Source organism: Spinacia oleracea, chromosome 1, assembly GCF_020520425.1.
Source record: "Spinacia oleracea cultivar Varoflay chromosome 1, BTI_SOV_V1, whole genome shotgun sequence".
Classification (NCBI taxonomy): Eukaryota; Viridiplantae; Streptophyta; class Magnoliopsida; order Caryophyllales; family Amaranthaceae; genus Spinacia; species Spinacia oleracea.
Genome location: NC_079487.1, coordinates 136,052,299 through 136,111,894, shown reverse-complemented (window position 1 = coordinate 136,111,894; position 59,596 = coordinate 136,052,299). Strand labels below are relative to the sequence as shown.

The following is a 59,596-nucleotide window of genomic DNA, read 5'->3' as shown; positions in this document are numbered from 1 at the left end:
ATGCCTAAAAAAAAAAATCGATTTTTTTTTTTGGCCCCAAATCGAATTTCTTTTTTTATGCCCCAATTTTGCGAAGAACTCTAATTTTTTCGACGCAAAATTAGAACAATTGAGGGGGAAAACTAGCAAACCTCATTCGTGTGGCTATGAATAACAATTCGTGGTAGACAATTTCAGTGACGAACTTTAAGGCAATTGGGATTTTGGAGGGAGAATTGGAGCAAAAAAAATCGATTTGGGGCACAAAAAAAAAATCGATTTGGGGCAAAAAAATCAATTTCGATTTGGGGCAAAAAAAAAAATCGATTTGGGGCAAAAAAATAAAAATCGATAATTTTTTTTTTGGGGGGGATTTTTTTTTTTTTTTAATCATTAAATGGACACATGGCCTTCTCCGGTTGCCACGTGTCAAAGTCGTTGCCGGAATCTTGGGTCAACTCCAAGAAACCGGTAAAAGGTCCCAATCAACAAAAAAAAATTATGTATTAGGTCCCATTTCACCAATTTCGTCATAAAAGGTCCTTTCTCGCAAAAAAACGTTTATAAAAGGTCCTTTTTGGCAAAAAAACCTAAAAACAATTACTATTATGCATCTTAAAACACATCTCGTACTCCACCGCTTCTAGCTAGCTTAACGCGAGCAGTTTCGATGTTTTCTCATCTTTCCAAGTAGAGCCCTTCGCAATCTGCGCACGGATTGTTCTGATCGACCAGTTGGTGATAAACCCTAAACCTGTATGAATCCAAATCTCCTTCCCAATTATTGAAACCATAAAAAAATTCATGGATGAGAATCAAGAACCTAGAAAACTCTAACAACCCAAGAATAAATTGGAAATAAATCAGCGGAAAAAAAAAAACAAAAAAAAAAATCAAGACATACCATAAGGGAAAAAACAATGAAAAACAAGAAAAATGGTCCGAAATAGTCTAATTTCCGAAAAAATTAAACTATTTCCGACCTGAGCAGCAAGAAAAATGGAACCATAAAAGATGAAAGGGAAGAGAGAAAAATGAGAAAGATAATTTCTTTGTGAAATTGAGTTGTGGGTTTTTGTTATAAATTTTCATGACTGTGATTTTAAATTAAAGTACAAAAATGGATTATCGATTCAAAATCATATTTACATCATTTGTGTTGCTTTTATGCATCAAAAAAGTAAAATAAAATGGAGCAGCAAGGATCCATTGACTTCATTCAACCCCGAGGAATATTAGACTTTGTTACCGAACTTACCATTTAAATGACTTTAATCAACCAAATGTATTAACTCACCAATATGTATGCGAAGCCCCCTTATCCATATCTAGCTAATGTATTAGCTCACCATATGTATGCGATGCTCTCTTATCATAACTAGCTACTGACTATGATACCCAACTTTCATTGTTTACACATCACATGTGGACTGGTGGATATTTAATTGTTGTTGTTGTTGCGCATGCGGCCATTTTTATGGTAAGAGACTATGATCCACCTACTCGATACAACGACCTATTAGATCAAGTTCTTAGACATCATAATATTAGTCACTTTATGGCTTCTCGTTATAATGGTTGGAACTTGGAAAATACTTGTATGTACTATCAACTATCTTACCTTTGTTTGTTTCATAATAAGAGGACTTAAGAAATCACAGTTTCGTGTGTAGTTATAAATCACAAAGTAAAAGCTAACCAAAATACAAATAAAATGACATATATCTGCATACACTACGTAGTAATTTTTGAACCCAATTCGATTTACACATCAACTCAATTTAATTTCAACTTAATATTACAAAACAAGTGAAAAATCAGTGGAAGTTAACTTCAATACGACATACAAGAGTATTTAGTTTGTCCCAAATGACAAATGAAAACTCACATTAATTGAGCTTAGAGTTAACCATACAATCAAAGTGGAATTGGTCCCCTAAAAACCTGTTAAATCGAGTCGGGTAAGGTCAGCCTTTTGAGGAGAAATCACACCGAACTTTGTTATCGCCCTTAATTCAACACTAATATTGCATGACTGCGTTTAATGTTATTGAGATTTTTAGTTAAACCTTGCTAAATGTTATCGGATTTATCATGAAATGATCCCGATGTTTGCGTTAATGCACCAAATACCCCTAATGTTTCCAGAATGCACCAAATACCCCCGAGGTTTAAAACAATAACACAAAATGCCCTTAATGAGCGTTTTCCGTCCATTCCGTTAAGTATCCGTTAGCGTAAATTTACCTTTTTGCCCTTACTCAACCATTTTCTCTACTAATCCTAATCCTAACACTTAATTATATTAATTAAACCCCCCCCCCCAAAAAAATTATCTGCTATTATTTTTTTTTAAAAAAAGTCTTTGTTTGGGCTCTTCCCTAATTAAAACCCAAATTTTACTAAAAAAAAAAAAACCCCCCCCAAACCTTCTTCTTCCTTCTGCTACGCTTCTTCTTTTTCACCATTAAAACCCAAACCTCTTTTCTCTTTCCTCTTTCTCCGATCCATCACTTACCCACCTCCACCATCACGTCCCCCTTTCCCCAACCACTCCATCCCTCCCAACCCCAACCTCCAACAATGGCATGTCAAACAAATCAATTGGAAAATTCTCATTCTCCCTCCTCAAAGGCATCTCCACCACCACCCGGCATCTCTCCTCCCAGCGACCTCCAACATCATTATAGCACAGTTCGACCATCTCTACCACCACCCCAACCTCTCTCCTCCCAGCCGCCATCTCCACCACCACCCCACCCTCTCTCCTCCCAGCCACCTCCATTATCGCTCTAGCACAGTTCGACTTTCCAATTTATTTGCCGCCTATTACTGATTTTTTTCATCAATGCTTTTGTAAAAATTGAACTCTATATTTGGTGTAAAAGTTGAATTTGATAGTGGAATTGGGTATTGGAGGAGAGAGAAAGGGGAAGAAAAGATGAGGGACCAAAGATGGTCGTTGAATGAAATTGGGAGGATAGAAATGCAGTAGCAGAATTTGAGAATTGAGAGTGGGAGTGAGTGAAAGAGAGTGGGAATTGGGGATGAAATTTAGAATTCACGTTGGGGCTTCCATTGATTTCTGCATCTAGTTTTGTTTGATGATTTTTGTTGTTCAAAGGAGATAATGATGTTGTTGATGATGATGAGTGGAGATGTAAAATGGAAGAGGAGACGAGACGAAGGAGGAGGAGAGTAAAAAGAATTAAAAAGTAAAACTTTGTTGAAGGTAAGTTAAATTGTTAATTAGGGTTAAATTAAATCAATAATAAGTTGATTGGGCGTTAATGACTAACGTCGTTAACGTCCGTTAGCCTAATGGGCAATTTTTGTTATTATTCCATACCTCGGGGGTATTTGGTGTATTCTGGAAACATTAAGGGCATTTGGTGCATTAACGCAAACCTCGGGGTCATTTGATGAAAAATCCGTAATGTTATTTGTGATTCCTTGGACAATATTGTTGCATGACTGTGTTACTTTTATACATTTATGTTAGTAAATTACATAAGATTCACTTTCTTTTTGCATATGGAGTCACAAAATAGGATGATGTGGCCAAAATGTAAGGAACATATATTTCCTTTGATTTTGTTCGTAGGAATGGCAATAAATGGTGCATACCATTGTCAAAGCTTCCCTTTCTCTGAAGAGTTGAAGGTTTGGATGGAAGATTGCCATGACTCTTTCTGGTAATTGTGGACAAATTATTTACCCGTATAAAAATATAAATATAAAATAAAGTTAGTTTTGGCTGAACGGCCCACAAGGTCACAGGCCAACCCAAAAGTATTATGAAGATAACTTGTCCATACAATATTTGTGGCGCGGCCCATTGCATCTCCAGCAATACATCTAGGGTTTCACTTGACTCCCTTTAAATGGACACCTCCTTCTCTCTCCCTCAATCATCAAATCATCTATCACCGCCACTAATCTTTATTTCTTCGTCTTTGTTTCGTCATTTTTATTCTGTTTTTTTTTTTACTCTTATCAATTACTCAGTTTTCTTAATCTTTCATTTCCTGTTTTAAGTAGTTATTTGATTTGATCACAGCGATCGAAGTACCAGATGTAGAAAATCAATTTCTATAAACTGTGGGGTTTTATATAAATGAATGAGCAGATGATGATACACATGAAACAACAACTACCACTGAGTTGTAATGCATGATGTTACAAATTCGAGCTTTTTAAAACTGATGCTCCAATCATTTGATCCCTCGTCATTCCTTCCCCTTTATAGATTATTTCATTAACTGAGTGATTAGATAAATTAGATATATAAATTAGAAAAGTGCCGTGCACAATAAGCCGATGCTCTGGATAATACAATGATGAAGGAAGCATGGTAGTGTGCACGGAGATTGATGATAAGGTCTACATGTCTGCCCCCTCTGATTCTCTCTGATTTGGGGGCCTGGTTTTAGACCTATATTTTTTTTATTAACTAAACATTCATGAATATTTCATAATTTGTCCTAATATATCTGTCAAATACGGAGTACTGGAGTAGTGTGTTTGTGTCAAGATCAGTTTTAGATGAGATCTTAACAATCTTGGAAAATCAGGATTTCATGATTCGCTGCCCCTTAATTTTGAATGAATATTTCATTGACTAATTGCCAATACGGACCTTGACTGTCACTAGGTTTTAATTTGTGCTTAAGATCTCAATAAACATCCAATAAACTTATGGAGCTCAAGCCTCAGATGGATTGGTATATTTATACGGAGTTCTATGGAAATGAACGTAAGCTTTTTTGAGTTAGGAAATTTGTAAAACGTTACACTTTAACCTGTTTAAGCTCTTTCTTAATTTCTTTCGGTAGTATTTCATTCTCATAAAAGATGCTTAAAAGGATTAAAATATGTACCCAAACACGATACGTCCTATTTCAGTATTTTGGTAGCATTGTGTAGTGGATTCAAGGTAGAGGTCCTACTAGAGGTAACAAAATTTCATACGGAGTTACCTCTTAGCATGATAATGTTTGATTAATTAAATGGATATGGTTAATATTTAGATTTCTGCCACCGAACTGAAATAGTTTAATGTGGCTAATTTTATTGAACAAAAATGACGTAAAAAAGTTAGTGTATTAGTGTATCAACCTTATTTGAATTCGAGTTTAATTAAATAAACAAAAATAAACTAAAGTTAGTGCGGCTCGTTTGGTATAAGAAAGGGATAGGGATAAGGATATAAATTGAGATGAGGATAGTGAATTTATCACGAGAAATGTCATTTTACCTTTCAATAAGAAATCCCCATCTTTGTACATAATGAAAATTTGGGATAACTAATCTTTATTCCCACTCACTATCCCTCTAAACAAACGAGCCCTGAGATTAAACGGAATATTCAAAACAAATAAGAATGACTTGACAGTTGACACGCTACATTAGTCAACAAAGTTTTGTTAGGACTTTGGAATCTTGGATTGAAAATGTTGATCTCGTGGTAGCAAACTAAAATATGAGAATGGGCCGACACTGACAGTACAGTAATTTCCCAATTGGTGTAGTGGACCATACTATTGTGGGCCTTGTGGCTATTTTCCATTTCTCTCATGCTAAATTGTCTCAGTTTAAATTCACTGTTCATATCTTACTCCATATTCAGGTGCATCCTGATTTTTAAATAAACATATACTCTATATTTCGTACGGAGTAGTTTAAATTTAAAGAGCATACTCCCTCCTCTCTTAATACTCAGCACTGTTTTTCTTTTCGGGTCGTATTTATTTAAGGGATACATTTGCCTTTTTCGGCCGTATTTATTTAAGAGATACACTTGCCTTTTTTAGTAACTTATAAATCCCACTATCTAATTAAATAATCTATTTACACCCTACCCTCCACCCACTAAAATGACATGGGCCCTTATTGTTTTACTTATTAAAATATCTACCCAACCCCATTTGTTTTATTACTTTATTTCATTTAATTTTTTTTCTTAATATCCGTGCCCGGCCAATTGTATCTCTTAAATAAATACGGAGGAAGTATATTATTTCTCACACTTACAATCCACCTACACTTCTACTCCCTACAAAATTCATTTAAAAATTTACACCCCCTCTCACCACAAGTTCTAACCTCTTACACATTTTCCACTATATTAAAAAGTTACCCCAATATAAACTAACACCCATTAAATTAATAAGTCTATTCAAATGTCTTAAATTTCGCATCAGTCACCAGCCAAACTAGTGTGAATATTAAGGGACAGATTGAATATTCATTATCCGAAAAATATATACAAAATAGTAGATAAGTATATACAAAATATATACAAAATAGTAGATAAGTAATGTTCTACATGTATATAAAAACGCAATTTAAAAAGTGCACCATGGTGCACAGTGAACATGTTGCACCTTAAGAACGTATATGAGCATAGTGCACCTTAAGAACGCTAATATATAATTAAAAGAACATCTAGTTACGTGAAAAGAACCTGAATATATGTTTTTATATTTTTAATAAATAGAGAAAATAATATCGAAATATTATTTTTTTTTGGCAAATTTGCAAAAAAGGACCTTTTATAACTCCAATTTTGCGAGAAAGGACCTTATATAATATTTTTTTGTGAAAACACACCTTAAAGTAATTTTTTTTGCGAGAAATAACCTAAGGGAAGTTTCCTGCATTGATTGAGTTTTTCCGGCCATTGACGTGCACGTGAGCAGCACGTGTGGCTTACGTTGGCTAAAGACACTGATTTTCCCGACTCTTGAATTTTCAAACTTGATTTTACTTCGTTTTTTTTTTCAACTTTAGGTTTTAAAGCTTAGAATGTTGGAGGAAAATTGGGTGTGATTAGCAAAATAAAGCCACACTTGCTTCTCACGTGCAAGTCAATGACCGGAAAAGCTCGGTCAATGCTGAAAATTTACTTTTGGTTATCTTTCGCAAAAAAAGTTACATTAATGTGTGATTTCACAAAATAATAATTATATAAGGTCCTTTCTCGCAAAAAAAAATTACATTAAAGTGTTATTTCACAAAAAAAATTATATAAGGTCATTTCTCGCAAAATTTGGGTTATAAAAGGTTCTTTTAACAAATTTGCCTTTTTTATAACAAAAAAGTGAAATATTATATCGCATGTTCTTTTGACGTAGCAGCTAGTGTCATGTATTTTTTTCTTATGTACATACGTAGTATGTTCTAATGGTGCATTATGCCACTGTGTATCATGGTCTATAGTCCATGAATTGATATAAAAATTGTGCACTTGAGTGTATAATCGTGGTTTTGTAGGGTATCTATTCCAAACCTCATGCAAAATTAGGTTCCGTTGCCCACAAATGATGAACTAATGATGAGATTTGTCATTTTGGTAATACAAATTTGATTTCCCTCTATTATTTCCTGCTACCTCTCATTACGTTTTTTTGGATTAAACTTCAAACAACCTCATTTTTTTTTTTGACGGGAACTTCAAACAACCTCAATTCTCATATAATCGACTAATCGTATAGGAAAGAGCTGAGGTTGGAAGTTGCAAGAAGCTATTGTACTTCATATTTAATTGTCTATGAATATGACTATGACGTTGAGTTTGTTTTATTTAACGGAATAGAATAGCCTATGAGTTTTGATACGGAGTAGTATTTCCTATGCATCAGATGATCAGAGTACTAGTTTAAGCACATAATCATATGTTTATATGATAAGAAGTACTCCCTTTGTTACTAAATAAATGTCACTTTTCTATAGATGGTGTTCCTTTATAAGTGTTCATTTTCCATTTTTGAACATAAATTTTTCCCATTTTTCCATAAATCACGATTTCTTACACATTCACTTTTATTTGTACTTTATCAATATATAATTATCTATTTTTTCTTTTCCCATAAAAAAACATTCTCAATCATTATCCCTTACACAATTCTCATTTTTATTAATTACCGCACCACTCTTTATAAGTTACACTTATTTAGAAACGGAGAGAGTACTATTTATGGAGTAGTTTGATATTATATAGTCTTTTTGATGACATGGCTAATTAGATCTTGTTACTCGTAACCATTCCTAGTGGTTGTTTGACAACTCTAATGATTTTTATCACACACAAAATGAGAAATAAAAAAAAGTTAAAAGTTAACAATAGAAATGAGGTACATCCAAAAGCCATAGGTACACAAATAATAGTGGATGGGAGAGGTTAATAAACAACTAATGCGTAGTCCGTAGTAGAAAAATTAACCTTACTCATTAATATAGTAATAAATGTATGTCAAAAAAAATAAAATAAAAAAATATAGTAATAAATATAGAAAATAAAGTAGAACAAGTCAATTAGAAACGTGATTAAAATCATATGCATTAATATAATGATAGTAATACTACAATCAAACAAACAAAGAAATAAAGTGGCACATCATTACTGCTAATTTAAAAAGAAAGCACCTACTCCACAGGCCACACAGCCCATTGTTTGATTAACTAATGAAGTACTAAAGTAGAGGTTGGTTTAGAATACATATAATAATGATATAACTAATATATACGACAAATCAAAACGTGCAGAAATTCCACATATAGGAAAGAGGTCGGAAGTTGCAAGAAGCTAGCTTTTGCATTGAGAAAATACATTAATAACCCGATCCGTATGTTGTCTAAATAAGAAGAAACGGACGTATGTTATTGTTGTCTACTCTGCGATATGGCGATATGCCGACATTGTAGTGCATTATTAGGCCTTTTGCTGCTCTATTCCAGACGCCATGTGTTCTATGTTTGTATATGGCGACACCAACCTGCATCCATTCACCAACACCATTTCCTTACTTCTTGCCCTTTTCTTTATTTTTAATTTAAATTATTATCTCACTTGATAATAACACTTCATAATACATAGAATAAAGAGTAGAGTTTGATGAACCTTAAAAGATACAAGTAACTAATATGATCCCAAATGATCATGTAACAAATTAAGACCTATTCTATAATTTTAATTCAATATTGATTGTGTTCTTGTAACTAATTTGTTATTTGAATGAGAAAGGAAACATCCCCTTAATCACATAAGAATTTTCTAAGCGCTTCTTTATACGAGTAGGAAAGAGTCAAGTAGTTTCCCAACACAATAAACGTGAATACTATACCTAATTCCACCCACTTTTACATATCTACACCATGTACATCATTCATCATTCATCATATCTCAAAACAGGATTTTAGTGTTATCACTTATCACATACTCCTACAGTCCTACGTAACTCGTTAACCATGCGCCCTACTATGCAAAATATATTTTGTCAAAAATAAACACATGCTAATTAAATATATGATCAAATTAAAGTATACTTCATACACTAGTTCAGTATCCTCGTTTCAAAATTTATTTTGTGTGAACTTTTCTTTTAGGATGTGTTTGTTTTACAATTCTCACTTTCTTAAACTGATCCTGATTTATTTTAGTTAAATTAAACATTGATAACCCTGACTTTTTTAGTTATGAACTTGTTTTAGGAAAAACAAGTGAAAAAGAAGTAACATGATCATCTAAAATGCATGCCTCTTCACATTAATTGGCTTTGACTAAATCGAAATACCCTTGCATTCTAACTTTAGTATTCAATGCATGGGCCATATCATATGTAATTAAATTGTACATATGGTTACAATATTGTCCTACAAACAAAGGCTAGCTATCTACGGTCTTATCATAGGCCGGTTCCTAATATGGCACTCCTTCCGTTTTTTATTATTTGCCCCATTGTATAAATTAATAGAGTAGTATTTTTATTAAAAAATGATTGTATGAAGTTGAGAAGAAACAAAAATGGTGGATTAAATACATTTTATGTGAGAGTAAAGTTGTGGTCCTATGAGTTTTTGTGGTATTGACTATTAAGACAAACATAAAATGAAAAATGGACAAATAAAAAAGGACATAGGGAGTAAAGAACTACGTATTACAAACGTACATCCTTTCCTTTCCCTCGCTACTTCATCCTAGAAGTTGACCGGCATCCTAGTGGCGGAGCCAGGAATTCAACGTAGGGGGCGAGAAAAAAATGGAACTAAAACTAGGAGGGGGGGGAGGGAAAAAAATAAAACTAAAAAGAAAGGGTATGGTATTAGGATTTGAAATGAGTTATTGAGTTATTAAACTCAAAATAACCATTGAGAGACAAGTAGCATTTAGTGATATATTTTAGTATTTATTACTATATATTAAGGTTTTTTAAAATTGTCGCCCCCCTATCTCCGCCACTGCCGGGCACCCCGTACTTGTTTTCAATAATTTGTACAATAAGGTCCATAACCTTTTAATTTGTTACGAAGTACGAAGTACTCCGTATTACCAATTGCATGGAGTATATGCCAGGTTACCTGACAACAAATTTGTACAATAAGTACGTTAAATTGACTTTTGTTTGAAGTTAGGCTATCAGTTAGACGTTCTAGCTGGTACGTGATGCACGACAATCTAGTTAGCTCCCTCAATTAATCAATCGGATGCTCCTAATTAAGAATTCGTATAATCGTACATGAAGCGAAGCGAGTAAAGGGCAAACATACCTCTCTTTGCGCTTCTCAAAGAACCTCTGCAATGACTTCTTACGTTTAATAGGCATATCAGAATCATCTACCATATAATTTAACACAAAATTAATTAATGCAAATATAGTTAAACCTATCATTATTTTATTTAAGGAATTCAATTCAAATTAAGTTACTAACCTCCATCATCATCATTAAGTCGTCCGAGGATATTCTTAGTAGTTGCTTGGGATGACTTAAAACATGAATAATCCACCACCTTCCCTTCGTTTTTTGATTCATTCTTTTCCATTGCAAGCTTCATTATGCTTTCGGCCTAATTCATAATATATCTTAATTAATATCATTTCACTTATAATTTAACCAAAACTATATATAATAAATAATTAAACCAAAACGTACACAAACCTTGTCGTTGGGTAGATCATAAACAGAAACTGACCCATTGTAGAATATGGTCATTGGGGCAGTTTCTTCTGCTTTCTCCATGCTATCTTCCCTGTTATTTTATCTCAATTATTAACTATTTCACTTTTTTCTTTTAAACCTACATACAATTATTAATAATCCCTCCAATTTTTAAACAATTTCAACTTTTATCTATAATAAAATTGATAAATTTTAACTTCATCATTAGTTGAAATTGAAAGTTGATACAATACTTTTTTAGAAAAATAAACTAAGAAACTAAAAATGAACATATTAGGCTTTGTTCAGTATCATTTTCAGTTGATTTAGAGTTAATCATTAACTAAAAAATAGTTATACCTATTGATGGAGTATAAAACTAATGTTGAAGTTTTAACCATCAGCTTAACCTTTTGGTTTAGTTAGTACTTTAACACGTTTTGACGTTGATATTATTCACATGAGTTACTTTGACTTTCTTTTGTGATTTAAACTTAAAATAGTTATATGTGATCTTATTAGATTTGTCTATATTTAAACGCGTAAACTGAAATGAGACGGATAAAGTAATACTCCCTCCGTCCCGGAATACTTGACCTGTTTTTCTTATCGGGTCGTCCCTTAATACTTGACCTGTTTCTAAAAATGAAAATATTCTAACAATATTATATTATTTCTCACTCCACCCCTATTAATCCACCTACCCCCTACTCCATATAAAAAATAATTAAAAATTTAACACCTACTCTCCCCCAACCCCACCTCTTAACCCACCTACCACTAACTACATTAAAATAATACCCCACTATCAACTACTACCTATTAAATTAAATAAGTCAATTCAAATTCCTTAAACTCTGTGCCGGTCAAACCGGGTCGAGTATTCCGGGACGGAGGGAGTAGACATTAATTACACAAATAGTGATTTTGACATGCATTTCTTAATACATTTATAATTTTATTCTAAAATGTCAAATTGGATTGAATATTAAGTTGACCATTGATTGATTGATTTTAGATTTTTAGTAAAACTCACCCCTCACCAGTCACCAGACAGAACACCTTTCAGAAAGAAAAAAACACGTTGATAAAAGAATATTAAATAAGATAAATTCCTTATCATAAAAAAAAGGAAGAAAGAAACGAACCCAGAAAAAGGATTGGGATGAAAGAGGGGAAGTTGAGACATTCCAAGACTTGAAGTGGGAGTCCCGGGATGTGATGATGAGGACTTGGAAGCATTAGCTGATGCAATCACACTCTTCACTATCTCCGGATTTATCTTTGCAATTCCTGTTCAATCCATGTATACTATATATATGTTACCCATCATTTTTCTGTTACTTAATTCATACGTAGTAAATAATAAAGGGTAAAAATAAAACATAATTACAAATTCTATATTGTTCGTGAGTATATATACCAAAGAGTTAATTTTTTTAATGGGAGTGGACGAGTGGTGGAAGCGTGGAACAAACTAGATAGAGGTACGGTTGGCATATTATGATCGGACAAAATTTAAAAGGTTATGGGCCGGATTAAATAATATTTAACCTTGCGGGAATTAACGGTATCTTACCACGGAAACTTTGACGGCGATCAAGGCGAGGCTGTGGCTGCGGCTGCGGCTGCGGTTGTGTCTGAGGCTGAGGAGGATGAGCCATGGAATTGGCAAGGTTGTGCAAACCAAAGAAATCGAGTTCAACGTGAGACGATTTAGACATGATGATCGATGAGATTTTGTTAGAATCTGAAGTTGATGGAGAGCAAGTAAGTGTTACGTTGTGTTTTTGTATACACAAGTAAGCCAAGCATATATGAATTAACACTACAAAATAACAGTTTGCATGTTTATTTATATAATTATATATAGACTATAGTTAATAGTTGGGTTTAGAAAGAAAAAAGGGGAGCGAGCTTAGAGGGAGGGAGGGAGGGAGGGAGGGAGGGGGGGCCAAGAAAGTTGAAAAAAAGTTGGGTTTAAATTTGAGTCACGAAGTTCACGAGATTAATGGGGGTACAACCGTCCGTGATTCACCTTTTATACTCCACACCTCCTAAAGGCCATACCTCTCCCCTCGCCCCGGGCCTCTACCACTCGACCATCATGGATGACATAGGTTACAACATGTGTTTCAATTGATATAACATATTTCTTAATTGTTACAAATTAAATTTATGAGCTACGGAAGCGTCACACATTTCTAAACTATATCCCTCTTATATTATACCAACTGAACCATTATGTATAATTCTACTCAAATTTCTTTGTGCTTTGTGGTGTCACTTAATTTGTACGTGGGACATTCAACCATGTACTTGTCTTCTTCTTTTTTCTTGTCTTTGTAACTCATTTTTAATAAGGGTTTTTAAATACAATTAATCAATAAGTATCATATTTGGTTGTTGAAAAGAAAGATTGCGGCATTAGAATAGTTGGCAAATATATTGTTGTTTTGATTTCCATATAACTTTACATACAAAAGCGATCTATTTAAAAACTATGTAAACAAAAATTCCGAATCACAATGTCTATTTTTGTAAGCATCATTTTATTCCATAATTATTACATAGCATGATAGCACGTACCAATCTTTACCAATAAGGCCTTAATTAGCTAAGTGAACGTATAACAAATGAGTAACAAGTGTTTCATAGGTAGAAAATATAAATAGAAGTTGGCCCCTAGCAAATTAAGATTTGAGAATCATGCCATCAGAATACTATGATCCATATAGTTCACTTGAAATTTTAAATAACATGCATCTTTAAAAAATTTAGAAGAGGTGTGATTTGAGCGCGTAGGAATTGAAAATGAGGATACTTTTGAATCGTTTAACGGTGTACGGTATGACACAATTTAAAAATAATAAAAAAAAAATTAACAAAACCGTCTTCAATTTCCTCTAGTAATATAAAGATGGTGCGTGCTCCCCGTTGCCCACACACTCCATACAAATATAGAATAGGAGCAAGATAGAATTGTAGTCCAATGTATATACTTCCTCCGTTCCTAAATAGTTGCACCATTTTGACTTTTGACACTATTCACTTGTCTTGCTTTGACCTTAATTTTCTACTAATAAATAAATTTAAAAATTATTATACAAAAGTATTACGAAGTATTAGGTTTGTCTTAATATATATTTTAAATATATCAACTTTTTATAATTTTTACTAATACATAATTATAAGTATTGATGGACAAAGTTATGCGTTGGCAAACGTGAAAGTCAAAACGGTGCAACTATTTAGAAACGGAGGAAGTATTAATTTGAATGAAACAGATAAGTGGCACCAGAGCTGTCAAAACAGGTCATCGGGTCGGGTTTGGGTCGGGTCATCTCGGGTTTCGGGTCATGATCAGGTCGGGTCGTGTCGGGTCAATATTTCATTCGGGTTGAGTTCGGGTTCGGTCGGGTCGATTTCAGGTCGGGTCATATCGGGTTTTTTCCTATCCCGGGTTCAGGTCGGGTTCGAGTCGGGTCACATTTCGGTCAGGTTTGATTTCGGGTTCGGGTCTTATCGGGTTGGGTTTAAGTCGGTTTGTAGCAGATAATTTCGGGTTCGGATCTTATCGAGTCGGGTTTAAGTCAGTTTGCAACACAGTTATTTTCGGGTTCGGGTCTTAGTTTGGATCGGATAATAATCAGATCAAATAGAATTCAGATTGGGTCACTCTCAGGGACGGGTCAAACTCGGGTCTGATAATTAACCTATACATTTTAAGGATTTATATTCTAAAAAAATTTGTTTAACTTATTTTAGAGTTAAATTTTTCAATATTTAGCAATAAATATTTAAAATAGATATATCAATGAAGTTAATATTTGGTCATGTCATTGATAACTCGGGTAAATCGAGTAGCGGGTTCTCACAGGTCGGGTAAATAGCAGGTTTCATCGAGTTACAATCGGTTTCGGGTTGACATCGGGTCGGGTATCAAATCGGGTTCGGGTCATTGTTCGGTCGGGTCAGTTCGGTTATCGGTCATTTTCGGGTCGGGTGTCGGGTGTCGGGTTCGGGTGTTACAACATCGGGTTAAAATCGGTTATCGGTTTTTTCGGATCGGGTACAGGTCGGGTTTCGGGTTACCTGTTTTACCGTAATTTCGGGTCATGATCGGTTACGGGTTCGGTCGGTTCAGGTCGGGTTTTCGGGTCGGGTCAGTTTTTAACAGCTGCCTCATGCTTCACGCAAGTGTGGCATGAAATTGGTTGCAACAACTCCAAAGTTCACGCAAGGTGTACCTTTGTGTTTACCAAAAAGGATAAGAATAAAAGTAAGAGCGGCATATTAAATTTAAGAGTAAATTGGTTCCATTTTAAAAACGTGTCCTTGAAATTTGGGCAATAAATTAAATTCTACGGTTGAATCATCTCTTCATTCATTTTGAAAGACAATTCAGCAAAAATAGTATGTCCCCCTTGCCATCAACCTTTTTGTCAAACCATATTGTACGTTAAGCTTTATTGCTTAAAAACGTGCTTTTGTCTTTCACATATGCTAAATATATAAACAGATTGGAGTTTTAACATTATACAAAAAATTATAACTAGTGGTCGGGGCATTAGAAGCCCTTACACAACTATTAAAGACATAACGAAATACTTGAGTTGTTATAACCAATAAAAAATACGTCATTTGTTTCTTAATGTTCTATTCACTTTTCATTTTGACTTTTTAGAGTATGTTATAGTATTAAAGTTCTTCTCACTAGTTGTGCTTTGTTCTACTTTTGGTGAGCACATTTTACCATCTTAACTCTTTTTCTACAATACTCCCTCCGTCCCGGAATACTTGACCTGTTTTCCTTAGAAATTCGGATATGACTTGATTGAATTGCTTGATCATTAAATTTCCAGCCAATTGTTTAATTTCTTAAACGAACTAAGCTCATGTAAACCAATGATTGTTGAAGTACATGAGTACGTTTAATTAACAGTTGATAATAAAAGGAGAAGACGAGGGGTTGTAAATGTAATTGCTTTCTTTGGTGATGTTTGGACCTTTAGTTAGTTTTGAACAGAAGATATTCAACAAGGTGGAAGTTGTGTTTTGAGAAGGACGATTAATAATAATAAAAAAACGTGGGGGTTTATGATGATGGGAGTTACGTTGAAATAGCTTTAGCAGCAAGGAATGAATCACTACCGCAATTAATAGCGAAAGAGTATGGAATATGGATAGATTGTTACTACTATTTCTTTGGCTTACAAAAGTGATCACGCCTACAAGACCAAATTCGGCAGTAACATGTTTTTGACGTTTTTGGTTACATGCATTTCGGTTACCACTTACCATGCTTAGCATGAATCATTCAACAACGTTGTTTTATCCTATAGCCGACATCTTTATCTTTTAACTTTAAATCAAACAAACACAAAGTACACTCTATATCGATCGGTGACTACTTTTTTTTTTTTTTTTAATGATCAATTACTATGTCAAACAATTGTTTTTTTTTTAAAAGGTCCAACTCCCCAAATTGACTTTTATGGGATATATACATGTCCGTATATGTGTAATAATATATAGAGTACTATACAAATGTCTAGTTTTAGTATGGTATATTCTTTTTTAAAAATAAATTAACACTACAACTATTTGTATATTTAATGACAATCTAATTACGACGGGTCAAAAATTTCGTCGCAAAAGCCTTTTGCGACGGGGCTAACAACCAAATAAAGACGGTAACAACCATTGTAAATGTCTTTTACGACGAGTTAACGATAATTTTTTTCATTACGACGGCCCCTTTTATTAATAAACGATTATTGACTTTTAGCGACGGGATTTACGACGGCCCCTTTTCATTACGTAAATCCCGTCGTTAATAGTATAATTTCTTGGAGTGTAAAGTGGAATTGAATCCGTAAATAAGTAATAACAAGAGGGATAGAGGAATTTATTTCAATGATAAATACATTTTGACATGAAGAAAGAGAGAGTAAGAGCGGTACACGGCCACAAATTATATTCAGTAGCTGAATGGTCTTGTATATGATAAGATAAGACCCTTGAGTTTCTTAAATGGCTTTGTCACATCGATCACATGCATAACTTTCAAAGCTTAAGAATTAAGATGCTCAACACAACTATACAAGTACACAATTACAAGTACCGCGTGCGCTACTGAATAGTGATCAAAGTCACCAGAAACTACAACATTGCTCCAGGATGCAACAACAACAAAGAGTAGCCATACTGCAACCACAACCAACAACTAGTTATTTACTTACATTTATATCAATTTAAAAATGGTTATTCTATATCCATGAGAGAATAATCAAGTTACTGAATTTTGGTGTAATTTTTGTCAATTAAACAATTCTTTAAACTTGTTACCCAACAAACACTTACAATAGTTTTAGAACATGTAAAGATCTATGACAAAATTAGATAAGCTTTGGGATCGTATCTAAAATACTCCATATATGAATTACAACTCTTCAAAAGAAGACTAATGTGCATGCATATAGCTAATGATGATCATGCGCTTCATAATTAACTATCAGAATGTGTTATAAGTTAAATTAAGTTGCTAGTCAACATGGTTGTTAGTTTGTTATTCCCCTCTAGGTTCTATTGTTCTAACCCAAACGTGTTATGATAGGAGTGCAAAAACAGATTACAAGAAAAGAGAGAAAAGCAATACCAAGCTCTAAGGAAGGAAGGACAGCCAGAAGGCCCATAATCATAAGAGTTATCATACGGCTGCTGATGCTGATAGGGATAATGAGTTGGGCCACTGTGGCGGACATGGGCTACTTGTGGTGGGTAGTTGTCACTGAAATAACCTTGATACCCAGGACCAGGACCAGGACCAGGACCAGGACCAGGACCAGGACCAGGACTACCCTGAAACCTTGGACCAGGGCCAGGCCCAGGCCCAAACCCATAACCTTGCTCAAACCCCGGGCGAGGCGGTGGGGGCGGTGCAGATCCTGGATAATCCCCTGCTACATTGATTAGCACCAAAATCAATTAAATTACAAAAACAAAAAAGTAGATGCAATATAAAAGAATTCAACAAATATAAACTTCAGAAAAAGAAAGAAAGAAATAATTGCCTTGAGTTGGAGGGTAAGAGTCATGGGCAACATGAGAAACCGAAGAGTAGCTCATTATTAGACTTGAAAGCAAATTGAACTTAATTGTGTATCTATTCTACGGAGTACTCCGTACTTCGTATGTATGTTGTTAAGCTTAAACTTTAAAGGATCAACATTACATTTCCTTGGTGCCAAGTTTAGACGTATTGCCGAAATTGCACAATACTGTCCTTATCCTTATTGACAAACTAACAATCCATTCTCCTTGCATAAATAATTAAATATGAATATGATGCACCCATTGCCTAACACGCACATCATACTCACTTTTATATCCCACCATATATTTATTACACACGTCCTTCCTTCATTCTATGCGTGTACGATAAGTGTATTTACACGATGACTACGCATTTCTATAAGGTGCCACTGCCAATTCAGTCTTTTGTATCGAGTTCGGGTTGACTCATGTTTCAGCGAATACTAAATCGGGTTGGTTTTGGGTTTAGGTCGGTTCGGTTTGGGTCAGGTCATTACCTTGTATTTCTAAGAGCCTTATTATGATAAAAACATTACTCCGTATTAGACACATTATTGTTGGATCACGTATAATTCTGGTCAAGTAATTTGACAGTGATAATATTTAAACAACGAGAGTTTCGATTCAAAGGTAGTACTCCGTAATACGGAGTATGTAAAAACTAAAAAGCATTCGTATTATTTATGTATGCGAACGCGATGCATTTGCATCGCTTGAAATTTAAATGAACGGAACGGGTACAATCCTATGACTAGAAATCTAGAATAGGTCCGTCGATACATGACTACGGGTTCAATCATTTTGGGCCTAATAGAAATATAAAACTCATAGATCCATTGTCACATTTTTATGGGCTCTGTCAACACGATCCATGGAACTAGTATGTAGTATACGTATTACGAGATTACAAGTATTGTTATGTCGGCATCAGTAACAAATCCAAACATTTCCACTACTTCCTAATTCCTATATTCAAATTCACATCTCCATCTGTCCACCTTCCTGCATACAACTCATAAGATGATGACCACTTTAAACAATAATAATTGTGTCATTTTCTCTAGAAAGAACAAACTGGAACGTAGGGATTAGAAACTAGAAAGTAGTGTAATTATTATGTTAATCACTTATAAATTATGTTTAGTAGAAAAAGCTGAAGATAATAGTCGATATTGCTTATGTACGGGATCATATCCAGAGAGGGCAGAACATAAATGACAGAGCAAACCCTGACACCCAGGGCACACCCAAGTCAAAGAAAGACTCTAAACCCCAAGCCAAGTATATGCAGCCCAGGCAGATCAAACCTCCCCAGATCACGTGTAAAGACACAGAGCAGAGCTAGGCAAAGCTGCATCAGTCCAAGAAGGGACCTGCAGGCTAAACGACAACGACAAGGAATAAAGTACATCGCCGTCATACACGTGGCGGCATCTGAGTAGGCCAAAGTACAGAATAGTACGCCTATAAATAGCACCCACATCATTCATGATGGGACGGATTCTTACACACGGTACTTGCTCCACCTTCTCTCTATATTCCCTCTCTAAAGACTTCTTACCTATTTGCTGACTTAGGCATCGGAGGGGGTTTCCTCGGTTAAACCCCCGAGGTTAGCTCACGTTTGCTCTGCTTGACAGGGCCAAGGCACTCCGGAACGTCTTCCCAGTTCCACACCCGGAACAAGTGGCGCTAGAAGGAGGGGACTTCCCAGACCTTGCCTCTAAAAGACCTACCCTCCCACAAAATGACTGAGTCAAGCGAACCAATAATCCAGCAAATAGAACCACCCACCTCTAGAAACAACCAGAGAATCACAAACGTACCTTTGTTCGGCATGCCTCAGAGTCTTGGTCCGCCAAGAGAGACACCACAACCCAGAGCTATGGCAACCCCCAGCCAGGGCCAGGGCATCCCAGTTCCAACCAGTGCCTCACTAGCACGGTTGGGGGCACAGTTCTCACCCGACCAGATGCGCACAGCCATAGAAGTCCTGACCTTCCTTACCCAGACAACACCGCAAGCCCAGGTCATGAGAACAGCCCCAGAGGTTGAGGTTGAGCAGAGGAGAAAACGTCCCAGACCCCAGCATAGTCCGAATGTTTGGAGGAGGAATCTTCAGCAGGACATGGAAGGGGCTGATAATCAAGAGTATGAAGCAGAGAGTATCACACCAAGCAGAGCTCAACCCCGGGCAAGGACTGAACAAGCACCCAGTCAAAGACACCACTCCATGTCAGGTATGCCCAATCCCACCCGAGCAGTAGTTAAACCTGATAATTCTCCCTTCTGCGATGAAATACTCTCTGAAGGAATGGAAAAGATAAAAATGCCCACCTGCAAATACTCCGGAAAGACAGACCCAACGAATCACCTCTCTGCCTTTGGGGGACACATGATGCTATATACCAACACAGACTCTATGTGGTGTAAGGTCTTTCCTTCCACTCTAGAGGGGATGGCACAGAGCTGGTTTGGTAAAATACCCAAAGGCACCATAACATCTTTCCGGCAGCTAGCTATCTTGTTTCGCACCCAATACGTGGCAAACATTGCCAGAGAAAGGATGACAGGGGAGCTGATGTCAGTCATCCAGGGGCCTCAGGAATCTCTGAGGGAATACATATCCAGATTCAATATGGAGGCGTCAAATATACCCAAGTTGCAGCAAGAGGTAGCAGTCCTGGCCATGATGACTGGTCTGCGGGATGGAGAGTTCAAGAGTTATCTGGGCAGAAAATCATTCACAACCCTGGCAGAGGTACTGGGAAAGGCGAATGAATTTATAAAGAGTGAAGAAATTGGCAGGGCAACCTCACGTCGATATGTGGCAAGTGAGAACAATTACGGTAGTCAGAGCAAGAAAGAGCCATACAAAAAAGAATACTCAGACAGAAGAGAAAACCCACAGCCAAGAAGAGACTGGCAGGGACCAGGCAGAGGCAAAGGTAACGAGTTTAAAACTGAGAAAAGGGGGAAGTTTAATGAGTATACCCCCTTAGTGGCATCCAGAACTCAAATTTTTGCCATCAGCAAAGAAGACGAGAAGTGGCAGAGACCTCCCAAAATGTACAACAAGTACAGGGACCCAAAAAAGTACTGTGACTTTCACAGAGACCATGGCCACCTCACAGAAGAGTGCACTCATTTGAAGGATAATATCGAAGATCTGATCCGGAGGGGATACTTGACTCAATTCAAGGCAAAAAGCTCGTATAGCAGGACCTATGAGAACAGAGATAATGATAATAGGTCCGACAATAAGAAGGCGGAACCCAAGCAGAGCTACCCAGCAGACCAAAAGAGAATGGGCGACATCTTGGTCATAACAGGAGGGCCAGTCTACGCGGGAACCACTGTTAGCGGGGCCAAGGCCAGTGTGAGCGAATTCAAACACCAGGTTAATTACCATAATTCTGGCAGGTGGCCCGCCCCTCCAAAAATCCCGCAGTGCACTTTCACAGAGGAGGACTGTAAAGGCATAATATACCCCCATGACGACCCCATGGTGCTAGCCCTGAATGTAGCAAACAGAAAAATCCACCGTATTCTGATAGACGGAGGTAGCTCTGCGAACATCTTATTCTGGCCTGCTTTCCAAGAGTTGCAAATTGATGAGAAATATGTAAAACCAGTCAATTACCCAGTAATCGGATTCACAGGAGCCACAGTGATACCAGAGGGGATAGTCAGTTTGCCGGTGCAGATTGGCCAAGGGAAGGATATCAAGGATATCATGGTAGACTTCATGATTGTGAAAGTCCCCGCAGCCTACAACGTCATTCTTGGCAGACCATTCATCCATGACGCAGGGGCTGTAGTCTCCACTTATCACCTTACCATGATGTATACGACAAATGATGGCCGCTCAGCCAAGGTAAAAGGCAGTCAGGAGCAGGCCAAGAAGTGCTACCACACTGCGCTAAAACAACCACCCAGACCCCCACCACTGGCAGAAGAAGAACTTCCCCAATCTCGAAAAAGAAAGAGAGCAGAGCGCAAAAAAGACAAGTTGTTAAGCATGGAAAACTTCGAGCATCGGGAGGAAGGTCTGTTGGAACCTACACCAACTGACGAAACTGAGGAGATAGAATTAGAGGAAGGGTTGACAGACCGAACGGTTCGAATTGGCACAGACGTAGACCTATCCCTCAGAGTGAACCTCATCGGTCTGCTGAAAGAGCACGCAGACATATTTGCTTTCTCAGCGGACGAAATGCCAGGGATTGACCCCAGTGTTATGGTCCATAGACTGAATGTCAGCAGAGAAGTTAGGCCAGTGAAACAGAAGAAAAGAAATTTTTCGACAGAGAAGAATGTGGCCATCCAAGAAGAAATCAACAAACTGCTAGCAGCCAAGTTCATAGAAGAGTGCGATTACCCAGAATGGCTGGCTAACGTTGTGATGGTAAAGAAAGCAAACGGTCAATGGAGGATGTGTGTAGACTTCACAGACCTAAACAAGGCCTGTCCGAAAGACTGTTACCCATTGCCCAGAATAGACCAGCTGGTTGATTCCACCAGTGGACACGCTCTCTTGAGTTTCATGGATGCATTTTCCGGCTACCATCAGATCAGTTTACTCGAATCAGATCGTAAGAAAGCTGCTTTCATCACAGATGCTGGAGTTTATAACTACAAAGCCATGCCATTCGGCCTGAAAAATGCGGGTGCAACCTACCAAAAGCTTGTAGATAAGATATTCGCACAACAAAAGGGCCGGAATGTGGAAGTATATGTGGATGATTCCATAGTCAAGAGCAAAAAAGAGGCCAATCACATCGCAGACCTGCGAGAAACATTTGCTACGTTGAGACAGTATGGCATGAAACTAAACCCAAAGAAATGTGTGTTCGGTGTTAAGTCAGGAAAATTCCTGGGATTTCTGGTCAGTGAAAGGGGAATAGATGCCAACCCAGAGAAGGTGGAGGCCATACTCAACTTGCCAGAGCCAAAGAACATACGAGATGTGCAGAGATTAACGGGAAAGATGGCAGCACTCACTCGTTTTATCAGTAAATCCGCAGATAGATCCCTCCCATTTTTTCAGGTACTGAAAGGCAACAAAACATTCAAGTGGGAAACAGAGCAAAAAAAGGCATTCGCAGAGGTAAAGAATCACCTAAAGAGCCTCCCAACAATAGCCAGACCAGAAGTAGGAGATGTTTTGCAGTTGTACATCTCGGCCTCCAAAAAGACTGTAGCAGCAGCCTTAATAGTGGAAAAGGACAAAGCCCAACAACCAGTATATTTCGTCAGTCACATTCTCAACCCCGCAGAGCAGAGGTACCCACTGATCGAAAAAATGGCCTTCGCAATTATGATAGCTGCCAGGAAGCTGAAACCATACTTCGACGCTCACAAGGTACAAGTATTGACAAATCAGCCTTTGGAGAAATCATTGCGAAGGCTGGATACCTCAGGCAGGTTGCTGAAATGGGCGGTAGAACTCTCAGAGTACGATATTGAATACAGGCCAAGAACGGCCATAAAGGCACAGGCATTAGCAGACTTCATAGCTGAGGCATCGTATGAAGAAGAAGAAGAACCTCTGGGGACCTGGCAGATATATGTAGATGGCTCAGCCGCAGTAACAGGGTCAGGAGCAGGCATTATAATGACTTCACCAGAAGGTAATGTCTTTGAATATGCCATAAAGTTCAAATTCAAAGCCTCAAATAATGAAGCAGAGTACGAAGCAGCGATCGCAGGCATTCAAATGTGCAAGGCAGCGGATGCTAAGAAAATCGTGTTGAAAACAGATTCCCAATTAGTGGCCAGTCAGTATAAAGGCGAGTATGAAGCTCGAGAACCGTCCATGCAGAGGTATCTGGCACTGATGAAAGAAGCAGTAGCCCAGTTGGAAAGCTTCGAGATCCAATTGGTCCCCAGGGCAGAGAATAGCCAAGCAGATGCTCTCTCAAAATTAGCAAGCTCTTCGCTGCAAGACCTGGAAAGAACAGTGATGGTGGAAGTACAGGAAGAGAAGAGTATCGATAAGAGACCCATGGTAAATGCCATCAGCACAGAGCCTCAGTGGTACGACAGTATAGTATCATACAAGCTTGGCAGGGGTCTCCCCACAACAGAGCCAGAACAGAAGAAGATAAAGCGAAATGAGCACTGGTTTGTGATCTACCAGGGCAGATTGTACAAAAAATCCTTCTCCCTACCCCTGCTGAGATGCGTCTCAACGGAGGAATCACAGAGAATCATTGAAGAAATTCATGAGGGCATATGCGGTAATCATATTGGGGGTAGAACATTAGCTTTGAAAGCCCTCAGGGCAGGGTACTATTGGCCAACTATGGTGAGTGACTCGCAATCATACGTGAAGAAATGCGACAAATGCCAAAAGTTCGCTCCAGTAATCAATCAGCCCTCAAATGATCTGCAACCAATCGTCAATCCCATACCATTCGCTCAGTGGGGAATGGACATCCTGGGTCCGTTTACAGCCGCGAGTGGGGGAAGAAGATACCTGATCGTGGCAGTGGATTATTTCACCAAATGGATAGAAGCAGAGCCCACAAAAAGCATAACAGCGAAACGAATGAAAGACTTCATCTGGAGAAACATCATCACAAGATTTGGCATCCCAGAAAGTTTGGTCTTTGATCACGGGACACAATTCGATTGCACACCGGTAAAAGATTATTGCGCAGAGCTAAGAATCAAATTTGCTTACGCATCAGTATGCCATCCACAGAGCAATGGACAGGCCGAAGCGGCGAACAAACAGATCCTTGGAGCTCTGCGAAAGAAAATAGAGGATTTTAAGGGTGCATGGGCAGACCTCATACCAGAAATTTTGTGGTCCAATAGAACAACTGAGAAGGAGGCGACAGGAGAAAGTCCCTACAAGTTAGCCTTTGGAACAGAAGCAGTATTACCGGTGGAGGTTGGCCTGCCCAGTTTCAGAGTGCAGTACTATGATGAAAGCACTAATGAACAACTCATGAGGGAATCGTTAGACCTTCTGCCAGAGGTAAGGTTGCTAGCAGAGCTGAAGCTCACAGCAAACAAAGAGAGAATGAGCAGAGCTTACAATAAAAGAGTCAAGCACAGGCCTATGCATGTGGGAGACCTGGTACTTAGACGAACAGCAGCTACAGGAAAGGGCAAGGCAGAGGGGAAATTCACTGCAAATTGGGAAGGACCATACCAGATCACAAGGGAGATAGCCCCTGGCTCATATCATCTTATGACAATGGATGGAAAAGAGCTAAAGAATAGTTGGAACGCCAACATGCTCAAAAAATACTATGTTTAGTACAGATGACCTATATAATGATAAGGCAGGATAAGCCAAAATTATCCCTCTTTGTACTCCTTCTTACAGAATACATATAATAAAATGAGCTTGGCGGTTCCAAGAAAAGATAAAGTAATAAACAAAGCACGACGTAACTTAGAAATACGTCATGATACACACATTCAACAGATGACTTGACTTGATCACTCAAGTCAGCTGAAGAACAGTGTCATGATGAATTTCTAAGTTAGAATATCGCAGAGCAATTTCTGAGTTTTGCCTTGGCTAGAACCAAGACAATTCAAAATTGGAAACAGCCCAAAAGGCTAGTTAGAATACCGCAGAGCAATTTCTGAGTTTTGTCCTGGCCAAAGCCAGGACAATCCAATAATACGCAGCCAAAGTAGGCTGGAATAAATATGAAGATACCTTGTGAGTTTTGTCCTGACCAAAACCAGGACAATTCAATCATACTCAGCCCAAAGAAGGCTGAAGTAAATACGAAAACACTTCTCGAGTTTTGTCCTGGCCAAAGCCAGGACAATTCAATAAGGCACAGCCAAAATAGGCTGAAGCAAATGCGAAAACACTTCTCAGTTTTTGTCCCGGCCAAAGCCAGGACAACTCAACAATACACAGTCCAAAACAGGTCGAGACGAATATAGAAATACTTTTTGAATTTTGCCCTGGCCAAAGCCAGGACAATCAAGCATGCAAAGTGGGCCAAATGGAAATATGGGGGAAACAAAACACAAAAAAAGAAAAAAAAAAAAAAAAAAAAAAAATTTTCTTGCAAGCAAAAAGCAACAAGGTAAAAGACAACATAAGCACGACGAGTTAACAAACAACGGGACCGGCGGCTATACCTCAAAAACTTATACAATGTACAGCCCTACAAAAATGGCCACTGTTGATCAAAACTAAAAACGATAAAAATTATCCCAGAAACAAATTCTTACTCTCCACGCAGGGAGGACAAAAACAACCAGAAAATAAACTACGCATTGGCTGAGGTAGTGCAAGATGAACATGGGGACAGCCGCCTGTGCCATTATTGCCCAACATCATCTTCAGCATCAGACAGAGGCAATTCCCCAGGGTGAATATTCTCAACACAATGATCAGGCACCCCATCATCTTCTGGCACCGCACCGCCCGCAGCTAGAGACGCTTGCTCGGCCTCCCTCTTCTTTCTCAAAAGCTTAACATGGAGCCCAGCCAACCAGGCAGCTTCGATTGGAGACCAGTCAAGATCAGGATGCTTCTCTTGCACTATCAGCGAAGCAGCCTTCCACCCGCCATCATAGCTCTGAGTGCGCAGAGCATACTGCTCATCTGACCGACGGAAGTCGCGAACGGCAGCCGCAAGCTGATCTTCGATGGAGTTCTGCAGTTGGGCCATCTCATTGTCATGAGACTGCTCAACAGAGAGAAAGTCTTGCTGGAGAGCCTCAATTTTCTGCTGTCCGGTGACCAGATCAATTTGGGCCTGAGAAAAGCTAGCCTGCAGCTGATCACGCTCTTCAGTAACAAGCTTCAATTGATCATTAGCCGAAGTAAGACAAGTCGAAGATAACTCCAGATCAGCAGTGAGCTCCTCAATTCTCTTCTTTTGGGCCTCTATGTGAGCAACGTTGGCAGCAAGTCGTTTCTGGTAGACTATGAAGACTTCTGTCAACTCACGAACAGCGTTGCCACACTAAGAACACAGAAAAAGAGACAAGCATTATAAGTTGGTGCATAACAAAAGAAACAAACCAATGTACCAAAGGAGAAGAGAAGTAAACTAAGTATACCTCCATGACCTTCTGGCAGGCATTCGCCCCAGGAGTATACAAACGCTCTTTCGGCAGGTCGCTGGGCAACTGCAGACCTCTTAACATCCTCAGGGCAAGCGTCCCGCCTTTCTCAGGGTAGTTCCCATATAAGCTTTCTGACTCGGACACATCCCAGCGCGGGACAAAAGTACGATCCAAAGCAGCAGGACCAGAGAAGATAGCAGCCAGCTCGGGGTCGGCCTGGGGGCGAATGTCGAGAAATTCTTTCTCAACAAACTCCTTATGCCGACCCGTGATATGCAGGTCAAGATCATCAGCAGCCAGATCACTTCCTTGAAGCTCGTGCTCCAAAAACTGTCGAAGAGAGCTACCAGAAGTGTTGCTACGATGGGGATCAGCCGCAGAAGGGGAGGCTCGGAGTTGCTCAGCTCCGCTATCAAACCTAGGTTGTTTCCCAGGACGCTGAACAAAAGGTGGCTCCTCAGCTTCGATATCCACAGGCTCCGACGCAGAGCCCGAACAACCTGGCTGGTCACATACCTCACCAGCCACCTCCCCAAAATCATGGCCTGCATCCTCTGTCGGAGCTGCGAGCCCAGCCTCGAAATCGGCTCGGTCACGACGAGAGCCTGACAGAGCACCACGATGGGAAGCTCCGCGAGAGGTCTGCCCTCGACGAACAGGAGTGCTCGCAGAAACAGTGTTTGTAGAGGAAACCACTCGAGACACTCTGGGAACGATCCCAGAACCGCCACCCCGACCAGAACGGCGTGTAGAACTTCTCCTGCTGCCCTCTATTTGGTCAGCCAAAATTTGATACCCATTCGCAGCAGGATCGGGGGGAGCAGCGCAGATGAAAGAGCCATCAGCCCGAACACCCAATTCCTCAAGATTCAAGAATTGACGACCTAAAAAAAAAAAAAAAAAAAAAAAAGGAGTAAGCAAAAAAAAAAAAAAAAAAAAAAAAAAAAAAAAAAAACTCGCACAAAGGGAAAAGAAAACGTGAAGTGAAAAAGTAACACAGAACTAACCTTGAGGGTGAGTAGAACAAAGAAACATAGCGGACAGCACGTCATTCCGCAGAACATAACTTGAATGCGGAAGCCAAACACGAGGCAACCGCCCAACCTCTTTACCAGCAGCATTGAACTTGGGCTCAGATGAAAAATGCTCAAAAGCCCTCTCCTCCAAGACAGCACCATCCAAAATCTCGACTCCCTCTAGCCGAGTCCGAGGTCTAACAAAGCCCCGAGCAACAGGAAAGTCAGCAGGGACAGCGAGCCAGTAAAACCTATCCTTCCACTCCTTTTGGCCAGTAGGCATCCCATGGCAGGTCAATCTTCCACGATTGCAATAGATGGAAAACCAGCCAATCTTGTTCCCAGTACCGCTGTTGCGCAGATGATGGACTCGCTTGCAGAGAGAAAGGGTCTCAGGAAACTCCAAAAACCGGCAAACCCAAATATAGCTGATCAAAGTACGAACAGCGAAGGGATGGAGCTGAGCTAAGCAAACGTTGAAGGCACGAAGAATCTTCACCAGGGTAGGATCCAGAGGAAAGCGCAGACCAAAATCCAGACTATAGGCATAAACGCCTATGCACCCCTCTGGTGGATGAGTAATCCGAGCATCATCGTCTGGCACGATGAGTCGATAACCATCAGGCAGACCATAAAACTCTTTACCAACAACAGCGTGATTCTCTTTTCGCGCATCATCAGTCCACTTAGTGTTCAGCTTCGCGTGTAAGGGACCAAAAGCAGAGGCTTCAGAAAGGTAGGGTGTCGAATCCCCAGGAACGACATTCTCTTCCACGTAGTTGGGAAAAGGCCTCATCTCATTCACCTGGGCCAAAATATCCTCCCCACCAGCTTGCCCACCCACGGAAATAGTGACATGGTTGGCCATCATAGAACGAAAAATAGATTCCCGGCGTCTGTAAACACGCAAAGGCAGTTCAGACTCATTAGCTCCAGCAAGCTGTTCAAAATCATCTAACCAGGCCTGTTCAGACAGAGGCTGAACATCAAGCCCTGGGGGGACATTGGACGGCGGATTTATCCTAACTATCCGCGACAGATAATCATGGCGCATCTCCCTAAGAGTTTGACGTAAAGATGGGGACAGGTCGGCCGCAGAGTCAGGACACCCAGAATCACCCGCATCTGGGGGGGGCGGCTCCTCCCCAGAGGATTCATCGTCAGAGGACAAAGGAATCACAACAGGCACAGAGCGAGACAAAACATCATGCATTGATTTGGTTCTGTGCTCAGCAGAAGCCCGAGTCTCCTCATCAGAAGATAAAGAGACAGAGGAGGGAGAAGAGGTAACATAGGAAGCAGAGGAAACGCTTTTAGCGCCCGAGCTACTAAGGTTTTGGCTATCAGATGCATCAGACATTATGAACTGAAAGTCACAGGACAAGGGAAAAGGGCACAAAAGTAAATAACAAAAAAAAAAAGAAAAAGGGGAAAAGCTACTCAACAATGGCGGAAGTTCAAAAACGACTTAACAATGGCGAAAAATACCAGAAATTGAAACCCCAAAGAAAGACACTAAAATCAAGCGAACAACAAACAAAAGTCGTGCAAAAGAATCGAAAAAAAAAAAAAAAAAGCAAAAAATAGAAACTTACCGGAAAAAGAAGATAGAGTTAGAATCAAAAGAAACACAGCAACGAAAACCTCCCTTCGCGAAATGGCAAACGAAAACACGAGGGGCAAATGACCACCACAAGCAACAAGAACACTAGCAATCGACCGGAAAAGTGACGGCAAACACAAAAATGTGTAAAAGATCGAATTTTGAGAAGACTTTTGCAAATAACAAGCAACGGAAAATGAGAGCACTCGAATGTTTTTCTCAGAAATACCAAGGAGAGAGAAGGTAAGAAATGAAGATGAAGAAGGAAGGAAGTTACTTTTTTCTCTTTAAAAGCCAAAGAAGAACGGCTAGGATGCGAGCAACGATACAGTTGCACAAGCAGGATGAAGGACACGTGTAGACCTCAATACAACCAAACTTAATCATGATGAAGGACGGTCCAGATTGAGCGACGATTCCAATTGACTCTTCGGATGGGCAACGCGTGGCACGAGGAAAAGCCGGTTAAAATCCCCAAAATTTCTTACCATTCAGAAAGCCCGCCCAAAAAAAAAAAAAAAAAAAAAAAAAAAAAAAAAAAAAAAAAAAAAAAAAAATAGATCTACTCTGGAGGGACTGGTAGGAAGAAAATACACAGCCAGGACAAAAGCAAAAAACCAACAAAACAAGCATTGCAGCCCCAAAAAGTCCAGATCAAGGACAGAAGAGCAGACCTGACTTAAAAGGTCAACTCTACTCTTGAGGGACTAGTTGTACGGGGTCATATCCAGATCAAGGACAGAAGAGCAGACCTGACTTAAAAGGTCAGCTCTACTCTTGAGGGACTAGTTGTACGGGATCATATCCAGAGAGGGCAGAACATAAATGACAGAGCAAACCCTGACACCCAGGGCACACCCAAGTCAAAGAAAGACTCTAAACCCCAAGCCAAGTATATGCAGCCCAGGCAGATCAAACCTCCCCAGATCACGTGTAAAGACACAGAGCAGAGCTAGGCAAAGCTGCATCAGTCCAAGAAGGGACCTGCAGGCTAAACGACAACGACAAGGAATAAAGTACATCGCCGTCATACACGTGGCGGCATCTGAGTAGGCCAAAGTACAGAATAGTACGCCTATAAATAGCACCCACATCATTCATGATGGGACGGATTCTTACACACGGTACTTGCTCCACCTTCTCTCTATATTCCCTCTCTAAAGACTTCTTACCTATTTGCTGACTTAGGCATCGGAGGGGGTTTCCTCGGTTAAACCCCCGAGGTTAGCTCACGTTTGCTCTGCTTGACAGGGCCAAGGCACTCCGGAACGTCTTCCCAGTTCCACACCCGGAACAGCTTAACTAGAAAGGAATTAAAACACCGCGTGGGAGTGACATCTTCATCTTGTATTTGCTTGCTTAGCATCTTCAATAACTAATTTACTATATATATTAGTCCACCATACACCAATTTATTTTGTACCTAAAATATCATAACTTGTCAATAATCCACCTACTTGATTTATTTGTCTGCTTCTTATTGAGTTTTACTGATCAACATTATATCTATGGCGGGAACACCTCAAGAAGTTCAGTCACCACCACAGCCGCAACCGCAACCGCAACCGCAACCGCAACCACAACCACAGAAAACAGCAGTGAAGGATCATGAAGATACAAAGAAGTGGGGGACCCACATGATGGGTCCGCCAGCTAATCCGACAGCACACCCAGACAACCAGGAAGCGGCGATGTGGAAGGCGGATGAGCAGCAGAAACAGTATTTCCATGATCAACCATACTTGGTGTACTCTCCTATGGATAAAGCCCCTACCAACAATCCTCTTCAGCCTGTTATTCATTCTTTCAACAGTTGGAGTCAGAAAGCCGAGACTATTGCCCGTAACATCTGGCATAACTGTAAGTCTGATCCCTCCCTTAACCAACAACTATTCAGTTTCCATTAAATTAATTAGAAACTAGAGATTTATATTTGGAAGTTGAAAACAACGAGTGAATATATTTGATGCAGTGAAAACAGGGCCATCAGTGTCACAGACAGCTTGGGGAAAGATCAATCTGACAGCAAAGGCACTGACGGGGGGTGGATTCGAGCCGATGTTCAAGCAGAGTTTCGAAACTGAGGCTGAGGAGAAGCTGAAAAGGACCTTTGCTTGTTACCTATCCACAAGTACAGGACCAGTTGCAGGAACCTTGTATCTGTCTAATATAAGGGTTGGCTTTTGCAGTGATCGCCCACTTTCTTTCGTTGCTCCATCAGGTCAAGAGGCTTGGAGTTACTACAAGGCTATGATACCATTGTTACAAATAAGCACCATAAACTCGGTCACTATGGCTGCAAATTCTACTGAAAGATATATTCATATCATAACAGTAGACAACCATGAATTCTGGTTCATGGGATTTGTCAATTTTGATAAGGCAACCCATCATCTCCTTGAGACCCTTACTGCAGCTAAGGCCTCTGCCTCTCATTATCATGCACCATTGCACTAGCCTTCAATGGCCTCACTCACCATGATTTTAGTTTATTTGCTTTATTAATTCTAGGATTTCTAGTTTGTAATTTTATGTTTTATGTTTTATGTTTTAAATGGATTGATATGATATTATGATGTACTGTTTATGTTGTAATTATCTCAACTATTTTATGGATATTTGGAAATAATTGTCTCAATTCAACTCCCATAACAGAAATATATGTGTTGCAGTGTAATGTATGCGATCTGCAAACGTTCTAGTTGTTTGGGCCATAGTCAAGTGGGATTTTTGTTGTTGAAAGTTTGCAGATCAAAGTATGAACCTTTTAAGCTCTTCTATTTCCTGACACCCAACAAGTAACAACCATGGCCCATTGGAAAAACCAAGTGGCCGCTCCATATTACACTCTTATCAAAATCTATCCGGATCCAAGTATTATCATCACCATTTCCAAAATAATGAGCCATATTGCCATGTCTCATGGTTGGTAATTAATTAGTTTGGCTTACGTTTTCCTTCCAAATGTTTTTAACATACTAATATATTAAAAAATGTTTTTTAAATAACGTATATACGACATAGAACTCTTCTATTCACTAGAACACTCCTTATCAAAGTATGATTTATTATAATACGATTCGAACATAGGACCTGTCACATGCAAAGTGAATATCTTACCATCTTAACTAACCATGAGATATTCTTTTTTTTTTGCACGTAAATATATGTAACTTGAAACATCAAATTGTACAGTCTATACTAACATTTAATGTATTATACACCACATTATGTTATTCACAGTAGCAACCCGGGTAATCGCCCAGGCCAAACCGGAATGAAAATGTATCTCTACAATTAACTTTCTCCCCTTCCCGGCTTCCCTCTCTCCAAGTATTCTCCCAAGCAGAGAAGATATCTAGCACTTTTATCTTATCTCTTCCCTCATTTTCTCTCCGTATTACACTATCTGCCTTTTAAAAACTTTGTAATAAAATCAGGAATGTAACATGGGATTTACTCCACTATTTGGGATACTCGTAGTCTAGTCAAGGTCCGACATTTTACGGAGTTAGGGTGAAGAATGAGGAGACAAGTACATAGATGATAGATATACATGTTGTTGAGTTACGTTGGACGTATTGCTTTCCTTTTCATGTTCCTTCTAAAGAGTAAAGAAGTAAAGAATATAGTAGTAGTAGTAGTACAACTCTTTTACCCAAAGGTGAAGGGTGGGAAAATGAGCAGAGTTTGAACAAAGAATCTTTACAGACACCACTACAGTATCTCGTCTTTTCATTCTAACAAACTGATAAACATTTTTAACTTACCGAGAATTCAGATTTGTGGTAAATTTTTTAAAAAATAAACATAAACAGAAGAAAACGATGCTGGATAAAAAAAAGAGAGTTTAACAACCAACAACAAAAGAATACAAGTCAGATATGAGGACAAACAAAAAAGCCCCCCCACAAAAAGCAGATTCTCTTTTCTGGGGTTTCCAGACTATCAGAAATGCACTCATTTATATACTCTTGTTTTTTCTTTTCTTTTTCTACCTATTCTATTTCTAGCCCAGTTTAACTGAATTTATCTAAACTAAGCAGAGTATGGAGTATGGAGTACGTTGTATTTCGAATTTGTTAGATCAGCGGATAAGGGAGTTGTTCTAACTTAAACACATGTTTGGAGTCATATTAATAGGAATATAGTGGGGTAGGGATATCCGTGATATGATGAATAAAAGAGATGAAGGGAATATTTGTTAGTATAAGATGGACCATAACGAAATGGATACTAGTACAAGTCATATTCCTATCAAGAAAACGAAACAGTTTCTGCTGCTGTTTGCTGTTTGCTGTTTGCTGTTGTTGCTGTTGTTGCTGTTGGTGGTGGTGGCTAAAACAAACCTGCTTAGATTCCCCCTGCAATCTTTTCCTGACGAATGACAATGAGAAACCAAACGAAAGGTCCCTTTGCTTTGTTTGTTTGTTTGTTTGTTTGTTTGCTTCCCTAATCCCTAATCCCTAATCCCTAATCCCTAATCCCTAATCCCTACTGTATGTGTCATTGTGTCCTACTCTATTTTATAGACTAGTCATAATACCACTTTCTCTCTTCTCTTCAATTCAAAACGCGAATCTCTTTTCTAACACCACACAATTTCCCATTGTTTACCAGCTCATCTTCTTCCTCTTTCTGGCCCAATAACCAAATCCCTATATACAATACAAGTTAAAAAATAAATAAATAAATAACATTTTCTAACACATTTACAACCTTGTCAGTTTCTTATTACTCGCAACACTTTAATTTTCATGTTTGTCAATATACAAGTTAAATGTACCAACTGACTTGAAGGTGGTGGTGAAATATGAATGATTGCGCTAGCCTACGTCCATAACAGCAACAACTTTAACTTTGTAGCATGGATGATGATGGATAAACAGATCTCGCCTCCCGTAGAATAAGGGTCAAACTACTTGATCATACTTTCGGTTACATCTTAGCTTTTAGAAAAGGGGCCGAAAAAGATGGGCAACCAAAAAATATAAATAATAAAGGTTATCAAGTCAACCATGATTAAACTTATTCTTAATTCTTTAATATTAGGACTACGTGGCAACAGCCGATTTGCTTGCGTTTCAACAAACTAGCTCAAAATAGGTAAAAATGGCTTCTTCATTGACTAATCCGTGCTTGTGGTCTTCTGAATGCTTACGCCTTAGTAACATTGGTTAAATTCTCCTTCCATAAGCTAAGCCAACCAATGGTGGATTAACATTCACAAATGGACATCGACATCCATGTTTTTATTAACTACTCCGTAGTCGTTTTCAATCTTAACATAAAAAATAAAAAAAATTCAAACATCTAATTAAAACACGTACACAACTTCTTACTACGTACAACCATACCAAACCAAACCAAACGAGCACTAGCTATGTATACGGAGTATGTATCATGTATGGTACGGTACACACATCTATTTAACTTGATTCTAGAAGCTCTAGTAAAGTACTACCTCGTATTAAACTAATTAAGTTGGAGTAACAATTAAGCATCTTTGTAATTCAAGAACAGCTCATTGCGAGAAATAGAACATGAAAGACAAATAAAAATAAAAGAAATTGGTGTCATCAAGAAGCATGTTTGCATACATAATGCATGTACCAGAACATAATCAATCATCATAATTCATATTGCTTCTAGTTTATGACATCCCTCTATAATAAATGTCAAAGTCGTATACTTAATTAAATACTCCTTAGTCAATCACTGACTCATTAATCATGGATATGGATAGATTGATTATTATTTGATAAATAATATCATATGATTAGTATGTTAAGGAATAATAACACAACCAACCCAAAACTAGGCTTCAATTTGAGTAGACATAATCAAATCATTTTGCATAATTTAAGGAGCAAATTGGAATAGAAAAATAATACGGAGTAGTAAAAAAGAAATGGGTACAGCTACATGAATGAATTAAGCAAATAGTAAAAGAGAGAAAAGAAAAGAAAAAAGAGAAAAGAGAAAATAATACTACGGAGTAATATTTATGTGAGCATGGGAGATAAGAGAAAGAACAAAGAGAACAAAGTTACATAATGTCACAATCAAGAATGAACCTATTCATCCACTCCCCGCTCTCACTCTTTTTCTCTTTCTTCTTTCTACCATCCATGATTCATTAACTAACAAACCCACTCAAAATAAATTTTTTTTTAAAAAAACATACACTTGAATTGATTTCCTCCTCCATTTCTTGGTTGAGACTCCCAACTTTCAAATTAAAATAAAAATAAAATTATATAGACTAGTAGAAAATGAGTGTTTTGTTTGATAATAGATAAATCTAAGGGGAGGAATTATCATTACTATGATTATTTGCAGCAAAGTGAAGAAGCTGACCAGAACATTTGGGGCAGTCTTCCTCATGCTTAGGTACCATGTAGTACATTAAGCAACTCTTGCAACCCGCCACTACTAACACCGAGTCTTGGTTCATTTGCTGGTGTTGTTGTGGTTGTGGTTGTTGTTGTTGATGTTTCTTGACTGATCTGAAACTCTCTTTTCGATTGCTAGAACATGGTGACGATTGATCAGTATATGAACTCTCACTATCGTAGCAGTTGCTCTCTTCATCTTCCTCCTCTTCGTCGTCATCATCGTCTTCCTCCTCTTCTGAATAGTAATCACCATTGTAGCCTGTTGCTGTTGTTCTTGGATCTTCTTTTGCTTTCATCCCATTACTCCAATTTATGTAATATAATTCCCCTGTCTGTCATTAAATCAATTTTTAAAACTAAGCCATATGTACAGGATGATGACATTTGTTCTATCGTATACAAATACTTCAACAAACACATGACTTCAAAGTTCAAACCTACCAACCCCAACAAACCCAAAACAAAAATTTGTTTATTTTCCTTTTCTTTATGGAAAAAAATGAATGTGTGATTCTGTGATACATGCAAATAACCGCATTTTAAATAGAAATCAAATGAGCTTTAAATTTCAATTTTGAATTAGGGTTTCTTACACAGAAAATAATCCAGGAATGAAAATTTCCTTATTTGGAAGTATACAAAACAATAAAGAACATTGAATGCAAGTAACATTATCAAGAAAACTAGATAAATATTGGTTGATATTTATTGATAACAAGACATAAATGGAAGAATAGGAAAAAAACGAACTATCCCTTTCTACGCCACAAAAATAGAGAATTTGTTTCTATAATTTAAAAGGAAAAAACGAACCTTCAAATCAAGGCATTGCTCCCAATGGTAAGGGAGAGAAACATGGGAGTTGAGTTCTAAAAACGTTGAATTTTCATCTGATGAAGATGCGTTTGAGCACCGTGTCGTCGTCACTGATGATTCATAATTTCCCCGTCTACTACGGTTGTGATTTTTATGATTTTGAATCATCTCCGGTGAATCAGACGACGATGACCGCCCTAACCCACCACCACCACCGCTGTTACCTCTGCGGGTTCTGGTGGTTTGGTTTAGGGAGCAGTTTTGTAGTGATCGCTCTAATGATGCTGTTATTGTTGCCATAACCAAATAATCAACCCAAATTTAACAAAAAATTAAAATGATATTTATTCCTCAAAATATGAGAGAAAGAGGAGAGAGAAAGATGAAAGAGCGTGTAATTGTAAAAGAGAGAGAGAAGTTCAGAGAAAAGCTTTGATTTTTATTTTTGATTTTTTGATAGCGGAGAGGTGTGTGTGGGAAGGGGGCTGCCTAAAAGAAGAAGGAGACTTTGCTGAGGGTATATTAGTAAAATCAAGGCTTACAACTAACTACAAGCTCCCACGCGCCAGCCTATAATTTTCATTTTCTTACTATCATCATTATTATTTGATTGATTATATTTACGGAAGTCGTGGAATCTAATTATTCACTTTACTATTTTCCTGATTTTTTTGTTGAATTGGTAATTTGCATGCTTATATGTTTTTTGTTTTTTTTGGAATGGTACAATTTTACTTTTGCATTTTAAAATTTAAATAATATCCGGACTTTTGTCATAGATTTAAATTGATCTTTTGATTATAATTGTAACTTTGGGATATCTCCTAAAGTAGTTCTAAATTGATTGGTTGTATTTGATTCACAAACAAAAAAGAGATCCTTAACTTAAATTGATATTTCTTTTTTTAATCGGATTTTGGCCTAACTAGGCTGATTAATACATCTTTCTATACGTGCGCAGTACAAAGTAAAAGATGTTTTTATCATCTACTACGTATATGGTTATATTGTTCATTCCCCACATGATACTCGATCTCGGTCATTCGGCCAATAATTATCGCCCCCTTCTCATAAAAGCCATACTTTTAGTTATACTATTCTCCTTCACGTATCAGGAAGTGATTCACTGATTTACAAGTAATACATGACCATAGTTAGAGAAGTATGAATATTGATAAAAAAATCGCTATCTAATTAATTATTTGTTAACGTGATGTTAATGAATACTTCTTTCACGAAAATAAGGATGTGTTTCCTTATGCATCCCCTTTTAAATTAGTTTATGATACACCACTACGTACAAGCCTCTCCTTTCAATATTATACGTTTATCTCTAAGTTGGGTTATTCAATCAAATGGTCAAATGTCCAAGTTAAGGAAATGTAAACGAGAGATCTAACTCTATTACGCAATCTCTATCAACGTAATAAGTTCAATTTGGAAGTATATGTATATGTAATGTATATATGGGTTATAGACTAGTTTAATTGCAGAGGATTAATAATGAGATTTTAGATGTAACATTAATTTGCAACTTGCATTTCAAGTTATGAGAAAACATTCGTGGAAACCTCCTTTTGCCGCTTGCTATAACATTTTAGTTTGTTACAAACCAATTGGCTCATCCATATCTCGTCCACTTCCCTTCCATTTAATCAAGATGATCAAGTCAACTGATTTCCATCAACTACTTTGTCTAGTCTCATCTTACATATATAAATATGTAAAAAACGGAAACTGAAAAATGCCAGCACATCCACAAGAAAAAGGTCTAGTATTTCTAAACTTTATAAAAAGAGAATGGAAAACTGAAATTAGTTGACAATTAGTTAATATTGTAGAGATTATACTACTTCAAAGAAATTACATGTTTGATTAATTGTTTATAGGTTGTTCTCAGTTTGTATAGGGTACATAACATGCTTATCGAGTCACTTTTTAGTTTTGATTGACTCGTGCCCTTTGTAACCAACTTTTGTTGTTATTTTAGTTTGGAGTAGCACTTCTCGATCCTCTCCTTTCTTTGTTTCTAAAGTGTCACAGGTTTTGCGAGAAACTTCTCGATGTTATCCACCGTATTTCAATCTTCTATAAGAAAATCACTAGCATCAGGTTTGACACAGTAACCTCTGCCCAATATTATAATAAAGTCATGTCAACAACTAAAGGTCCACCAAAGAAAATAATGCTATTCTTTTGGCCTTTAGTAGTTTATTCTTAGTTTGTTTTGTAAGTTATAAACTCCGTATGTAAGGGTATATATTCCTAATGACCCTAGCTAGTGGTGTATACTTATATATTAGAGTATGTAATTTTATATAGTTTGGCAGAAAACTATTAACGGAACAAAATTATCAGGCCGGTTTTATTTTAGTATATTTTATTGCATCAATCAAAACAAAAATAGATAATATAATAGTAGTAAAAAAAACAACGGTTTTTTCATGAAATGCCCCTGAGGTTTGCAAAAACGCACCAAATACCCTCGCGTCTTTTGAATTACATAATATACCCCTATTTTTTCATACTGTTCATGAGATGCACTTGGAGTTAACGGACGTTAGTCCTCCGTTAGCTGCAGTTTACCATTTTGCCCTTAATACATGTTTTTCGACCTAAAATCCAAAAAAAAAATCTCAAACTTCTCTCCAAACTCTTCCTTCGATTCCCGTACCTCAAACACATCTCCCTTTCCGATTTCCATGGCGAACCCACTTCAATTCAATCAAGTCGATTCAATCTAATCACACCGATTTCCCTTCGAATTCGATTCAACAACTTCCCAATTCATCTCTCAAGTCGATTAAATCGTTCAAGTTGCACAATCTTTCAATTGTTACTGATTTCGATTTGGGGGTTATTTCCCAGCTCCCTCATCCCAGAAAAGTTAATTTGTCTGGTAATTACTTCATTTCTGATAAATCTCTTATTAATCTTTCTGAGAAATGCTTAAATTTGGAGGAGATTATAGTAAAAAATTGCAATTTCGTGTCTCAAACTGGGTTTGCTTTTGCTTTACAAAATTGCCAGAATTTGAATTTTGTATCTGTTCTAGGGATGGATTTAGTTGTTTCTCCTGAGATTGATTGCAAGTCTGCAAGGGTGCAGCTATTGAGATTGATTGCAAAGTCTGCAAGGGTGCAACATAAGATTCATTTTGTCCTGCTGCACGCTTGGTGTGGCGGAAGCTGAATTGGAGTGACACAGATATAAGGTTGGGGGGTACATTTAGAGATTGGTTGATAGCTAATCTTGATAACAGGAACCCAAGCTTCAATAACGAGTGGTCTGATGTTTTTGCTGTAACATGCTGGTGGCTCTGGTGGATTGGTGGTCATAGGAGGGTTCAAGTATCTATGGATTCAGAGGTAGTGCTCGTATGATACCAGATGGGAGGACATGACCCATGCGGATGGTGGTGTTGGTAGTTGAGGAGTTAGTTGTTTAGTTACTACTGTTAGTTTCTTTTTGTAGCTGTTGTTCATTTTCTTTTAGGGGTTTCCCCTCTTGATTCACCAGAAAAAAAAAATGATTTATAATGCCATAACTTCACTTACATTTGTCATTTGTTACTACTTTGTATAGATAAGTAATATGCAGCTCTAGAATTTTTATAAGGTGATGGTGAGCCGATGTGTCACTGGCTATGTTACTTTTGCTCTTCATTTTGTCTGGGGATACTTTGACCGAGGAATATGCTCTGCATCAATCAGTACCAATTAAGTAATGCTGCATCAAATTATGCAAATATTTACTCTTCTAACAGCAGCAGTAAGTTCGATTTTCCAACTTAATTGGAATACACAATCTCCTACTACTCTTTATCCTAGCATAGCGCGCAGGCCGAATTACTAGTGAATTCATTTTGTTTGTAGCTTTGCTTAGAATTCGAAATGTTACTGGTAGAAGCTACTTTGCAGACCACTTGTATTAAACATGGTTGTTACGCAACTTTCTTCTTTTGATAGTATAAAACTCACTGGACTAGCTAGCCATTTGAATCAAATTCAGTTTGGGTATTTCGTGCAAATAAGTTTACAAGTAGGTGTATATTGTGCATTACGTTTATAAATAGGTGCATTTGATGAATTATAAACATGACTTAACGGAGGACTAACGGAAGGTCGGCTTAGGGGTATTTGGTGCAAACTTAGGCAAAAATAGGGGTATATTATGTGATTCAAAAGACGCGATGGTATTTGGTGCGTTTTTGCAAACCTCAGGGGCATTTCATGAAAAACCGAAAAAACAATTAACAAAGGAAGGCAGGACTAGTGTATGTATCCTTGTTCTTACTTGCTACTTTCCTAGGTTGAAAAGTAATTGAAAAGGTGATGATTAATAGTCCGTATAGATCGAATATAAGTTATAGTGTAAGAAGTTTTGTAGGAGAAATAATAAAAGGCGTGGAAAGGATCGGAATTGGATGTGGATGAAAGCAATCGGTAAGATAATGGACCCATTGTGTTGGAAAATAAGGGGTCAAGAAAAGAATAATAAAATAAACGGTTTTTTCATGAAATGCCCCTGAGGTTTCACGAAATTCACCAAATACCCCTGCGCGTTTCAAAATACATAATATACCCCTATTTAAACTTAAAGTGCACCAAATACCCTTGTATTTAACGACCGTTAGTTCTCCGTTAGCTTTAATTTACGATTATACCCTTATTTACCTAATATTCTATATTTTAACTTAAAAAAATAAATCTCATTTCTTCTCTCTCCTCTCATCTCCTAGTTCTAACCCATCTTCGATCTCACCCCCAATTCATCAATAGCCATTGATTCACCTCAAACTACCCAGAAATACAAGCCTCTTCTTCCGGTGATTGGGTAGTGCAGGTGGTGGGAAGTCCGGCGAATCCACCATTTCCGCCGATGAAGGTTGAAGACTTGAAGGCTGGCGGCGAGAAGAGATCGAGGAAGTCCGACGAATCCATTTTACTGGACAAATTCATTGAGAGGAGAGGATTAAGCGCGACGGAAGCGAATGAAGGAGAAGACGGCGACGCCTTCTCAATTCTCTCTCCTCAAACCACCTCCTTCTCCCTACCAAACTCCAGACGGAGGAACCCTGACCCGAATGCTTTCCTGGGTCGTTAATTTTTGCTTGAAGTGAGAAACAATGTCGCCTGTAGAAGGATCTCGGGAAGAGAATGTGTACTTGGCCAAATTGGCTGAGCAGGCTGAAGGTATAAGAAGCTTTTTGGTAATACATTGCGATCTAAGACCTTGCAAATTGCAATTGCATTATTATAATTTCGAACGGAACCACTCAACACTATTTTGATCAAATATCACGTTCGAAAAGCTAATTGGTTTGCAAGGGATTAGCAGGCTTTTCAATGTCATTTTTTGTGTGTATTTTGCTAAAGGGATTGAATGATAATCCTCTGTGTGTATTTTGGGAAAAAACAGAATAAAAATGTTCAATGTTCACTTTTTTAATGTGAATTTCCTGATCAAATGACTTGCAGCACTTTGAGAAGATCATCAAGATCAAACAAAACATGGATTGAGTGTTAATCCTTTGTGTATATTTTGTTAAAATCAGAATAAAAGTGCTCAGCATTCACTTTTTTAATTTGAAATTTCTGGTCATATGAGGTGCAAAAAGTCAGTTCTTAAGAGTGAGATTTTGTTTTTTTTTTATAATATAAGGGATTGGGTGTCAATCCATTGTGTATATTTTGCGAAAAACAGATTAAAACTTTTAATGGGAATTTCTTGATCAAATGAGGAGCAGAACTTTGAGAAGATCAGAGTAAATCCTTAGTTTGCGTTTTCTCAAAAGAAAATGAAACTTCATCATATGTTATTCCATATAAATTTTCAACACACTCTTGTGCGGCAAGTGAAGGATTAAACTAAAATAAAAGGCTTGCAATCTAGGACAAGGAATAACAGGGGTTTGTCAAGTTTGCAAAGTCATACAACCGAAGGCTTTCACAAGCATTGCCTTCTTCTAATACTTTTTGTTTGTAGCAAAGTGTTCACAAATGCGTTCTGCTCCCTTGATTTTTTTTCTTTATTCTATACTTCCAGTAGTTCCGTCTTCCGATATCAACCAACCATAGAAAAGCGTTTGGGACAGATTAGGGAAGCCACAAAAAGATGTGCCATCCAAAAGCCAGATTGCTGATGTTTGTCCAGGAGACAAAGCTCATTGCAATATAAGTTGGACTGACCAAAATTCAGCTTTGATTCCTAAACCTTATGCACAAATAGATTATGGCAATCAAAGTTTTTGTAAAGTTACTATGCAAATTAATCATCTTTTATGGAATATAATCCCTATTTATTGCTCTAATTTGTTACAAACAGCTCTGATTAGAACTGCAAAGCCGTAAGATTTAAATTATGCAGTTTAAAAGCAGTTTGGGTATTTGGTGCAAACAAGTTTACAAATAGGTGTATATTGTGCAAAAAGTGTATAAATAGGTGCATTTGGTGAATTATAAACATGACTTAACGGAGGACTAACAGAAAGTCAAAATAGGGGTATTTGGTGAACAATAGGAAAAAAATAGGGGTATATTATGTATTTTGAAACGCGCAGGGGTATTTGGTGAATTTCGTGAAACCTCAGGGGCATTTCATGAAAAAACCGTAAAATAAAAGAACAAAAACAAGCGAATTAAGCTAGGGAGGGTGAGACAGGAGATATGATAATCGTACTACAAAATAGAAATGCTTGCATAATTGATAGATGCAATTTGAAAGGAATATTAAAGGACTAATTCAAGATGACTTTGGCAGGAGCGGTAGGGCTTTTAAGTTATACGTAGTAAGTTTGAAGTTAACGACGATATATATGATATATGATATATGATATATGATATATGATATATGTTATATGATATATGATATATGATATATGATATATGTTATATGTATGGCAAATTGGCAATGGTGGTAAATTAAATGGCGGTGTTGTTGTTGTTAGTTTGTTACTTTTGCCTGTAGAGGGAATCTGTATTCTCTATACTCGATCATATTCTGACACTCTCTACTCGTTTACGGTTTACCCCTCTTTTATATTCCATCTTTACCAAAATATTCCCTTAGGCCCGCCCTCCTCCGCCCTTAGAGGCTTAGACCTTAGAACGTGACTCCTTGCTAATACACACATATACTCCAATACTAATACTACTATTACTGCCGGTTCATACAAAACATGATTCATTTCAGATGTTTTCTTATCCAGGGATTGTACGTACGTACTGTGGAACAAAACTTGATTCAAATCCAAGCGAATAATAATTATTATAATTATTCATTCACTAGCTTCAACTTGTAATTTGCATTATCATTCTGCATCATTCGAAAGAAGTGGGTAATATAGTTAATACGGAGTAATTCAATATAATCAGCTCAGGATAATGATCATATAACCTTAAACTTTGTATATAAAGATTAAACATATTTATAATATGACTACTCCATCTGTCTCGTACGTTATATTTGTCTTATTTGATCATTTTTATGAGATTCTTTTGGGTGAAAAAAGAGCAAGTAAAATGAGATTGAGGGAGTATAATTTACGATTGTATGACACGATCTGTTATGAAAGATTAAAAATAATTAACAAGTTAAGTTAGGTTAAAATACACTTTATTGGGTGTAGAGTAGTATAAATAGAATTCCATTCCCAAAGGCACAGACGCACAGCTGCACAGTCAACGAAGCACAAGAAAATGAATAAGAGGGAACAAATGTTCAGATGGGTGGAGAGCATGGCGTGCCATCCCAAATATATCCACCCATGATCGAGTATTGGAGTAGCCATTACACATTTATTTAATTATATACTTCTATTTGGTTAAGCTTTAACAGCAATATATTTGCGTGCTCAGGATGGGATTTGCTTTTTACAAAGAAGAGGTAATAAAAAAAACCAATCATTCTTCCCATATGCCATTAATTATATGCCATTAATTATATGCCATTATGCCTAATGCCTTGTGCTTTCTTTTTGTCAAGTGTGAACCCCAAAACCACTGTCGTCTGTCACTAGTCACTACCTCAGGGATATCTTCCGGCTACCGCGCGCGTATCTTTTTTTCACTCCTTTCTAAGTTTAAGTTTAACCCATGTTATTCTTATATAGCCAATCTATGTAAGTATATACGGAGTAATACCAATACCATTTTACTAAGTATATCATGTAGCTAGTGCCGATAATTAATCTCTAACACGACTGAAACCAACAAAACACAGACGCAATATTACTAGTTGTAAATATAAAGTTGGCACGAAACAAATTCGAACATGGCTCGTTTAGATTAAATTGTCATATTATGCAATTATTCAACTTTTTATATAATTTTAATAATTATTGTGAACATCACGAAATCGACACAGGACCAAACATGAACACGACACGTTTTAATGGGTCTAATATTATCATGGCCTGGGCTTGAGATTTTGGTTAAAATCAGGATTACTAAAAACTTGGTAATAAATATTGGACTCATGCATCTAATGATGGAAGCCTGATTGACAATGACATTGCCCTAAAGTGTGGGTTTTACACCAGAATTGAATAAAGGATAGATAGGCCCAGTGAGAAAATACCTTTTGTAGATGGCCCAACATTGCATGCTCAAACTTCAAACAATATAATACTTCCTACTGGCTAGTGGCTACTCTAAAGAGGTTGCTCCTAAACTCTAAAGCTAACGCACTTTGTCCAAGTATAAGGACCGACTCCAGCCTTGCCGATAAACAAAAATAATTATTTTGATATTGTCTATTTCTAATTGATAATTTACTCGATCCATCAATTGGTAGATGTAACATTCTCTATCTCTTAAACCTAAGCACTGTGGAGTGTGGAGTGTGGAGTGTGGAGTGTGGAGTGTGGAGTACGACTGCGGGCAAGCTAGGTTGATGAATGATGACACTAGCCTTAATTTCTGATGCCTAGCTAATTAAGCTAGCTAGTTGATAATTAATCAATATTTGTTTGGGAAGATTGATATGCAAATCAAACTCGTCCCTGGCAATTCAGCAGGCATTGTCACTGCCTACTATGTAATTCCCTTCACTTTTATCATTGAGCAATATAAATGTTGGTTTACATAAAGATTGATTTTATGTACTAATTTAACTAATGTTGATTTGAGCATGCAGCTATCTTCGTTAGGAGCGACACATGATGAAATAGACTTGGAGTTCTTAGGCAACATGAGTGGGCCCGGGCAGCCTTATATATATATATATTACACACCAACATCTTCACTCAAGGCCAAGGAAGCCGTGAGCAGCAATTTTACCTTTGGTTTGATCCCACTGCTCATTTCCACACTTACTCCATCCTTTGGAATCCCCAACTTGTTGCGTTAGTACCCACATCCTAGTCCTACTACTATCTCATCATATCTCTTTTATATACTGATTACTTTTTTTATATCCCAAGTTAATTATCATTTTCATAATGTAATTAAACTAGTAACTTGACACCTAAATATACTATGCCCCTGTTTGGTTAGGAGCTGTTAGCTGATAGCTTATTTGACTAGCAGTTAGCTGTTTGTATTAGCTCATTTGACTAGCTGGTTGCATTGGCGGTTTGTGTAAAAGTGTTTGGTAAATTAGCTTATAGTTGTTAGCTCTTTAATATGTAAAATGACCATTAAGGACATTAACATACTTTGTGTCTTATTAATATTAGACAAATACTTTGTTGTGTTAATTTTTTCTCTCTATATTTTTCTTATAAACATTGACTAAATAAAATAATTTTTTTTAAATAAATTATTCTTTATTTAATTTTTACAATAATATATATATATATATTTTCAAATAGATAAATATTACGAAGTACTAATGAAATTTTAAGCATGCTTGCAATATACTTCAATTGCTTCAAATACTAACATAAAATTTATTACAACAAAAAATGAATCTAGTAAATATTGTGAAATGAAAAAGAAAGTGTGAGTAATGTTTTTAGGAGAAAAATATGTAAGGTACCAAGGTTGATAGTGGTTGTAATAATAGGTAATAGTAGGACAAAAGAGTCATTTTCATCCACTTTCTCAAACCTCTAATTGCAAAAGGCTCATATATTCCGCTTTTTCAAAATTAGATTTATCACCCCAAAACTATCTTCCAACCCTCTCCTAACCAAACACTCCCAATTAGCTTTTTCTAAATGTCAAACGTCTAATTCACCTCAAAAAACTCTTTTTCCCTCAAACACCCCCTATACGACTGGAGGTGAGAATGTGAGATTGATCACAAGTTGCAATATCAATTCTCAAGGGTGGAAACTCGAAAGGTTTTTTATCTTCCAATATTCATCCTTAGTAATCAGGCTTGTCTTCCAATTGGGCTAAGCCATGCAATAGGCGCCCCGGGTTTATCAACCCCAAACCAAATTCACAAAATGCTTAATGTTTACATTATTAGACTTACTACTTAGCTACTTAACTCCCGTGAGTTTATTAATTTTCAAGGTTGACAACAAAAAAAAGAAACATAAAACAAAAAACTATACCCAATATTAATGGGGCCTATACAATTTTGAGTTCAAATGCAAACAAAAGTTACATTTAGATTCAATAAAACAATAAAAATAATATGGCCACTTCGTAATTCACCAATAATAAATAATTATAATATTTATTATTTCAAGAAAAATTTATTATACAACTCAGCTTAAAATAAAATAAAATAAACATGTGAAGTTTTGGAGGGTAAAAACAATTGTGCTTTAGTTAGTATATAGATTAGTACGTTCCATCAAGCTTGGCCCGTTGGCCGGCTCAACCATTGCGCTCTGGCAAGGTATAATAACCACGTGTATTTTTAGGTACATGTGCTCGCCCAATGATGTACATGATTAAAGAATAAAATAGCCTAGATTGCACACGATACAACTGGTTGTACATTGAAATTTGTCGTTTGATTTACTTGGTGTTATATGTTACTATTAATCTTGACAATACTACAATTACTTCATAGTTTGTTTTAATGCTTATACTGTATGTTATTATGTCTCAGCTTTTACGTAGATGGAACCCCGATAAGAGTTTATAGAAACTTGGAAACAAAAGGAATTCCATTCCCAAACAATCAAACAATGAGGATTTACGGAAGCATTTGGGATGCTGAAGATTGGGCAACACAAGGTGGTCGTATTAAGACAAGCTGCTCCCTTTACTTGTTCCTTTAAAAATTTCAAAGCCAATGCTTGTGTATGGACTTCCTCTAAGGGTGCATCTTCTTGCAAGCCCAACGCTTCCTCTACTCCAAAATTTAAATGGCTTTCTCAAGAGCTCGATTCTTCTATGCAAGAGACTATGGGATCTATTCAACGACAATATATGATTTATAATTACTGTTCGGATAACAACCGCTTCCCTCAAGGCCTCCCTCTCGAGTGCACGATCACAACTAGTTGATTAATTTCATTGATATGTTAATCTAGTACGTTAAGTTATTTATTGTGTGTATGTGTTATGATTTTATTCTTGGTATAATTATGCATTGTAGTATTCAATATATCAAATAGCTGAAATGATCAAGAAATCTTAAATTTCATTGAAAAATGTACTAGTTGTATCCTTGTATATATACTTATATGTAGTTGTAAATAAATTAGCAGAACAACATTGTTAGGGATTCATAATTGATGCATGCTTGGTGAGATGTAGCACTAGACATTCAATCCTGTGACTCCGTCTCATTTAACACTCTTGAATACTATCTCCATATTTTCATTTTACAAAGACAAATAAATAATGCGTACTCCTTGATCAAATGACAATAAATCAATAATAAAATAAATACACCAATATACCAATATTTGGTATGTCTAAAAGAGATTTGACACTTGAATTCTGAAAAAATCTAGGAGAATAAATAAAATTTGTAAACATTGGAGCAAGAAAAAAAAAGCTCTTCCTTTAACAATAAAGAGAGAAAAAAAAAAAAATCGTCATGAATTCCCAATTGTTGCCGGCGTAGAAAATTCAAAGGCGCGTTACTCAATTAATTATAAAAATCAAAATCAAAATAAAATTGGACCTCCAAAATCACTCCTCTCACGAATCTTTTTCTCCACTCCAACAATTTCGATTCGCCTCCAATCAAACAATAATTCCCAGTCAAAATCAAAAGTCAAATTAAAATTAGAATCAATCAAACAATTTTCCTGAATCTGAATTTCTGAAGAAGAAGATGGGGAAGAAAGAGGAAGAGACAGTCCTCGGAATTCCTTACACAGGAGGACATCCGCCACCAGGAATGGTGTATCAGCCACAACCACCTCCTCAGCCTCAATATTACTACGTCGCTAAAAATCCTTATCAAAGCGGCATTCTTCCTCCCAACGCCATTTTCGACGATCCTAAAGGTGCCCCTATTCATCAGACTTTTTACAGAGATACCCCTGCTCCTTTCTCCTGCGTTTTCTGCTCCCATTCTTCCGTCACCTCCGTCAGGTCACTCTCTTTCTCTCTCTCCTCCTCCTTCGTTTTTCTCTTCTTTCGTACATTTAAATTGCTAGGTTTTTCATAAATTGCTTCAATTTGAGTTTGATCAGTCAATTTGGCGGTCAAGGATATATCTTTTTCCTTGATTTCATAAATCTTTCAGTTTTCTTGCAATTTCTAGGTCAACTAGTACAATTTGTTGCAATTGCTTATGTAAATTAACTTGAATAAATAGCTATATTACCCACTTTCTCTTTTGACATTGATGGCAGAGAAGCCTAATTTGAAAGAATTCTGCATATATAAAAATGCCTAACCATCAAACCCCAGGAGAGTTATTGCACATTTGTGGTGATTTTTTCAAACAAACATGTAATTCGTGTATAAAAATGATACAAGATGATGTTGGGGGTTTCAATCTTTCATTTGGTGATTCACATACAATATTTCGTAGTTTAATGCTGGTATTCACACAAGTACTTGTGTATAAAAAGAAGTTATTGTATTCTAAAGTTTAAAGTTCCTACTTTGTTCTATTAACTGGTCATTGTATGCTCAATGCTCTACTGCATATTTAAAGGTTCCCATTCCTAATTATCTAATTTGTAAATGCAATGCAGGTCGAAACCTAGTCTTGCAGCATTTATTGGCTGTATGATGCCGGCGATGCTAGGATTTTGCTTCCTTTGCCCTTCCATGGATTGTCTATGGCATAAGTATCACTATTGCCCTAGATGTGGAGAAAAGGTATCAAAATCACTAAACCCATTTGTACTGACATTCGATTTTTTCACATTTCGTTGTTCTTGTGCTTTTAACAACCTTATTACTAATACTATATGGAGTACTGCTAACTATTTTTGCTTTATTTTTGTTAATACAGGTTGCTGACTTTGAGAAATCAGATCCCTGTGCTGTGATGGATCCTCCGCATTGGGTTGAGAGGAGTTTTGCACTAACCAGCTGAAGCTGATCAGATGATGGTTAGTTTGTCTGATGTCAAGCCTTCTCTCCCCTTTCTCTACTGTATGCCCTATATAGATTATGAATGTAACACATGAGCTGAGGTGTGAATAATTTAATGGCGTGTCATGTGTTGAAACTTTGTGCATTGTAACTGTACTTGTACTACCTTCATAGTATACTCTATACAACTATCTTGTTATAGGTGATATTACCTATTCCTGTTATGAATTTTGCGCAGATTCTATTGTCTTATATTTTGGTCAGACACATCACACAATGAATTAATTGCAGAAACAAAGAAGGGTCAAAAGAAAGAAATTCATTATTGTCTTGTCAGTGGATCACTTACCTGTGCGCAAAGTTTATGCTTCTCGAGTTCTCATTTGGCATATTAGCTTAGTTCCTCGTTGTAGGAACTGGAAAGAAAGGGTGAGGCTGGGAAAGTAGTTACCTATTTCTAGTCATTTATGCATTTGGTAGTTCAATTAGATTAAGCTACAAATGCATCTGGAATATAATGATAACCTTATTGACTAACCTGGTGATTAATGCTGCATCATACATTTGTTGAAAATAGAAAAGATTTAACAAAGCGCTTCATGTGACCTTAGCTGAAGAAGTTGGAAAAGTAGTTCCAGCATGAGAGATAAGAGACTGCCAGGGTAGCCAAGGATGACCTGCCTCCAAATTCTCACTAAAGGGATACTCAATCTTCATTTTTTTTTACTTTTCTCGAAAGCACTTGGGTGACCTGCAGCCTTTCTGTGTAATGTGGATCATTGTTGGCATGATTTTAAAGTAGAATAGGCTTTCTGTGTGTAGAAACCCTCTTTAGAGTTGCAGGCAAGTCATCCTTGGCTGTCTGAAATGACTCTGCATCCTCGTGCAGGAACTCTCTTCCTTTAACATATAGTAGCTGTTCAGAGCACCTCGATTTGACTGGGACTTATACATCTCGAGTATAGGCAGAAGTGTTATTTATACTGAATGTCTGTTTGTGGGTTAAGTAGATTCTGATTGTTTGCCTTATAAATCAGCATCCTCTAAGATTTGAATGATTCTAAATTAATGGACCAGAATCAATTCTTTGAACTCTATGGCTGGATATGTACGATCTCTTCATCTTTCTTTCTCGCACTTGGAGATTTTCTTTGGTTGTGGTAATGTAAGTGCTTTCTTTATTTTTAAAGGGTCTAGTATACTTTACCACGTGGGAGTAATTTCTTTTATGAACTGGCCTTGGCAATTCCTTCAACTTCTTAGTCGTTATCAGAGGATTGGCTATGTGAACGGGAAGTTGGATTAGTACCACCACTGCATAATCACTGACCTTTACTAGTTGGCTAAAGCTGTTGTATGTTCGACTGAAATTTAGGAACCTATATCCCAATTCCCATGTTCTTCTTTGTCCTTGACTACTTATATAGCCAACTCGTCCACCCCAATATTATGAAAATTCAGAACCTGATATTTAAAAAGTGAGTTATTGGCCTGACTCTCAATCCATGCGGAAACAAGCTTTTCATGTATGAATATTAGTAAAGGACTAGTCAATTTGGACAACAATTGATTGCTGTGTTCTTGTCAAAACATAACTGGAAATAGTTCAGCTGGATGGAACGTGATAGATTAATTTTCTTCTTTCGAGTAATTGTGGATTTGTGGTCCTCAGAAGCAAATTGATGCTCGACACGTAAAACAATCTGACTTTTTCCTTGTGATATTCTTGATAGATGAAGGTTATGACTTATGAGGGAAACTTGACTTATAAATTTGTTCCTCTTTAGTCTTTACTCTTTAGTGACATGTATTGTATTTACTATGTGACTTCTTCCAGAGTGCTGGAAATATCCTGCGAAGTTGTAGTTGAAAACTGTTGTAGTGACAGATGGCTCATGGAGAAAGGGCAGGCTAAATGAGGATAGAAGCTTGAAGGTTTTTTACAAGGGAGTTGGAATATTATAGGATGGTCAATAGATTAAAGTGAGAATCAAACTGAATAATACATGTGCAATATTATAGTGATTGTAGATTTTATTCTTGTTGATAATTAAAAGTGAAAAAGAATCCACTCTTGGTCCATCATACCGGAAGCAGATGATAAGGAGTCATCTCATTTTATTTTTGTTAGAGGTCATCTTGGTACATATGGAGTACTACATAGTACATACTCGTTAGCTGTTACTCACTCTGACTGAAGGGCTCTCCAAATACTCCGCTTTTTTGTGTTTTCTTGAGCAGATACTGAATATAATCTGTTGATGTTTTTAGAGTGCAATATTAGATGTTTGCTTCAGATCAAGAACAGGTTTTCCGAGCATGGTTGTGTTTCTATCTTTTAGTTTAGGCGTAATTTTTACTACAGTGGGGGACTTTTAGGATGAATGGAGTTCATTTAGTGTTTTTATAAATGAGAAACGTACAAAAGGACTTGTGAAATGATGTATTTGTAAAATAAGTAAGTGCAGAATTGCAAAATGTAAAACAGAAAATCAAGCAAAGCTCAAAAGCGTAGTGCATATGATCTCCACTTATTAGGCGCAACTCTCTAATTACCCTGCACATTGTTACAAGTTACAACTCCCTGAATTTGATATTCAAACATAAATAACTTCCTACTAACCCGCGCTCGCCAAGCAGCCCCTCGAACCCTTGACCATTTTGAATGTGACTTGAAATTGAATTGACTCATCATCAAACATGACCCAAATTAACTACTGGTAAGTGGTAATACTTCTATACCAATTACCAAACCTCATTCTATACATTGTCACATTGAACAAGTAGGTCTTGAATCAATTGTTTTTTTTATCAACACGTAACCAACTTATTTAAAAGTTTGTAAAGATATTAGTAGTCAAAAGTGTTAATTGTAGAAATAAAAAGGCAAACCAATAGCATAAAACAGGATGCAAAAGAGTAATTATTTTCACCAAATACATAAATACTCACCAATTTTATACACGTAACAAAATTTTAAGACACCAAGTTTTGATATAATCCAATTCTATGCGGTTCCTTTCAGCATAGCTTCTCTTGGGATCAAATTAACTTTTAAAATACCATTACTAGAAGTTGTCCTTTCCTCTTCATTTAAAATACCATTAGCTTTTTTTTTGGTTTAATATTTTGGAAATCGTCAATCAAAACTGTTGAATTGGTTAATTTAGCAGATAAAATTCAAATCTGTCTCAATATTTTAATTGTAAGAAGTTGTCAAGACAATAATAATTGAGGATCAGTTTGAAGAAAAAAAAAAATTAACAATGACATCAATATGTTTGCTAATCCACAATTCATCATGAAAGATTACTCTGTAGGAGAACAGATTGGAACTGCAGCAATATGTTTCAACACTTCCTTTACAAAATTTGTAATAGAGGTTAAAGTACTGAGTTGTGTTTAAAGAAATAATAAGTGTAATATTTACAAAATGACAAAGAGATCCTGAGGACGTGGCAGTCCAAGTATATAAATAAAAACTATAGCATAGAAAAAGGAAACAATTACAATACTAATGAAACTAGAAGAAATGGTATCTTTAGCATTGTAATTGAACACTTAAAAGGAAAAAGGAATGATAAGATTTTGATTATTAAAAAAGTGAAGCTTCGTAGGGAATCTTGGGGTTTGTCGGGTGGTGAAGTTGTTTAGGGATAATCCCGCACCAAAGTCCACGTAAACAGAATCACACGTCGTCCTGTTCCAACTGGGTTTGTGATTCTGATACTAAATTAGAACTCTGATAACATTATTAAAGAACTACTGTAATGATAGAACAAAGTTAGTGATATGGTAGGTAGGGACGGTGAAGAGTTGGTTATAATATGAAATTGAGAGATCAGTTGGAAGGATCCTTGACAGAAGAATCAGAAGTGGGTTTACCCTTATTGTTGTCTCCTTCAACATTAGATGACGGTATTGGTGGTGGGATTAGGGGATGATGATGATGATGATGGATGTCGTGGTGGTTTGTGTTGTTGTTAATGTGAGGCCGAGGTGGAGGCAGTGGACTGCGATTGAGTGATGTTGCTGTTGAAATTGCAGTAGCCAAGGAGATGGGCATCAGACACAACCCCTTTCCTTGCAGATATTGCATTGCTGAACCCATGTCTTCTTCCATTAACTTTGCCACCTGATGTTCCGTTATGCTCATGCTGTCGTTTCCTGATGCTGTCTGGTTCCCGTTGCTGCTCCGCCCTGCTGCTCCTCCCTGTTCCAAAACTCTCAAATTTTAAAACCCATGATAAGAATGTAGTAGACCTGATCAACTATAGCCCGGCCCGACATGGCCCGAAAAGTATGGGGTTGGGTTTTTATGCATTTTTAGACCAAAAATGAGCCCGACCCTAAGCCCATTTCAGCCCGCACCAGATTTATGGGTTTGGACATGCTTATTGTGTTAAAGCCCGGATTTTGATCACCTCTACAATGTACTCGTTTATGGCCTTTCCTAGTAACTAACTAATCAATAGTCATCCAAAAAGATTAAAGGGTTGAGGAATCTGTAAAAAGATAACAAAAACCCTTTTACTAACTAATCAATAGTAGAAGCTGTTTGGAAAAGTTCCATCACCCATATGTTTGTTTCTCTTTTTCTTTGACAAAAAGTGCCAATAATGAAAAGAAGAGTAAAGCATCAAACTAATAAAAGAGCTCTGCAAGGTTTCGGTACCTCAGAGGCAGCAACAAGTGGAGCTACAGCAGCTGCACCGCCCAATCTGCTCATGCTTAGTACCTGAGGCCACCATACCATTGTCCATCCAAAATTATACAACACAATGTTAGCTTAAGTTTGTGATGCCGTGCATAAACCGCAGTAATGGAATCGTTTAGTTTCCTAGGGATAATCTCTTTCTTTAGTTTGAGTATTAACCTTGATAATAATAATCAGTCCCTTTAGTTCGGCAATAGGCATCTTATACTAAGCTTATTTGATAACATACAGATGTAATGTAGTACTCGTACTAGTGTACCCCATCATGTTAAACAAGAAACACGTATGATAAAACAGCAGCAAAAAACCATGATCCAAAAGTCTGATATTAAGCTTATTAGTCTTCGTTCTATATAAAAAAAATAAGCTGAGTAAATAAGCCAGTTTGCAAGATAATGACAGAAAGGGAGAGGGGGAGAGAGGGACCTTGACTTGGAGCTGGAGAAATTTGACATAGTCGATGATCTCGTCAAGCATTGAGGCTTTGTCGGTCTGTCATTCCAGTAAAAAATATCGAAAATTCAGTTTAATAATTCAATGTAACGAAAAAGACAAATTACCACTTCATTTTTAATTTGTTATAAACTTATAAATCATATACAGAGTACTCCGTATATAATATGAATTAGTTTATAGAAAAACACTTAAAGAGTCAGAGATCCAAATTAAGATGTCGCCTGCGCATATTGTCTTATACTCTCATCTGTCATTCCCTAACCAATAAATGTACTGACTACTGACTATTATCAATCCTTAATCTTACACTACATAATTAACAATGATAATATCAGTGACTATCTTAAGGTAGTTGTAATTCCAACACCCAATTACTTGTAATAATATATTGTACTGATAATAGTCAGACGGCCTCATGGGTCATGCAGAAGCAGTGCTCCATCTCTGAGCACATATCCAACATAACAACAGCAACACCAGATTTTAAAATATAAAACCGACCCATAAACCACATCGTGCTTAGGAGTTGGATATAGCCATTGACTGCCCCTTTTCCCACTAAGGAATATACCCCTTCTTCCAATGATCATATTATCATCAATAATCAATCATCTTTTCTCCATCCTCACGTCTTATCACTACTCTACTACTGACATGATTCATGGCTACTGACATTGAACCCATCTAGCTATGTCTAATGTGTGTGCACTGGAACCTTCAGCTAGCTTAATCTTAATTTCTTCACAAAACAAATCTATTCTTTTCTTTTAGCTTAATATACTGTGCTAGTGTTGCTAACATTAAAGCAAATACTTAACATGTTTACCTTGTTAGCATTTGGAACCAGTTCTTGTAAACCTTTCATTCTCTCAGCAATTCTTTCTCTTCGAAGCTGCATTGCAATGAATACCATTCTTAATTCAACATTAACAACAACAAAAAAAACATGTTCTTGTACTAGATAGATACTTCTAGTAGACATAAATGCAATGTAATTAATGAAATCAAAAGAAAAACCTTTTCGCCCATAATTGACAACATTTATGACAAAATCGCGCATCATTGTGTGAAATTGAATGTATTCCTACTTTGCATAATATTTCTATTTTGGAATATATTTCTATTTCAGTAAAGTCCACCAAAAGAAAAAGAGAGAAAATTCGAAAACAAAGGGATTACTCTTTCAGCAATGCTATGCGGGTCGGTGGCCTGGCCTCTGCGAGCCCTAACCCTCTGTCTTTGAGGGGCGCCGGCGCCGGCGCCGGCACCACTACTCCCTCCTGTTGATGCGCTAGCTGGCGGCGCTCCGTTCATTCCTGCTCCCTGACCTCCGTAGTTCTGTCCACCAGTCAAATTCCCTCCCTACATTCATTCACGGAGCATTCATTTGATTGATAATAAATTGGGAAAACCAAAAAAATGAAGTAAATAAGTCATCATTATCATCATAAGAAATAATTTCGCCATTTGGGTAATGAGCAGCAAGTATTAAATTAAATCAAAATTAAAGAAGACCTGAGGGGGCGGCGGTGGTGGAGGAGGGTGAAAATGCTGCTGATTAGGCGGTTGCGCATTGGCATGGAGCGATCCGCCGAAACCATTGTACAATGCCTGAACTGAAGCTTCTGTTCCAACCTGCCATTACCATAACCCCAAAATTCAATATCAATGGAAATGCCAAAATTAGTAAACTGAAATGAAGCAAGAAGTTAGATAGATAAAATACCTGAGATTTGAATGAGGAAGGATCAACACCAGAATCATTATTCCCAAGGCTCAAAGGCAAAGGCAACATTCCAGGGCCGGCAGGGGCGGTATCACCAGGAGACCTTCGTGATAAAAGAAACTGCTGTTGATGCTGCAACAGCAATGACTTCGCAGTGACTTCATTCATCTGCTGCTGATGCTGCTGCTGGCGAAGTTTAGATACTAAAGACGCCTCGTCGAAAGGATACTGAAACGCTGCCGCCGCTGCCTCTCGGTCATCCGGAGGAGAATCACCGGGTTTAAGAGAAAGATTAGGGTTAGAAGTTGGTGAAGGAAGATCATGGGGAGTTGGGGGCCACGAACAGTTAGGAATTGTTGAGAGCATCTGATCTAGGAAATCATCATTTTGAGATTCCTGGTATTGATGTTGTTGCTGCGATTGAGACTCGCCGTTTTGTTGCAGGTCATCAAGGCTTACTTGACAGTGAGAATGAGAATGCTGCATTCCTCCTCCTTCCATTTCTTCTTCTTCTTGTTGTTGTTTTTCTGTTACCTTGTTTTGTTTTCTATCTCTTTCCTATCTTATGTTAAATATGATTTCAAAGAACCCAATTTTTTTAGTTTAAATAATTTGCCCAAAAATACCCCCAACAACTTCGAGTATTATATCCCACTTTCAAATTTTCAATTTTTGTTTTTTTCAAACTGCGATTCAGAAATAGCATAACCACGTTTCCTCCTATTTTGCAGTTAGTTATCAGTTTATCAATTAACTAGCAAAAATGGGGATTTTTAAATTTTTTTTTTTTTTAAAAAAAAAGTAAGGTTATCTACATATCTTCTCGAGAATAAGATTTTTGTAAAAGAAAGATGGATGAAATTGAGTAGTAAGTACCCCACGTTCCCACATTATCTCTTAGACTCCTACAGTCCTGCTTCAATGGTCATTTAATTAAACAATATAATTACATAACCAATATTTCATACAAGTATTTATTTTCACTCTAGATGACCTTATTTTCACCCATTTTAAGATTTTGTATAAATGAGTCATAACTCATAAGGTTATTGCAAAAATTTCATGAAAAACTAGTTTGAATAAGGTAAGGTTAGGAGAAGTAGTGGTCATCTAAATGCAATTTACAACTAACTAAACTTACTTATTCGAGGGTTGTCCTACAAGCTACAGTGCAATATCTATTTCACGACCGTAATTTTGATTAATGAAACATTTGACTTATATGATCCAATTTGTTAGTTTTTAGGGTGTTTGCCGCTCATTTGCATCAAATTTCTTTTGTGAATGTCCTATATGATTGACTGATTGTATTAATAATTTAGCTATGCTGTGAGAAAAAAAAACATAAAAGTATTTAAGAAACACGTAAATTGCACGTTGCATTTCGCTATCATTGATCAAATTTGATGATTCGAAAAGGAATATCTCCTACATGGGCTGCATCTACATTTCAACTTCAACACCATTTACTGGCGTACTAGGACTATTGGACTAGTAGTATGTCGGTATATCCCTAAATCGGCCCAATAAGCCCATTAAATTTATGTGAACACGTTCTGCTATGTTGGGCTTCTGCAAGAACAGAAGACTCAATGTTTTATATTTCACTATGACTTCGATTCGATGGTCAATACTACAAACTCTACAAGTCAACAAAGTAAGTAATACTCATTTTAAATGAATTAGGTTGAAATTAACACAAGTAATGAATTATCAGTCTTTATGAACCTGGGGATATCTACTGAGTACTATCTAGGATCTAAATCATAATACAATTTACCGTATACATGTCGTGTTGTGGATAAATTTTCAAAAAAGAGGCCTTGAAACTAATAGCCTACATCGGCTACGTGCCATCATGGTATGACATGCTTACATACCAAATCAAGTGTCAAGTACTTTAGCATGTCTTTCATGCCAGAGTACTAGTAGTGTCTTGTTATGTTTTTCCATGAATGTATCACAAGTAGGGTATCATTTCGGGCAAACAAATCGGATTGGGTTTGGGTTGAAACGAGTTCTTTTGGTTGTCGGATCGGGTTGAAAAATTAACGGATTGGTTGGCATGGGTTCATGTCGGTTCGTGTTAATATCGGGCCGGGTTCATATCAGTTCGTGTTAATATCGAGTCGGGTTCATATTGGGTCGGGTTCGCTTCTGATCAGGTCAATTCGTATACAAAATTATAAACAATGTCGGGTTATTACTAAAATCACAAATTTCAATACATTTATATTATAATATCGGATTCTTGCTTAGATGGATGATATGGGTTTTGGATGTTAATTTTGCTACCTAAGAGAGCGTCGCACAGATCTGGTGTGAAAATATTCTGACCATGTCAGTTATTATAAATTTATAGTTTATTACGGAGTGTTTT

General features: G+C 37.3%; 6 protein-coding genes and 2 non-coding genes across 11 annotated transcripts; 4 read left to right on the top strand and 4 right to left on the bottom strand.

The window, feature by feature from the left end:
• The first annotated feature begins 4,102 nt into the window (after positions 1-4,102).
• LOC130466444 (small nucleolar RNA SNORD36) lies at positions 4,103-4,191 on the top strand. The gene has a single exon (XR_008926671.1). It is a non-coding gene; the product is annotated as a small nucleolar RNA SNORD36 (small nucleolar RNA).
• A 126-nt stretch (positions 4,192-4,317) lies between these two features.
• On the top strand, positions 4,318-4,422 carry LOC130466675 (small nucleolar RNA snoR100). Its single transcript, XR_008926844.1, has one exon. It is a non-coding gene; the product is annotated as a small nucleolar RNA snoR100 (small nucleolar RNA).
• Positions 4,423-8,295: 3,873 nt separating this feature from the next.
• Positions 8,296-12,861, bottom strand: LOC110785755 (protein TIFY 9). The gene is made up of 6 exons (XM_021990262.2): positions 12,497-12,861; positions 12,066-12,210; positions 10,918-11,008; positions 10,690-10,825; positions 10,528-10,594; positions 8,296-8,756 (listed from the first exon to the last, which is right to left on the bottom strand). Exons 1-6 carry the CDS (start codon positions 12,639-12,641, stop codon positions 8,693-8,695), a joined length of 648 nt encoding a protein of 215 aa, XP_021845954.1. The 5' UTR covers positions 12,642-12,861; the 3' UTR covers positions 8,296-8,692.
• Positions 12,862-16,804: 3,943 nt separating this feature from the next.
• LOC110785702 (protein CYSTEINE-RICH TRANSMEMBRANE MODULE 7) lies at positions 16,805-18,256 on the bottom strand. Its single transcript, XM_021990186.2, has 3 exons — positions 17,994-18,256; positions 17,579-17,879; positions 16,805-17,127 (listed from the first exon to the last, which is right to left on the bottom strand). The coding sequence occupies exons 1-3, from the start codon at positions 18,046-18,048 to the stop codon at positions 17,073-17,075; spliced, it is 411 nt and encodes a 136-aa protein (XP_021845878.2). The 5' UTR covers positions 18,049-18,256; the 3' UTR covers positions 16,805-17,072.
• A 12,748-nt stretch (positions 18,257-31,004) lies between these two features.
• LOC110785701 (GEM-like protein 5) lies at positions 31,005-32,349 on the top strand. Its single transcript, XM_021990185.2, has 2 exons — positions 31,005-31,551; positions 31,664-32,349. The coding sequence occupies exons 1-2, from the start codon at positions 31,200-31,202 to the stop codon at positions 32,146-32,148; spliced, it is 837 nt and encodes a 278-aa protein (XP_021845877.2). The 5' UTR covers positions 31,005-31,199; the 3' UTR covers positions 32,149-32,349.
• A 1,527-nt stretch (positions 32,350-33,876) lies between these two features.
• Positions 33,877-37,425, bottom strand: LOC110785754 (protein CURLY FLAG LEAF 1). 3 transcript variants are annotated; one of them, XM_056830967.1, is made up of 3 exons: positions 36,903-37,425; positions 36,052-36,421; positions 33,877-34,349 (listed from the first exon to the last, which is right to left on the bottom strand). In XM_056830967.1, the coding sequence occupies exons 1-3, from the start codon at positions 37,203-37,205 to the stop codon at positions 34,255-34,257; spliced, it is 768 nt and encodes a 255-aa protein (XP_056686945.1). In that variant the 5' UTR covers positions 37,206-37,425; the 3' UTR covers positions 33,877-34,254. The 3 variants fall into 3 exon arrangements, with proteins under 3 accessions (XP_056686945.1, XP_056686948.1, XP_021845953.2); XM_056830970.1 differs by lacking the exon at positions 33,877-34,349 and adding an exon at positions 34,383-34,972 and having other exon boundaries at positions 36,903-37,408; XM_021990261.2 differs by lacking the exon at positions 33,877-34,349 and having other exon boundaries at positions 35,667-36,421; positions 36,903-37,398.
• An 11,428-nt stretch (positions 37,426-48,853) lies between these two features.
• On the top strand, positions 48,854-52,572 carry LOC110785753 (GSH-induced LITAF domain protein). Of its 2 annotated transcripts, XM_056830962.1 has the most exons (4): positions 48,854-49,360; positions 49,972-50,098; positions 50,235-50,334; positions 52,155-52,572. In XM_056830962.1, exons 1-3 carry the CDS (start codon positions 49,098-49,100, stop codon positions 50,316-50,318), a joined length of 474 nt encoding a protein of 157 aa, XP_056686940.1. In that variant the 5' UTR covers positions 48,854-49,097; the 3' UTR covers positions 50,319-50,334; positions 52,155-52,572. The 2 variants fall into 2 exon arrangements, with proteins under 2 accessions (XP_056686940.1, XP_021845952.1); XM_021990260.2 differs by lacking the exon at positions 52,155-52,572 and having other exon boundaries at positions 48,856-49,360; positions 50,235-50,541.
• A 1,123-nt stretch (positions 52,573-53,695) lies between these two features.
• LOC110785752 (bHLH transcription factor RHL1) lies at positions 53,696-57,918 on the bottom strand. Its single transcript, XM_021990258.2, has 7 exons — positions 57,217-57,918; positions 57,006-57,125; positions 56,670-56,852; positions 56,317-56,382; positions 55,461-55,526; positions 54,993-55,055; positions 53,696-54,530 (listed from the first exon to the last, which is right to left on the bottom strand). The coding sequence occupies exons 1-7, from the start codon at positions 57,715-57,717 to the stop codon at positions 54,159-54,161; spliced, it is 1,371 nt and encodes a 456-aa protein (XP_021845950.2). The 5' UTR covers positions 57,718-57,918; the 3' UTR covers positions 53,696-54,158.
• Positions 57,919-59,596: the final 1,678 nt, after the last annotated feature.

What these genes read in the sequence shown, in the direction of transcription:
- LOC110785752 (XM_021990258.2), bottom strand. Translation starts at nt 57,717, where the DNA reads ATGGAAGGAGGAGGAATGCAGCATTCTCATTCTCACTGTCAAGTAAGC. An exon ending in CACCACCGCCGCCCCCTCAG is followed by an intron (nt 56,853 to 57,005) that starts GTCTTCTTTAAT and finishes GAATGAATGTAG; the next exon opens with GGAGGGAATTTGACTGGTGG. An exon ending in TTCTCCAGCTCCAAGTCAAG is followed by an intron (nt 55,056 to 55,460) that starts GTCCCTCTCTCC and finishes TGGTGGCCTCAG; the next exon opens with GTACTAAGCATGAGCAGATT.
- LOC110785754 (XM_056830967.1), bottom strand. Translation starts at nt 37,205, where the DNA reads ATGGCAACAATAACAGCATCATTAGAGCGATCACTACAAAACTGCTCC. An exon ending in AGCAATGCCTTGATTTGAAG is followed by an intron (nt 36,422 to 36,902) that starts GTTCGTTTTTTC and finishes ATTTAATGACAG; the next exon opens with ACAGGGGAATTATATTACAT. An exon ending in AGACTGCCCCAAATGTTCTG is followed by an intron (nt 34,350 to 36,051) that starts GTCAGCTTCTTC and finishes TATTGTATATAG; the next exon opens with GGATTTGGTTATTGGGCCAG.
- LOC110785755 (XM_021990262.2), bottom strand. Translation starts at nt 12,641, where the DNA reads ATGTCTAAATCGTCTCACGTTGAACTCGATTTCTTTGGTTTGCACAAC. An exon ending in TCGCCGTCAAAGTTTCCGTG is followed by an intron (nt 12,211 to 12,496) that starts GTAAGATACCGT and finishes TGGATTGAACAG; the next exon opens with GAATTGCAAAGATAAATCCG. An exon ending in TTTGAGAAGCGCAAAGAGAG is followed by an intron (nt 8,757 to 10,527) that starts GTATGTTTGCCC and finishes GAATGGATGCAG; the next exon opens with GTTGGTGTCGCCATATACAA.
- LOC110785701 (XM_021990185.2), top strand. Translation starts at nt 31,200, where the DNA reads ATGGCGGGAACACCTCAAGAAGTTCAGTCACCACCACAGCCGCAACCG. An exon ending in CCGTAACATCTGGCATAACT is followed by an intron (nt 31,552 to 31,663) that starts GTAAGTCTGATC and finishes TATTTGATGCAG; the next exon opens with TGAAAACAGGGCCATCAGTG.
- LOC110785753 (XM_056830962.1), top strand. Translation starts at nt 49,098, where the DNA reads ATGGGGAAGAAAGAGGAAGAGACAGTCCTCGGAATTCCTTACACAGGA. An exon ending in TCTTCCGTCACCTCCGTCAG is followed by an intron (nt 49,361 to 49,971) that starts GTCACTCTCTTT and finishes AATGCAATGCAG; the next exon opens with GTCGAAACCTAGTCTTGCAG. An exon ending in GCCCTAGATGTGGAGAAAAG is followed by an intron (nt 50,099 to 50,234) that starts GTATCAAAATCA and finishes TTGTTAATACAG; the next exon opens with GTTGCTGACTTTGAGAAATC.
- LOC110785702 (XM_021990186.2), bottom strand. Translation starts at nt 18,048, where the DNA reads ATGAGCTACTCTTCGGTTTCTCATGTTGCCCATGACTCTTACCCTCCA. An exon ending in CTCTTACCCTCCAACTCAAG is followed by an intron (nt 17,880 to 17,993) that starts GCAATTATTTCT and finishes TCAATGTAGCAG; the next exon opens with GGGATTATCCAGGATCTGCA. An exon ending in CCTTCCTTCCTTAGAGCTTG is followed by an intron (nt 17,128 to 17,578) that starts GTATTGCTTTTC and finishes TTGTGGTTGCAG; the next exon opens with TATGGCTACTCTTTGTTGTT.